This window comes from Setaria italica, chromosome II, assembly GCF_000263155.2.
Source record: "Setaria italica strain Yugu1 chromosome II, Setaria_italica_v2.0, whole genome shotgun sequence".
Taxonomy (NCBI): domain Eukaryota; kingdom Viridiplantae; phylum Streptophyta; class Magnoliopsida; order Poales; family Poaceae; genus Setaria; species Setaria italica.
Genome location: NC_028451.1, coordinates 37,914,187 through 37,980,829, shown reverse-complemented (window position 1 = coordinate 37,980,829; position 66,643 = coordinate 37,914,187). Strand labels below are relative to the sequence as shown.

The following is a 66,643-nucleotide window of genomic DNA, read 5'->3' as shown; positions in this document are numbered from 1 at the left end:
CTGCCAACGCAAATTCATGCAGCACTATCTCAAATGGCGTGCATAGTTGTAATGTTAGACTTGTACAAAGAAATGAGCAGTAATAAATTTACTCAATGGATAAAAGAAGTAGAGTGACTCACACTCCAAGTAGGAAGGGCCAAACTTCTGCCCTCAGGCCTGGTTCAATACCCTGGTACAGTAAAAGAGAGGCGTTTATGTCAGTGTTTTAGTTAGAGTATAAGATAGATATCTATATGACTATACTTTAACTGAGCACAATCCATTGACAACTAAGATGCAACATATATCTTGATGATATGGATGGAAAACGAATAAGTAATGTTCTTACTCCACTGCGAACTTTCTTGAGAAACTTCTTCCCACCATCACGAAGCTTCCCATTTGCTGAAAATAGACTGTCCCACTGTTCACGAGAAAGTGCTCGTTTTCTTTTCCTCCGAGACCATGGAGATTTAATACCACCTCTGCAAACATATAGAGCATTTCAGCAAATGGTATAATCAGACAGACATCAACCAACAAAAACAATATCAGGATAGCAACTGACAAGCTAAATGAACAGTAACATGCTTCAGTCATCCATTCTACCTAAATGAGTCCTTGTCGATGCCAACATGTATGATAAATAGATCAAAATACAAAAAAAGGAGAGAGAATCAATAAATGAGCTAATTTGTTTATGAAATATATTTAGTGAGGATTATGGAAACAACTTCCTCTGGTTGCTTATTAAATAACTGGGGAGTGCTTGTGATGATCAGATTGTCTTGTCCACAGGACAAACTAGCTTGAAACAGGTTAGCCATACACAACCAGATAGAACATGCAAGTCTAACATCATGAACTAACCCTTGAGGCAATCGCATAAGCTGTAATTTGACCCCAGAAGCGTCAGTAATCTAAAAGTAAAGCCACAGAGGCCTTGATTATATTCTGAAGTTAATAAGGGAAGCATCTTGCTACTGAGCACACAACTGAAACAGAAAATAAACATACTGAAGTTACTAGTTCATGGTAGTGGCAACTGATTGATGGTAAAAACGGATTTCACAAATGCACAAAAATGTGCCGAGCACGATTCGTGTACACCTCTACACTAAGCTGCAATCTAAATATCCACTAGATCAAAGCACATGAATCACCCTAATTTGAGTAGCTAAGCCGCTTTCAGGCCACTAATTACATCACAGCAAGCTCGGACAGTCTCCACCGAACCAGATCAGAAGCACTCAAACGAACCTCATGTAATACGAACTGAAAATGGGACATTTTTACTCCTAAAGACGCCGCCTTTCGCCAATCCGGAGAGAGAAACCCACCGATCCGAGTGTGGCGAGGACGAAGCCGGCGAGGAAGAAGACGAGACAGCCGCCGCAGCCGACACCACGGCCACCGCGCTCCCCGCCGCGGCCGCCGAAGAAGACGACGAGGACGACGACGACGACGCGGCGGCGACGAGGAGCGACCGGATGTGGATCCACGACGAGGACGGCGGGGAGGACGCGGCCGTCGGCGAGGACGACGACGACGGCGAGGACGAGGTGCTGGATCGCCGCAGCGCCTTCATGTCCCTCTCACCCACCTACCCCCGGAACGCCCCCACCCACCCAACCGCTGCCCGCCACTAGCGCCACCACTCCACCGTCCCCCGCCTCCCCGCCGCCATCCCCCGCCACCGCAGGATCTCGCCGCCGGCGCCCGCACCCCCCGCGCGCTGCGTGGCCACAGTACTGTCCGATTTGGTTTTTTCTCTTTAAGCTTTTAGCAAAGGGACACAAGGGAGAAGGAGTCGGGGGAGAGCATGTGACGCCAATAAGACCCGAGGCCGAGCCACAAGGAAGGAAGAGAGAGGAGAGTGGGGGTGGGTGCCGTGCGCGTTTAAACGGGCCCTGTTCGGACCTGCCATGTGGGGCTTTCTCGGGCAGTGGCCCTGCGGGGTCCACTAGTCAGTGAAGGAGGCAATAGATGATAAGACCTACCCTTGGCCCTGGGGCCTTTGTGTATTGTAGGACACTCAACGCTCCAGCATTTAAGACCTGCCGTTCCTGAATTTTTTTAGAGTGCTTTCGAGGTCAACTTTTGGTAAGTTTATCCGGTTGGGTTCATTTCTTTTGTTTTGGGGGAAACTAAATGGGTTTGCCGCAGATTTTGGTTTAGCCTCCCTCACTTTCAAATTGTAGTAATTGTAGGCTGTTTTAGTTCATAGATATTATTATTTATGTAGATATAGTGTATATCTAGATGCATAAAATTAGAAAAATTAAAACGATCTATAATTTTGAACGGAGACAAATTCATTTGATATGTCTTATACCGGTATTGAATTTCAGGCGACTGCGACCAAATCCACAGAATCAATTCCCAGGAATTTCCTCGTGGAAAAAACACCAGGAGGATTTATGTGACCCTAATCCATTCATCAATCACATCTTGACCCGTTATCTTTAAAAAGACATATTTTGACCATTTCTTACACACTAGTAAATGAGTACAAGACAAGTGTGAGGTTACCAAAGGTATGGACGTAACCGAGACGGATTGACTTCCTAGCCGACACGTTTAGCTCGTGGAAAATCGCAACTTGTCAGTGCCTCAGTCGTGCTCCACGCACAATCCGAAAAATATTTTGCTTTTTTTGAAAGAAAAGGAAAAAGCTTCTACTTGCAGTGGACCGACGACGCTTTGAACTGATCGTTCGGTTCTTCAGGCAACACGGTTACACTGAAACGACCAAACAATAGTCCACAGAGGGCATAAACTACGAGGACGATTTGCAAATGGTGATAGAGAATGCTGAGGACTTTCCATGAAATTTACCTAAGCGATCCTTAGGAGAAGACTTGGAGTCAGCTCTTGCTACGTGCATATTACTGTGCGGCTGATTTGTTTCAGTGAAAGAGACTGATATGCAATGTTCACTGCAAATTTTGGAATGTCCTACATGGAGCATTAAACAGTAACCAAATTAAAAGTTCAGAAGACCCTCATTCTTTGTTTAAAGAAAAGGAAAACACTAGAATATCTCGGATATGCCTATATTCATGCAAATGTTCCGTGAAGTCATGAAATCATCTCTGCTATGCATGCAGCACATCGTGTGATTGATTTGTTTCAGTTCTTCCTTTTGCAGCAGTTTGGTTCAGACTTTCAGTTGAGACCCGATCACCTGATAAACTGGAATGTGCTGCTTGGATTCCCTTTAGCACCAAAGCAGGCGCCAAAAGCACAAGACCCTCATTAAAAAAATAAAAAAAAACAAAGAAGCACAAGACCTTATGATGAAAAGCAAATATGTCATGCCTTTTTGGTGATCATAACGGCTCCATTTTCTGCCCTGGTCGCCTCTTTCGCAAGCACCTTTGATTGCCCTTTTCTTTTTTCGCCATCTTCGAAGAAAATAGAAGTAGAAAACCCAGGAAAAACGGCTAGAATAGAAACTCTGCCATGTTGAAGCTGCCAATCTCCTCCCAAATCCATGCACCTAGCGTCATTTGCTGCAGATGAGGCCGGCGATTTTTCAGAGATCCCAACAGCAGCAGCGACACGCAACGAGCGACGTGTCTCCTCCACTGACGACCGGGCCATGCGACCCGCAGTTTTATATGAACAAACAGAAGAATCCCTGGGCACAGCATGATGCACAGATAGGCGATAGCTACTAATTTCTTTCCTCTTTGTCTCTGAAAAAAGTAAGGAAATGCCGATCTTGACGATGCTGCCGCTGCTGCTACTGAAATGGTTAGGTCTTAGGGCGAGTGCCCTACATTCCAGGCCATGTTCGCCTGGTCCATGCTCATGTGAGGCCTGGACAAGAGTCACATGAACCTGGGGCAGGTTAGGTGATCCGGGCAGGTTCCTGCAGCTTGCAGTGCAGAGGCTGCGGCAGTTTGGTTGGGCGGTTGGGCCTCATGCAGTCATGCGTTCGTGCTCCGGAGTTCAGAGATTGCTCGCTCGCCCGCGGCTGCGTCGGCAGATGGCAACGACGCCGACGCACGAGGAGAAGAGGACCATGGCTGCAAATGCAGTGGCCGAACAGGTCGGCGCGGGCGGGCGGCCGGCCGGCCAAGCCAGAGCGTGGCGGCATGAGCGCATCCGTGACCGGTCGGCGTCCATGCATTGAATCCTTGGACGCGCGCATTGGTTGGACCGCCAGATGATGCGCGGATTCGTGGCTTTGTCTCAGAAAAAGAATGTGCGCATTTGCGTTGACAGGTGTCGACCACACGCACGCTGGATACGACGAGAAATGGCATTTTTGGGCGGATCGTGATGGGCTGATGGCCAAGCGATTCTTGAGACTTTGGTTGGACGATAGGTTGATAGCACAGCATGAAACGGTCAAGTGCCTTGGACCAGACAATGGAATACAAGTAACGCATGCCCTATACCTGAGGATTGCTAATGTTGTCTGTTCTAGCTGCCTGAGAAAACCGTGTTCGCACTGCACAGGTTACAATCCTAGCAGAGCAGCAAATCTCCTCTCTAGATTCTTTTTTTTAATGGAGAGAGATTTTTTTATGGTTCTTTATTTATCGACTTCATACGACTAGTTTCCGGTCTAGGGTGGTGGGGTGATAACAAATGGATGTGGAATAAAGAGAAGATTTCAACGCAAGATTAAGTTGGCAAATGGGTTATGCACGGTGGTAACGGTATTAGTGAAGCTGGTGTACCACGGCAGGACAAATGGTGACACCTAACCTACCGGAGATGGGTAAGGGAGAGCGGAACTGAGGCCATTGTTAAGTGAGTAAGTCTTTGAATGTTATGAATATGTAGCTAAGTTATGGATTTGTGAGAAGAAGCATGCCATACTAAATATGCAAGTGGTGTGTTATGCTATAGCTATGGCATGGCATTCATCTTGCCAATGCTCAAAAATCAGTCCATCCTCTACCCAATACGTCACTTAGAGAGATACAATGTACAATGCTTGGATGGTGGAGTCGGAAGCTCTCGCGGCAAGGTTAAAATAGATCCGCTAGATGGGACTGGGTAATGATAAGTCTAGATATCTATGAAAAAGGAAGTGGAGTCGGGGTGGGAGAACACCTACACAAATGATGGGAAGATGGGTGGGTAGGGGAAGAGGGGGGCTTGAGCTAAAATTTTGAAATCTTCTCTTTATTACACAAATGTGAACTATGATGTGAGAATGTTGGATAAAATTTTGTTCCAATACATATGATGTATTGAAGAACTGTTCTGGAATTTGCAAAGAATAGCAAATTAGCAATAAGATATTCATGTTTTTCGATTGAAAGCTAGCCTATTCAGAGGGCCGGAAGAGTAGCGAACTCATTTTAAAAAAAATCCTTGTCTATCCATCTGATGTTGATCTCAAAGGGGCCAAAAAGTAACCGTGGGCCTGTTCAAACGACTTCGTGGGCTTCCGTAACGAATGTGGGCCCGGTACACACAACTGGGGGCCCAAACCTGAACCCAATAAGCACCAGACTCGATTGTGTGTGTGTGTGATAATGTAGAGCAAGCGCGTGTACTGAAAATACTGAATGAAGAGGAGGATTACATCTCTTCTTCCATGTATCCTGGACTTGGCTGGTCCTAACTTAGCGGCCCCTACAGTTTAATGGAATTTGCTGTTCCATCTCAAAAGGAAAAAAGGAAAAAAAAGAAAAAGAAAAAGAAAACCGCTGCCTCCTGCTATCTTCTCGTTCCTTCTTGTACCCTTGAGTCTTGACTAGTGGCAGAGCTTGAGCCAATTCCAAGAGGGGCCAGCTTCAATGTGGTTAGGGAGATGAGGAGTGGCCATGCTGATGCCTTGGTTCGGATTGAGCAATGACCGTCTTCACTTCAGATAGTCGTCAGTGTTAAAACGATCGTCGTCAGTGAAGTGCATGAGGTCAGACAGCACAACTAATGCATGGCTTATGTTAGGTACAATGGGGTCCTGCTGCTAATCGATGCCCTGGCATCTGTTCTTGAGTTGCTGCTTGAGAAAAATCCGTGTTCTTGCAGCACGTGTTTCATGGTTGGGGGTCTGTCAAGAAACTGAAAGGGAGACAGAAGAGCAGCGCTCTTGCTTATATGAGCTAGTTCAAATGTAGCAAAATGCATCCGTTGCCTTCAGATGGAATTATGGAAGATGGAATCTGCAGGTTCCGACGCCTGACAGCTGAATATCTGATGAAAACAGTATTTTCAGCGCAATGCCCCCTAAAAGACTAGCGTCTGAAACACAGTCTGAATAACGAGTGATGCAGTGCTGTTCCACACGAGGGCTCAGGTTGCACTTTTCTTTTCCTTTGGAATAAAGGGGCACGCAGGGAAACTGGAATGATGCAGGGATCTATAACTGGGAACGCGGATCATTGTTCTATATAAACTGGCACGAGCATTGAAAACCATAACAGGAATCTGGGACATGCCGATAACGGCATAAGCCTGGAAGAATAGTCATCAACCGATAAACTTGAACATGGTTACAGGTACTAAACCAACACTTGCTGAGCAATGTTTCAAAACTGTTATTTACTAAGCTAGAACCAACACATGAAACTTCATCCGATCTGAAACACATTACTCAGAACAATATACTACATACAGGGCTCAAGTCTCCCTTACATGAAATCCATGGAGGGCGAATGCAACTATGCACTATGCAGGCCTCAGGATCTTTTATTTAAGATGAAAGGCTTTGAGCTAAGATAAAGGGCTTCACTTGTTCTGCAACATGGACACTGCTGGCTTGTCAGTGAACCAAGTGAATTCTCCGTCTTGAAGCACAGCCATCTCAACAGGCAGCAGGTCGGATGAAGTTTGCTTGTCTGAAAGTGCTTTCTGTACTGGGCCAGCCTTCCCAGCTCCAGTGACCACCATTGCAATATATGCAGACGAGTTGATCACAGGAAATGTAAATGTGATCCTTTCCGGTGGTGGCTTTGGAGAGTCCTTGATGTAGGTGACCCACCTCTCTTTCTCGTTAACAAGAGGGTGACCAGGGAAGAGAGAGGCAATGTGGCCATCAGGTCCCATTCCAAGAAGCTGGAGATCGAACCTGGGAAACCCAGTTGCTGCTGACATGGCAATTACACCGTTCTTAACAAGCTGCTTCAAGCAAGCTTCGTAGTCGTCCGCTGCTCCCTCAGCTGACAAGGCATCATTTATAGCATAAACTTGCCCAGGAGGAATCGGCACCTACAAAGTGGACAGACAGCACCCAGTTAATGTTACACACAAATTACAGACAGCCTGAAAATTGGCGAGAACGGAATGACCACACATAAGAACACAACTTTTATGTAACTTCCATACTGATGCTGTCATGATCCGTCTGAGCCTCCACAAACATCAGATCGTAGACAAGATCATATTGAGCTCAAGATATATTTGAGCATGAACAAATTTAAGCAGATTGAAAAGCCTATCATTGAATAATATTTAAACCAGAAACCTTAGTCTTTTGTTACTAATGACTCATCTAAACTGTTCAGAATACACAAAAAAGATTCTTCAACTCACTATCTATCTATAATAATGAAATCTGAACCTATTTTTCAAATAAAATTTTTGAAAAAGAGTCACAGTAGACTCAAGTATCATACACCACTATATGTAAAAGAACTACAACAAAATTAGATGAAAAGAAATGAATGGCTCGATCTAAAAGACTTCCTAAGAACACAAAATTCATGAACCAGCAATGCAATTTTTAGGCAAAACCCAATATGCCACTGTGCCAGAGTACCAGATATTTGTATCATGCAGTAAACTAAGTACAGATTGAGTTCCAGCATACCCATGATACATTTGTTGATGATTCCAAAACTGAACTTTGACAAAAACAAGAAGCTGAGGTACATGTGCAAATGATTTTGAGTATCATTGTAACTACTAGCTAATTCGACGAATGTTTACATGGTGCAAATGATTAGATTTGTGCACCTGTTGTCAGTCTCAGTTTTCAATTTCTAGAATTTATTTAAGCACACCTGTTGCACAGATCTTTAATAGCATCGTCATAGGGTTTGCTTTGCTAAAATTTTCCACAAGGCATTTAGACACCTTTAGTTTTACTCAAAACATAATGCGGAAAAAGCTAAATGACCCATCTCCTGGTGTTATGACTAGCTACCACCACCTGTAATTATGTTCCTAAATTGGTGATTAGCCAGATCGGGTCCAATATCCAGAAATAAAGGTTCTCGACACAATTCGCATCCACTGAATTTATCCCAATCCCGTTGTTGCATAACTCCCCATCACTCTACACAAAAAGATTCCATCTTCCAATTACCCAATCAGATAACAGGAAAGGCCTTGAAGAATGAACAAGAAATTGCAGTTAATACCTTAGAGAGAAACCCATCGAAGGCGAGCTTGTAGTTGCTATCCTCATGGTCCTTGGGCACGACTCTCTCATCCACCCAGAAGACGTGCCACTTGCTCCAGTCCACCGATTCTAGGTACGGCGGCTCCGTCAGCTTGCTGCGAAACCAACAGATCTCTAAGTGATCCGTAAAGCCTGAGGAACCAACAAAGGCGCGATTTGTGAGGGGTGGGAGAAGCGTCGAATAACCTGAGCGCGTCGATGAGGGATCCGCCGGAGAGCACCACAGTGAAGGCACCCCTCTCGGCGGCGAACTTCTTCGACAGATCCGCCGTGTACTTCGCCAGAGACACTGCGAGGTCTTCCTTGGTATCGAAGATGAGCAGCTTCTGCTTGGCGGGGGCGGCGCCGTCGGTGGCCATGGCCGCGGCGGGGCGAATGGGAAAGGGAAGAGAGCAAGAGGAGAAGAGACGGGGCCTGGGACCGATTCTTCTGCAGAAGATTGCCGGGACGCGAGATGCAGGGGGCGAGCGGCGGCCGGTGAGTGTTGGGAGGAGAGCGGCAGCGGCGGCGGCGGAGACGGAGGTGGACATGGTGGTGGTAAAAGTTTGTTGTTATAGGAGGGCTGTAATGTGGGGCTGGTGGTAAAAGTGACAGGTGGATGGAGAGGCGTACAGTGTTCCTCTACCGTCCAGATCAAGATGGACGGCTATTCTATGTGGTAGACGTTTCCCCTGGCTCGCTCGGTCGGCTTGTTCAGGTGGGGCCATCTATTTCCCTGTCCCTTTCCGTGAGCACATCCAAACGCCACCTCAGCATTTTTTATTCGACTAGGTGTAAATTGAATAATGCCGCATCTAAAAACAAGTTAAGTAAATATCATATTTTTAAGATAAGGTTTCATATCAGAGTAGGAAGATTTTTTGTTTTACTATGGAGTACATAATTTATTCGTTCGTAAGGCATAGCTTATTTTGCTATGTGTTCAAAGCTACACTCCAACCATTCTCCTTTTGCTTGTGTGGTCATCCGGATCCGGAATTAGGATTTTGGTTCATGTTAATAAGAAAAAACATTTTACTTAATTCCATGCTGAAATTCATGTAGGTTTGTTGAAATTGGAACCCTACTGTGAGAAACCGCCGCTTTCCTCTCTCTCTCATGTAGGAACGTGTACACGTGAAAGTGATTGTTAATGAGATTCAGTAAAAAAACGAGTACTCCCTCCATATAGAAAAAGGAAGTCGTTTTGGACAGTGACACGATCTCCAAAGCATTACTTTGACTCCTTATTTTTATAAAATTATTTATCAAAAAGTGATATATGCATATTTTTATGAAAGTATTTTTCAAGACAAATCTATTTATATGACTTTCACATTTCCAAACTCAACAACTTAAAAGTTATTCATGATTTATATTCCCAATGTTTAACCCAAATCTTATCAAAACGATTTTCTTTCCCTATACGGAGGGAGTACATTCACATGATATGCTTGCGGTCACTCCTCCCCGAAACCGCAATACCAACCACCTGGGGACCTTCCAAAGCCGCCAACGCCTACACAATGTAGCTTGGTTCTTTCGTAAAAAGATGAAGTTGGGTACTTGAGTTAATGAGTTGCCGCTTCTTTGGTTACAAAGACACGTACGATTTGTTTGTAGAGAGGATGCATTAAGAGGGTTTAACACCGATATTTATCATACCTGCCAGACTGCTACCGCTAATGCCCCCTCAGATTCGAACTGTAGGTTGTTTTATATATCCTAGTTGTTTAAATTTCTTTAAAGTTAAATAGATTTATATTACATAGTTCATATTATTGATTGGTCATGGAAAATACTTTCAAAATGTGTAATTTTCTCTATTTAATGTAGTATATCTTTTACAAAGTTTACAAATTCAAATGTCATATTAGAGGCCATGTCACTATCCTAAACGACTTATATTGAGAATAAAATGGAATATGATGTATGTCCGTGTGACCCTTAGTTCTATCTTTAGCAAGTGTTCACACATTAGTGCGATCCTATGATTCGTCACTTGATGGAACCGGAGCCTATAAAGTAGCACCTCTTCACAACCATTATAGTGGAAGCAGGGTGTCAAAATCTTATCGCCGACAGCGCTAAATCACTAAAGATTCCGATGCTTAAATAGTGGCATCGAATTGACAGAGGCGCATCACGCGTCAAACTTATAGTGCTACTACGGCTACGTGGCACTTGGGCACCTGCAGTCTCTACTCGCTACTCGTATTGCAAGGAAGCACATCCATCACAATCGATACCATCACTGTAGCATCTTCGTTCCAGAAAACTCGCTGACTGATCTAAGATCAGTAGTTAATACAATCCTCGCTACAGATTAGTGTCAGAGCAATAAAAGACGCATAAAATTATAGAAAATATGATTTTACCTTTAAGTGGCGGAGAGCGGTGCGGTTACCCATTCCACAAGCAGAATGAAGTTAGGGCACCAGATAAGTCATAATCCTGTATAAATGAAAGCAAGCCTGAGTACACTTATGAATGAATGGTACTCAACAAATCTTAACGTTGAAATTATATTAAATGCTGGGATAATTAAGGAAAGGATATGAGATTTGTTTTTATTAATAAATCTATTTCATGTAAGGTGAGGTGAGTTTTGGAAGAGGAGAGGAAAAAAGTATATTCTTTTTATGTTGTTGGCCCTAAGGGGTCCCCTACCAGTTCCTAAGTTTTAAGGTGCACCAGAGACCATCAGGGTCCTTCTGGGCCGGCTTACGCCTCATTCTAAATTATCCCTCTTAGGGCCTCGGTCCCATCTTACCACACTCAAATTGTGATTTAATTGATGAGAGCTTTGACTATATGGGCTCGTAACCGTGAGCCTCAGCTATCCAGATATATTATACTCTATGGAGGGGTGTACACTACCTATACGTTCGATTAGCCCATACCTCAGCTTCAGACGTTACTGACCTACAAGACTTGTACCCACCGGCGTCTATTCCTATGTTGTCCCTAGCTCCATCCACAGATACGGCTGGGGTCTAAGCAGGGGCCATACTACCTCCACACAAGGACATTATCCTGGGAAAAAGAGATGCATCATAATGTGGCATACAATGCCGCCGGGTCCTCTTGACCTCAACCTATGACCCGTGCTGATCGGACCTGGGACTCTACGAAAGTCCTGCTCCAGCCTACCTGTTGCCCACTGTGGTCCCTTACGATGGTTTACTAGGTTCCGCTGGTGGGGTGTGAATCAAGGCCTCACATGATTAGGCACTCCGAAGGTTGTACCTGTTGGCACGTATGGTTTCACGTATCACTAGAAAGATTTTCCCGTGAGCCGGTCCTTATGTGACCAGAGTAAGCTTTTGGGACAGGATCCTCCACTGAGGCTGCCCCCTTACTCCCTTGTCCTGTCTTTAGGGGTTTGTAACTCTTTAGTTGGTTCATTTTATTAAACTCACACTTTCTAGGTTTTCCATAAAAATATATTGATTGTGATATTCCAAAGGAATTCTATTTCTATATGATACTCGATCATCGATCTAGTCGTGACCAGGGTCATTAATATGATTTCTAGCTATAAATGGCTTCAAGTCAAGGTAAGAAAGAAAATAGATGTGGGTTGCTCCTATAGGTTTTAAGAAGATGCAAGGTCTTGGTAAATTTTAATATCTATGTAAATGTAGGATAAAAATGTGATCAAGGGGTAGGTGCTAGAACTTGCCTTCATCGACAGGGTCTTGACTTCTCATCTTCTGAATTTTCGGTTTTTCATCGGAGCCTGGTCAGGCTAACGTTCTATACGTCTTCTGGACGGCCGGACCTTCGGCTTCATATCTTCTGGATCCCTTGCCGGGTCTTGGTCACGTCCTCAGATTACACAAGCATGTAAACAAGTAAACAATTCTAACAATCAATATCTAGTTTAAGGAAAATGAAAAGGGAACGAAGGATGGAGGTTTTGGGAATTATTCTATATCTAATGAACAATCCTCGGATAAGGAGGAATATACATTAATTCTTTGGAAATGGGCTTCTAAATAATTAATGGATGGAATGGTTGGAATCTAAAGAATTTCTAGAAAATTACTAATGGATTTCCTAGAGTTTTGGACGGGTGGCATAATGGCTAGATTTTATTAGTATCTAAGGTTTCCAGTTGGGCGGCATAACAGCTAGATTGGGTCAATATATGTGGTTTGAATTGGGCAGCACAATGATAGGGTATTGGAATAATTTGAGATTTTGGATGGGTGGCATTACGGCTAGATGGTGTTAAGGATTACGGTTTTAGTCGAACAGCATCCCAACTGGGTTTTGGAAGGGACCCTGAGTATGATGTGGGGGCTAGGTGATGTGAATGCACTTCGGGGCCAAGAAACTTGCATGATGAGCTTAGCATTATCCCAGGGCCCTGCCCTATGGTGGGTGGAGCTCTGACAAGTTTCGGCGGATGCGCGACAGTGATAGGGGTTAGCGGTGACAATAGGGTAGCGAGGAACAGCTGGATGGATGCTGTTAACAATGTGGGAAATGTGGCTAGAGGCCGCACGATGCACTCGACTTCGACCCGGCCCGACACCTAGGGGATAGGGCACGGCGGTGGGTGGAGGTGGTGCGCCATCTTTCCTAGAAAGGTTGGGGCTCTAAGATCTGAGTTAAAAGATAGAATAGGGCTCATATGAGATTAAAAATAGAAAAGAAAGACATGGACATGCTTAGAATATTATGTAGTATTTATGGGATTTTTTGGAACAGTGGAAGGGCTTGAAGCGAAAGGTGGTGTGCACTTACCGGGTGTGCCCAACAAATTTAGGCCGGATGACACAGAGGGGTGGGTCTGCTAGCGCACTGTTTCGTGTGCCGATTTGGTGGGCGCTATGGACCGGGGTGGCCTAGGTGTGTGGTCTTGGTGCACCGGGTTCAAGAGCGAGGGTGGTAGCGGTTACGGAGGTGGGCAGGACGGCGTTGGCCTGCTGGGCCCATGCATCAGGTTTATGTAGAGAGGGGAGGGTGAAAACGGCCGACGGAGGTGGGATGACTTGGCTGGGGCGCGTCGGGGCCGAGCGGTGCCACCGCGGCCGCCATGTGCACCGCTGCAGGGCTCGCTAGAGCACCCTGGGAAAGCATTCCCGGTCGCTGCCGGCCCCGCGGAGGGCACTGGGAGGGAGAGGAGCGCACGGGGAGTGCGGCTATGGGGTCGTGGAGAAGAGGGAGAGAAAGAAAGAGGCGCGTCCATTGGGGGACAATGGACCCACCCCCCCTCGGAGGTGTGGAGCTCGGGGAAGGGTCAGGGTGGTATTTATAGCCGGGAGCGGTGCACGGGAGGCGCCCATGTCTTCCGGAGTGGACGAGGGTGAGTGGCTGCACGATGATGAGGGGGGATGCGTGGCCGCCGGAGAGGAGGCGTCGAGGTCTCGGTGATACGGATGACCACTAGAGTGGATAGGAATGAGGCGTGGACGGGGGGCCACACGACCTTGCTTGCAGACGAAGGATGGAGGATGGGGGATGCACTGGCGGCCAGCCATGTCAGTGCGGCGGGTCAAGGTGGCCGCGTGGGTGGCGTGCTAGAGGCAGCGGCGGTCGGAATGATTTCGACAGCAGGCGAGGTGGCTGGGAATAATGGTCGGGGGGCCGAGAACAGTGGCAGGGATAGGGGAGGAGGGATGTGATGCGGGGGGTCAAGGTCACGTGGATGCGGCGCCGGTGCTTGCGGCTAAGCAAGCGAAGGGGGGAGGTGCACCTGGGCGCGGTGGCACGGTAGTTCCGACGTGCGACGGCCGGTGGCCGGAGTGGTGCCATTACGCGGCGGCGCTGGGGTTCGGGAGCCGGGCGGCAGCGACGCTGTGGCATGCGAAGGCGGGCCTCATGGACCACTGGCCAGAGCTGGGCCGGAGCGAGCCAGCCGGGCCGACGCATGATGTGGGCTGCTTGCGAGAGGGAGGTGAAGGCGGAGTCCAGCTGGGCCAAAAGGGGCTGTGGGCTAAAAGCGAGGTTGCGGCATGGTTAGGAGGTTAATGGGGTTTTCTATTTTTTTTATAGAGTTTTAAGTTCAAATTTGATATGAATTTCAAATTTGAAGGAAGTTTGGGGTGTGAGCTTGTGTTGGCTTTAAAAATGGAACATTTTGGGAGGTTTTTGGGGTTTAAAGTGTTTGGATTGACCAAGATTGAATAATGAACTCCTAATGGTTTTGAATGGAATTAATATTCAAATTATATTTGAATATTGGGTTTAAGATTCCTAAGAAAGGAAATATTTGGAAAAGACTGTATGATGAAAGGACAGGATCGAGAGTTTGAATATTATTATATTTGGATAATATTCAAAGGGAGTTGGCCTAAGATTTGAATAGGATTATTATTCGAATAGAATTCAAACATTAATTCTAAGGGTTTTAAAAGGAAGGTTTATTGATTGAGAGAATTCCTAAAACAATCAAGTGCACCACATATGATATTATATTTATGCAAGATTTATTTGTAAAGAGAGGTTTGAATGTTCGGGAAAAGAGAGTTTGTTTAATTTAAAGAAAAATTTGAAAAAATCCGTATTTTTAAATGTCCTAAAAAGCAGGATGTTACAATCAAGATCAAGCGCTCAGATGAAGTTCCGCGGTAACTACAATAATCAGCTGTAAGGCTAATCCCAGTGGAGGATTTCATTTTGATGTTTCCAAGATAGCCACATCATCAACAAGAAGATGAAATTGTGTTTGAAACTACCCCTCTAATGCACAATTTCGTGTTGTTGTTTCATAGGCACCACATAACATTTAATGTCGTGACACATTCAGAGTTGGTTTTCGTGCCAAGGGAGTTTCATCTAGATGAAACTGGTTCCTTCTCTCCTCTCTTAAATTTCCTGCCATATCACCAAATTAGCTGATGTGGCACTACATTTAACGTGCATGAAACTCCTATGAAACTATCACTAGGAATAGCCTAAGGGCCTCTCCAATGTGTGGTTCTTAGCTGGTCCTATGTTTTTCTCTCTCTTATGGAACCAGGTCCTATACACTGTGAAGCTGATTCTATATGGAACCAGGTTCCATACATAGAACCAGGTCCCATGCAATATAATATAGGGAAAATAGGAGAGAGAAGAGAGAGATGGAGGGCTACGGGTCCCATATTCATAGAGATAACCTGATTCTATACATTGGAGCTAATACAACATGTGACATCAAATCAGTGTTGGATCCCACCTTAGAACTAGGGGTGCACCTATACATTGCTGGTGCCCTAAGGGCACCTCCAATGGTACGAGCTAGCACTAGCTCTAAGCAATTAAATAAGGAGGAGAGAATGTAGCATTGAATATTGTGCTGTGAGAGAGAAGTGTATTGGGAAACGTTCGAGACTATCTCTTAGCTTCACGCTAGTCTCTTTGTTTTTCCACTATTCAAAAGTACTTGCTCTAAGTTTAGACCATTGGAGAGAAGCTCTGAGCCTGTGTAATATAGTTAGGGTGTTTGTCACATCGGATGTTTGGATACTAATTAGGAGTATTAAATATAGGCTAATTACAAAACTAATTGCACATATGGAGGCTAATTCGCGAGATGAATCTATTAAGCCTAATTAATCCATGATTTGACAATGTGGTGCTACAGTAACCATTTGCTAATGATGGATTAATTAGGCTTAATAGATTCATCTCGCGAATTAGTCCAGGACTTCTGCAATTAGTTTTATAATTAGCTCATTTTAATCCTTCTAATTAGCATCCGAACGTTCGATGTAATAAGAGCTAAACTTTAAATAAGTCCAAAAAAAATTCAAACCAAGCTCTAAGCCTATAAAATATTCGATACGCATGAGTACAAGATATTCGAAACGGACACAACATTGCAACCTAACCTAGCTAGCGGTCCAAATTTAGCTCTCTGTCCATGTCTTTTCTATCTTTTCGCAAGTGTTCACCCATTAGTGCGATCGGATGATTCTTCACTTGATAGCACAAACCTAGAAGTACCACCTCTTGAGTCTTGACAACCATTACAGGGACGCATGATAGTATGGTACCAGTGTCGAGATCTTATCCCGGACAGTGCTAAGTCAATGTAGGTTCGCAATGCTTAACGTCATGTGGCATCCATATTTACAGAGAGCCATCACGCGTGACACTCGCTGCTACGGCCTATAGTGCTCGTGCGAGAGAGATGGGTCACCTGTGGTCTCTACTGGTACTCACTCACGGGGAAGGCATTCATCAGGCATGCTCCTTGCTCCATCAGGGAAGATATAATATGCTCTCGTCGTCGGTCCGATCAAGAACGAAGCGCTCAGACCAAGTTCAGTGCCAACTGCATAATTAGCTGGTAAGCCAGACTTCAAATAGCTGTACAGCAAGGAAACTACCACGGATCGACCATCCTCTGGAGTCTGGACAGAGGAGACGGCGGCAGGGCACCATGGCCGCATCAGCAAAGCGACGCCACTCGCCACCGACGGTGACGGAGGGCGCAAGCACATCGAATCAAATGAAATCGCTTTGCCCAAAGGCAGCGAGCGAGCGCGATCAGATTCAGGCCCCGGCACCGTGGGGACCTGGGGACGCCGAACGCGAAGGCGCGTCGACGACACAGCGCGCTGATGGGGAGCCACTGTTCCCCGCGATAGCGGCGAACCGGCCACCTGCCTGCCGCTGCCGCTCGGATCCCCCGGGCTCGTCCGCTTCCGCCCGTCGCGAGCGGCGGGCGACGGACGACGACAGGGGAGGGATCCACGCCCCCCGGTGCGGCCTTTCCGCTCGGCCGCTCGGAATGATCAGGTGCCATGCCGCTGCACCGCGCCTCGGCGGCTTCCGCGTTGGCGCCATCGGGGCGAGGGGGACGTACCCGGGGCGTGTGCTGTGTCGCGCGCAGCGGCTGCCGGCAGGCGCCCTGTCCTGTGTCCTAAGAGGTATGGCCCGTCTAGGCAGTCACACCACGGCCAAGAGCCATCGACGGGACGTGGACCGACACGGCCTCCATGCGTTACAGGGCGAACCAGTGCTCATGCAAACGGATAATTAAACAGAGAGGTTCATTAATTTTCTTGACTTGACATACAGCGACGACGGGACAGTGCGGCGCAGACAGCGCGCCAGAGAATGACATCTTACAAGATCATACACACCCCAACAGTTGATTTACAATGCAAATAAGCAAGAGGATAGAGGAGAAGGCGGAATGCTATTCATGCTCCACTGGCGACGAAACACAGCAACAAAAAAGGTACTCCAACATGGTCGACCTTTCCATGGATGCTTCCCTCGGGCAAGGAATCTGAGTCGTAGGGATCCAATGAAACCTGTGAAATGTGACAGCATAGGATGCTTTATTCAGATAAACTTGCCTCGCAGCAACCACAATTCGGATATATCAGTTACATAGTCCATGAAAATTGCATCGTGACTTTGTTGTGAAATTTGAATCTCTGCTGCTGTTCGTTGTTAAATCTTAATTCTCTAAAAAAAACTGAAGATAAAAACATCAGGATGGAGAGTGCCACACCACTGCCTGCGAATCCTATTGTTTGCATTCTGATGGCCATCCAAAGATTCAAGAGTTCAAGCTACACAATTCTCCTTCAGAACCTAGGCTTCAAACTGTTAAAAGTAAATACTACTACGCATTTTAAAATCAGGCATACACGTGCCTATCTAATGCGAACCCACTGTTTTTCTGAAACGAAATGCAGAACCCATTGTAAACCACATATTCTAGTGACATCATAATGCATAGGAATAGCCTATATACCATAATGATATATCATGAGAGCGGTGCAGCGAAAGATCCAAGGAGAGTTGGCCCGCAATAAGAATGGTCTCAGGACAGATTATCGGAACATGATTAGTTGCCTGTCTGCTAGCTTTTTCCAGGACATGCTCGTCGTGTTGCAGCTGCAATATTAGGTGCAGGCAATGGTACAACACCATGTCCTTATTTTGCTTCCAAGGAAGCCCTGGGACATGGCAGAGGGGAATGCCTTCTAGTTGGGCCCTACGCTTTCTACTTTCTAGCTACTCACTACAAGTTCATTTCGTGTCACTCTTCCAACTACAGGCAGTTCCATGATAGGATTAGTGATACTAACATCAAATAAACTGAATATTTCCAAAGCAATCAAATTTACGTTATAATCTTTTTTTATTGCCATCAGTTTCATCATGAGACCTGAATGCCCATGGAAAAGGGTAATTATTGTGAAATGGATGAAAAGACAGAAGTGTTACAACTTCACACAAAACAAACGGACAAGGGGACATGTCAGATTTTGAGCCATAGTGTGTGGCACAAGCAGCAGTTAACTAACTGAGCTGTGAGCTCCCAATAAATGGAAGCAGCCGCAAGGTGAGTGGTGACACATTTTTCTTGGGTGCTGTATTTATATTTGGTGGAAGCAGCTGCTGGACTGTTTTGTGAGCTCCAAATAAGTGATGGCACAGCAGGTGATAAAAAGAAAATTCCTATTCAGACTATCACTTCTTTTTATGGAGACTAGGAACAACTTGATATAGCCAACAGCTTGTCTGCACTCTTCATTTCTGTTGTATGAACCTCAAGGGCTGACAATTTTTACATATTTCTGTCCCAGTGAAATGTTGCCACATAGTGCATGTTCAGTTTCTAAATTGCAGTCGTGATTCAACATATATCTATTTGTACAATCTATTAAAAAATACTATAGATTTGTTAGGAACCAAGGAATAAAAGCCAAGAAAAAATTGAAACGGTACATAATGGTCCACAGAAGACCTAACATGTTGATTTGATAACCAGCTGATGCTTGGGCAGGACTCAGCAATATATGAAACTCAAAGCACAGTTGAAAGAAAAACTCCAGGAAGCAGATTACCAGATAGAGAAGCAAACTTGTCGACAAGACTAAGTGCATCATGCAGTAAGAGGGCCCTCTGCATTACTACGACCATTGAGCTGCTCTGGGTGGATCTTCTTCCCCAACATCTTCCTCATGACCTACTTAGTTTCACAAGACGACCAAAAAGCCAACAGATGATTTGCAGGTTAGTGGTTGTTCAGTGTCAAGATAGGCTACACACTTTTCTTCAAAAAAAAAAGGAGATAGACTAGACACATCATGATTGCTTAGCTAGCCATCCAGTAAAACACATTTGATCTGGATAAAGAAGCTAAGTGGTATGGAATAATAAACTTGGACCACTTCTAGTATTGCAAGAGATTGTTAAACATAAAGCGCTCTGTAACTTTTTCCAGTTTAGGACATATGCCACAAGGCTATGACACATTCTTCTCAATAGCTTCTGTTCTTTTTGGACAATGCGTATATATTTAGGATGTAATCATAATCATATGAGGGTTATCATGTCATATGAGCTACTTCAATTGCTATCCAATGTTTATTAAGTTGGCAATTGATCAAGTACAAAGATTCTTGTCAATGTTTGTAGGAAATACTGATAATTGCAACAAACATAAGACATGGGCAAAGAAAGCAAGCCATACCCGACTTAATTTTCTTGTGGCTTTCAGTGGCTTTGGTGTTGGCTTCCTTGGTTTCTTTTGGTGCATCTTTTCAGTGCACAATGTAGGCTTCGAAGTGGATGCCCCAGCAACAATGACGATATCCTGGCAATTCTTCTCCCCTGGAGCACTAGATGAGAATGCTTCTGCTGCAAATAAATCAGCAAGTGTAGTTCTTACTTTCTCCACTTTCTCTACCATCAGAAGTGGTCGTTCCTGGATATTAGCAGCACCCCCATCTTCCATCTCATGCATCAGGATTTCTTCCGTTACGAAACATGTGAAATTGTCTTCTTTCATCGACGATGAATGCATCTTGGCAGGCTCAACAACAGGCACTACCGGTTCACTTGGTGCTGTTGTCGATGCAGCATCTTCTTTGACCTTATCATCCCTCGGTTCCTCTTCATCTTTCTCTTCCTCAACTACTTCCTCCCCATCCATGATGAGGAAATCATCTTCTTCAATGCAGGCATCAGGACAGAGGGAGTCTACGTGATGTCCAAGTGTGCCAATTGCAAGTATACCGTTAAGAAGCACATCACGGAGCAGCAGGGCTTCAGTGTCTTTCTCAGCCACACTCTGACGCACAGAGTCTTCCTTATCCTCCATGGCTGTTGTATCATTTCAAAAAATAAAGTTGACAAAATAAGAAAGAAGAAATGTATATATGATCACATAAAAGAGAGGTATCCTAGGAACATGCTTACCCTTGTTCCCATGAATGGTGCAGTACTCAGTATTAGGATGCATCCTCCGATTCAGCCAATGAAACACCTGGCAGTGTCATGAGAACATGTAGATCATTAACAATATAAGCACTTAATACAAGAATAGCAGCTTGAATCTCATGAGTCAGTGTGAGGGATAGAAACTGCAAAGACAACACACATAAAAAACTGACAGAAGCTGTATCATGAGCAAAACTGAATACCTTTAGGCCCATTTCTTCAGAACCAATCTGAAATCACAAGAGAAAGGCAGACAGTAGCTTAGAGGAGCCTCAAAGGCATAGCATGGTTTTATATGAAGATACTGGCCCCATAATTGAATGGCCCGGGAGACAAAAGAATGGAGTTTTGGTTGCAACTGGTTTGGCCTCACTCAACTCAAGTAAATTCTTTCACTGAGGTTGATATGCGAATGCGAGATTCCCAGATACATTCTATTCAATGCCAGCAAAGGACAGAGATTCACTAGTCAGCAAGCGGCGAATGATTCAGAAAGACTCCAGCCAACCCAGTTAGCCACCATAATGTGGCACACTGCATGTGCATATTGTGGTCCCATTGACATAATGGATTATGCCTACTTGGTGACTGATACCATGCAAACTGCTAACAAACTAAACTAAGTAGTCATCTCAGAATCATGGCATAGAATGAGCAGTCTTATCAACCTATCAGGATCAGATTGAGAATAGTCTTTAACAGCTGACAAATTCCGAATTAAGCAACCATAAATAGTCAAGAGTTAAATCAAAGTTGATTAGTTCATCAGATACTTGACATATGTACAAATATGTTCATCATTCAAGCTTTTCAAATAGATGTACTGCAGCACCGACTCTATCATTCAACAGTAAAATGCACGCACTTTCATTTGTTTTTTTATGTGTGGCATGTTTAACGCACTAGCCACTTGAAAGGGTGGCAATGACATAAGTAGCTGCTGCCTGTGGCGGCAGCTGTAAATTAGCACTTGACAGCATACTACTGTGGCATCTAATAGCACAGACAAGTGTCGACTACAGCTTCACACGAGCGAGTAAAGGGTAGCAGCAGAACTGGTATTATGCAATTTGTAGGTTAGGCTCGTAAAGCAGCTTCCAAAAATGCAGGGATCAGCCTTAGATAGATCATAACAAGCAGAAAAGTCCAAGTAGTTTTTATTAATTCTCTCATCTCTGAATAGCTTCCCACATATAAATATATAATGCAGTCAAAGATGTAGTTATGGTAGATCTCATGTGACTGCTTCCTCCAAAAGTAAGCAAATGCAGTGGGGATGAGCATTCGAGAAAAAACGGTGGTGATGAGGAAAAATACATTATGTTGATCACGAACTGATCGAAATAAGAATAAAAGGGCATATGAGAAGGTAACCTTGTCCAGGTGATGGTTCATGAAGCACTTTCCAGCACCATCCCCACCACAACTATTAAGCAAGGGGATGAGACCTGTGTGTCTTCTTCACGAAGCCAGCAAGATCCTACAGGCCAGGTGCGTCCATCACCATTGATGGATGAAGAATAAGAACCCTAGGTGTATGTCGCCAAGGCTCATAATAGTGAAAATATCTGTTCTGCATCCTTCTGACTACAGTAGCAACCATTCTGAGGACCCATGTTTGCTATGCAATGCTGTCACCCAGATCCATCCGGCTTGGCAATTTATGAAAGACCAGAATAATACTGTATCAGATTACACCACAGTTCAGGAACTATTTTCTTCACAGCAAACGTGAAACCAATGGTTGATAGAGAAGTAATCAGCAAACTATACAGGAAACTGCTTCGGCTTTTATGGTTTCTAGTTTCTCATTCTGAATACACTACTTGACACATCTCCATTCTCCAAGGCTTCTTTCTTCAAGACTAGATGACAAGGAACGCAAAGTTTCATCAATCCTTTCTCTTGCTTGTACCAATTCCTGCTGGGACTCTGCAATATAATCTCATTTTTGTTAGTGATGCAGCATTGCAACCACAAAAATAAAGAGACCCTAAGAAGCATCGAGCGACAAATAATTCATGTATTTCCCAGCATGTCAAGAAGATATTTTGATGATGCAAAACTTTATTATCATATAGAGTTGACGTCAGAACCAATAATCATTCTTCCTTCAATATCATGGGGCCACATGCCAAATGCTACTGGTACTGTATGTTTACTCAGAAGATAAGGTAAGCGTCATTTTAAAATCAATTTACCAGAGCGTATGACATGATTGCAATGAGTTTTTTTTAAAAAAAAGAAGAATGGGTCTTAAACTAGATATGCACAACATATGATGAAGCAAGCAGACAAGATGCACATTCCAAGTTAATAGACGTTAAAAAAATGTCAGAAGGATATGTGGAACACTTGGACCCACGAGGACAGTTTGATCGAAAGCAATGGAACATCATCTTTGTTAGATGTATATGTACTGTTGGTATTTTACCTTTTCTAAGGGATTTTTATGTATATTTTCCCCTTCCTATACTTGTATATATATGAGCTTAACGTCCCTGTTATGAATACAAGTGCTATTCCAATGAATACAAGTGCTATTCCTAATATGGTAGGAGCCAAAGGGTTTAGATTTCTTCTCATGTGATTTTTTTCCACGCACGTTGCACTTGTGTGCCTCCATTGGATCGATTTCCCAAGCTCTTCGTTTTGAGAGCACCGTCGATTCCTTCCGTCGCCCCGCTCGTCTGGCCACCCATCTGCGGCTCGTCGCCGTCCGCCCGCCCGCAACTCGTTGACGTCCGCTTGCCCGTGGTTCGTCGCCGCCGCCCGCCCGCGACTCGTCACCGTTCCCGCCGCGCCGTCTTCCGCTCGTCCGCGCCGCCGGATTTGCCGCTTGCGCCGTCCCCGGCCCCGCCGGATTCGTCGCGCCGGCTTCGTCCGCTCATCCGCGCCGCCGGATTCATCTTCGGCCCCGCCGGATTCGCCCCGCGCCGCCCTTGGCCCCGCCGGATTCGCCTATCTTCTCGTCGTCCGCTCGCCCGGGCGTGCTGTGCGGCCCATGGAAGGCTCATCTGTTGCCTTCGTTGCCTGTCCTCCCGTGAAGGGATAAGCCATCTGTTAAAAAAAAACTGCTGCTCTGCGTACTCTTTTGCTGCGCTGCTTTGTTTCTGCGGTGCACGGTTTGGCTAAAAAACGCTTGCGCCGCTATTTCTCTGTGCACTCTCATCATCGCCATGGCTCCTTCAGTTCCTTCCTCCGGTGGTGTCCGTTGTCCAGTGCTGTTCAATGGCACCAACTATCGAGATTGGGTTACTCATCTACAGATTCATATGCGTGGTCTTCGTCTTTGGGAGTTTCTGATTGGCGAGTTGCCTTGCCCACCTCGTCCTACTACTCCTATATACCCGGCGATTCCTGAGAAGCCTGTGGATTCCAGAGAAGACTACGGCTGAGGAGATGGATCGGTTGCTTGCTGCTTATGATGCGGATATGGCAAAGCTGCTTGCTGATTATGATGATCTTGCATCGTATGATTCTCAGTTTACTGCATACAGGACATGGGTTGATGAGGATGCTCGAGCTGCTTCTATTCTTGTTGCTACCACGGAGGGCGGGGTTTCAGCTGATATTGTTGAACTTGATTTTGCACATCAGATGTGGGCTTTTCTTCGTAAGCATTATGAGCCCACTGATCAGTCTACCTTTCTTGCAGCCATCTATCAGGATCAGCTTGTTCGACAGGGTGATGGTACAGTTGATGATTTCTATGCTCAGATTTTCTGCTATGAATACAAGTGCTATTCATACAAGTGCTATTCAGTGGATTTTTTTTATTTCTTTAATACCATTCCTTTGGTAGTGTATGCACCGCCAGAGCTACATGCATTAGACTAACCGCACCGCGCGCCTGGAAGCCGGCCTGTAAACACGTTGCGCGCCTGGAAGCCGTGCACCGCGCGCCTGCAACGCGCGCGGTACGCTACCATGCGGCCGGTAGACCGCTACTTGTAGCGGAGCAATAGGCGAATGGTAAAAACCGTAGCGAAAAGAGAGAGAGAGTTGGGGAGAGAGAGAAAGGGGGAGGAAGGGGAATAAAATATGGAATAGTGGGTATAGAGTATGGGATAGAGATAACACGAGTGCGGGAAAAATGGTTATTGAGTAGAGAATCTCGATGACTAGAATAGAATATTCCTTTTAAGAGATAGGAATAGAGGTCCACGAGTGCAGATAGCCTTAGCTCGGATTCATAACCTAACTAATCACATGCATAGATACACCTGACCCGAGCATGAACCTATTGTCTGGCTATTTAAATTAAACTTCATCCAAGACATTGGTACCACATTAGCTCAAACGCAACAGCGGGCATCCACCAAACGTGCAAGGGGCCACACTATAGTAACATCGCATCGCACCAGAAAAAATCATGGTGCCCATTCATGCTACGTCTTCGCCGTGGGGTCTGTGCAGTGCAGGAGGCTGGACGTTGGGGTACAGGTACATGCAGGCCAGGCCAGGTTGCTCTACAGTGACCGACCCAGCCGTTCTGGGCATCACGGCATGGGCATCGCTCGCTGAGCAGGCAAAACGTCGAACAGGCTGGAGGCAGCCAGCGAGCGCGTCGCGTTGGATACCGGCATACCGCACATACCTCGTCGCCCCGCTCCTCGAGGCAGCGACTGGCCCTCGATGTCGGCGGGTGCGCTCCACGCAGCGCCCGACCTCCTTGACGCCATCGAGCAGCGACTGGCTCTCCTCGTGCTGCGAGGCCTCGTCCACCTTCTCGGCTTCTCCACACTGGCGAGCACAGCTACTCCGCCGCGCCCTGCCCTCCCCTGCTGCGCCTCGGCGGCACGGGGATCTGCGGGAATGTGGGAGGACCCCAACAAGCAGGCGGCGGAGTTCGGGGCGTTAAGTTACATTGCCGCCGCCTGCCGCCGCCCGCGACGTGCGCGTGTGCGCACTCGGCGGCCACTTTGCTCTGGTGGTTCGGGATGGAATTTGAAAGAGGACGGCGAGGACTTTGGCTCGCTGCATCTGGAGTTCTGGACCCCACACTGCGACCGTCCTCTATCAACACTTGGTTGCTCGTCTGAAGTTTCTGAACCATCTGACATGACATCAACACGAGAGCTTCAGCAAAGACGAAGCGGCGATCCATCTGCATCCAGCAGGCTAAGATCAAACGCCTGGAAGCCAATGATAATGCAAGGGTTGGGCTTCTAGAATGCACACCCTATGAGCAGATCAGAACACTAGCACAAAGTCAGGAACCCTGCATAGCAGTTAAAAAAAAACTGGAGGATTATTCAGTGTAAGAAAAAAGAACAAGGAAGCCACAGGGCACCAATCTAATATGAGAATCTACGGCCAGTCATAACCATTTCCTGTCAGATTATACTGATCTTTGTCAATCGCCTACATAAGATACATGGCCACAACATTTTTAAATTCCAGGATTCCGAGAATTTCCCACAAATGAGGGATAGAGAATCAAATAAGCACGCAGGTCACTTCCTGTGGGTAAAACATGCTGAAGACGGACCATATGAAGAATACAAGTCAGCTGAAATCGATTCCATTAACAGAATCAATCATGCCTACTTGGTGACTGTTACCCACAGTTACAATGCAGGCTGCTAATAAACTAGTTATCTCATAATCATGGCATGGAATGCGCAGGCCTATCAGGAATTCAGGATTAGATTGAGAATAATGTTCAACAGCTGACAAAATTACAGGCAATGCAGATGTAAAGAATCGGACTTAAAATGAAGTTGAATCAACCTGTTCTCCTCACGGTGGTCTAGGTCTATAACCAGCTTAACGAAACTGACTAAACATGACGAGATGCATTAATTGCTTCTGTATGAGTTAATAGCCACACACAACATAACAACAAACACAAGACAGCTTGCTAGTCAAGTCCGTTAAAACCTTCCAGCATGGAGCTTAAATCTACCATGACCATACAGCTCCCTGGGCTGGGTTTTCAAAGTGAGAGAAGCCGCACTAAATCTTCAGGGAGTATGGCAGGTAGAAGGTTGCTCCTTCAGTAGTGATCTTGGCAGTCTGTCATTTAAGATTATGTTGCCGCAGTCCACTAAATTTAAATATCAGTAAGCTAAGAAATTTTTATCAAGGTCAGAAAGTTCATACTTGTGATGGTACAGCAAGACCAGCAACCGCTTCTCACAAATCTTAACAACTTCAAAAGTCCATACCTCACACCATTCAGCACTAGCCACTTGAAAGGAGAACGATGAGATATAAGCTAATCCAAGAGCCAGCAGGCTGCAAAAGTTGGCACTCAACAGCATACTATTGTGGTTGTGGGCTTGTGGCATCCAAATAACAAGTAAAGGCCAACAGAGCGGCACTGATATGCAATCTGTACTGTGTAGAAAGGTAACAGTTTCAGCAGCAAAACAACTTGCAAAAATTTCAGGGGTAAGCTTCGCAACAAATGAATAGGTTCTAGATATTAACTAACAGAAAGAAAATGTGTGAGTAGTTCTCATTAGTCCTCTCATCACTGATAAATTAGTTTCCCACATACAATGTATTCAATGATGTACTTATGATAGACCTCATGGCTTGCTCCAGAACTAAGCAAATGCAGTGGGGACAGGCAGATAATATTATGTTGATCAGGAAATCACTGAAACAATCATAAAGAGCATATGAGAAGGTATCAAGGTAACCTTGTCTGGGTGATGGTTCATGAGGTGCTTTCCCAGCACCATCCCTCCTGTGTGTCTTCTTCATGAAGCCAGCAAGATCCTACACCACCATTGATGGATGAAGAAAAGATCAAAAGAATAAACCCCCTAGGTGCATGCTGCCAAGGCTGACTACAGTAAGTCAGTAACAACCTTCCTGAGGACCCATGTCTGTGATGCAATGATATGTCACCTAGATTCATACGGATGGGCACTTTATGGAAGACCAGGAAAATACTTTATCAGGTTACAACATTGTTCAGAAGCTAGTTGCTTCAAAGCAATTGTGAATTTGTGATTTGCGAAATGGATGGAAATGTGCTATTAGACAATCACAGTACAGCAAGAATTAGTTAATGTAGATGGCCGATAAAACATATAGTGAACATAGATATCTTCCAATGCTTCTTCTAAGTGACCACATCAGAACATAGAGACAGTAGATGATCCCGGGGTGTAAGGAATTCTGTTTTACACCAGGATGAGGACTTGATGAAGGACAAACAAGGATATACAGAATTTCATCTAGAACTGCTATCAAAAACATGTGAAATAAGTATTATAAAGAGGCATTCCACCATACATCCATCTATGCTAGTCATTATAAAGAGCAGGACGCTCAAAAAGGAAGCAAAATTCATGTTCACAACAAAGTTATGACTTATGAGTTACCTACGTTCCATAAGATCTTAGGAAGAAGATTAATTAAAAATATTAATTGGTGGACTTGATGAAACTTTGAGTGCACTGGGAAAATATTTGCTCAACGAATCTAAGAAGTCATTTGTATTACATATGACCATCAGAGTAATCAATATTCTTGTCGATCATACATATTCAGACATTCTTCACAGAAGCTATTGTTTTCTTCTAGGAAAGGGACTCAAAAATCTCATCTTAAAACAGTAGTCCAGTGCAACAGCAGCAGGAAGAAATATGAAAATGTTCTCAACCACACTAACTGCACCATCAATAACAACTGATATTAAGGTATCAGTGCTCAGCTCGAGGGTTCTACCAGATTCCAGCAGAGCAAGGCCTGCAAACAGTTTAGTTCAGTAAATTAATGAACATCCTCAGGAATATGTCAAGAAAAGCTTTCAGAAACCATGTTGCCAGTTTATACCTCTAACAAAAGCAAATGCTGCAGGAGCCCCTGTTTTTAGTTGGATATTGTCTAGATCTCTTCTAACAGCATACCGGAATGTGACTCCAAACAAAGCGCAACTTATGAAAATAACTGATGACCGAAGAAATAGTTGTGGCAGATCTTGAACTTCATAGAAAGATACGGGCAAACTAGCCAGAACACCAACTATAGAGGAAACTGCAGCAGCTTTTACAGATTCTAGTCTCTCGCTATCTTCATCAATATCACCACTTGACACATCTCCAAAGCTTCCTTCCTCAAGACTAGAAGACAAAGAACGCTCAGCTTCATCAATCATTTCTCTTGCTTGGAGCAATTCCCGCTGGGACTCTGCAATCTTTTTTATGCAATGCAGCATTGTAAGCACATTATCAAAAAGAAAGAGGCCAAGCATCAAGCAACAAATTTTTAATGTCTTTCCCAGCATGTAAGGAAGATTTCTGTAATTGTAGAACTTTGTTATCATAATTCATACGAAGTTGACATCACAACCAATAATCATTCTGCCTTCAATGTAATGGGACCACAAGGCAAATGCTGCCGGTACTATATGTTTGCTCAATAGATAGGGTAAGGCATCATTTTATATTAATTTAAAAGACTGGACGATGTAAATTCCAATTTGTGAATATCCATAGAAATGTTCGGTCATGTTGAACACTTGGACTCAAGAAGGATTGGACAGTTCAGCAGAAAGCAGTATAATCATCTCTTTGGGATGGGTGCATATAACCAGAGCAGCATTCGCCAAACATCTAAGGGCCACACTAGCTTAGTAACATCGCATCACACCAGAACAACATGGTGCCCGTGCATGCTACGTCTTCACCGTGGGGTCTGTGCAGCAGTATGGGAGGCTGGACGCGAGTGCATACAGGACAGACCAGGTTGCCCTACTGCGCTCATCATGAGCAACCATCACGGCATGGGATCGTTCGCTGAGCAGGCAAAACGTCGAACAGCTGAACAGGCAAAGCATCGAGCAGGCTAGAGCCAGCAAGGGCGTCTCGGCGGACGCGGATAGCAGCATACCTCGTCGCGCCGCTTCTCAAGTCGGCGGACCTCCTCGCGGGCGAGGCGCGCGGCGGCCTCCTGGCGCTCGATGTCGGCGAGCGCGGCGCGGGCGCGCTCCACGCGGCGCTCGGCGTCCTGGACGCCCTCGAGCAGGGCCCGGTTCTCCTCGCGCCGCAGCAGTTCGTCCACCTTCTCCCCCACCGCCGAGCTCAGCCACGACGCCGCGGCTCCGTCGCCCTCGCCGACTCCGCCTCCGGGGCCGCTCCCGCCCTCCCCGGTTGCGGACCTCACGCGAACGCCTCCACGGAAGCGGCAGCGGCGCCGCGCGGCGAGGGGTCTCGCGGGGAGGAGAGGGGACCCGACGAGCGGGCGTAGGACCGCGGCGCGTTGCATTGCCGCCTGCTGCCTGCGTGCGTGTGTGCGCTAGCGGCGGCCGCTTTGCTCGGGTGGTTTGGATTGGAAGAGGACGGTGAGGAGCTCGCGGCTGGCGGCTAGTGGAGTTTGACTCGCTGCACGTGGACCCCACACTGGTCTCCCAGTCCCAGCGCGATGAAAGGCAGCAAACATACAGAACTACACAGTCGCATAGCCCGTGCACGGATGGAAATAATCGGACACATATACCTCAGAACTCAGCTTAACAAGGCAATATATTTGACAAGCAGAATGACATAATACAAATAGTGTTGCACTACGCAACAGGAGAAACTTCTTTTAGCAAAGAATCAGTGGCATCGCACAAGAAGTGTTGCATTGCACAACACAGCAGGAGGAACTTCTTCTAGCAAGGAATCAGTTGCGCATCTGAAGTTTCTGAACAAACCATAATCAACACAAGGGCTCCAGAAAAAAGACATTGAGACATTAGCGGGGTTGGCACTCATCGACCCATCTGTATCCCCAGCATGTTAAGATGAAACGCCTGGAAGTGAATGATTCAAGCAAGGGATTAAGCGCATGACTTATACAGGTTGAGCAGCTTTGCAACAAAAATTACGCTGATTTGAGTATTTTTAAGCAGGCTCCAAATGAGTAAATCGATCCAAGAATGGCAAGCAGTTCAAAACTCTCAAATTTCTTCACGTGGCAAGGAAATAGAGATGAAGTGCACTGAGTTTCAGTTTTTGTATACTACATACAACACAAGCCAGATAATATGCCATGCTCGCGCCTATGTGCAGGTCAGGACCATTCCAAGGAAAAAGACAGGAAGTCTGAATAACAGCAGCTACTGCAGAATCTGGGGCTACAGAATTATTCACGCTTATAAGAAATCAACAAGGAAGGGACTGCCTACTAGCTAGTGTAATGCAAAAATCAAAAAGTAGTCATGACAGATTTTCTGTAAGCTAATACTGACTTCTAAATATCAACTGCAACATGCAAATTTCTAGATTCTTAAAATTTCAGCAAATGAGGAATACAGAATCGAATATGCAAGCAGCTCTCTTATTGTGTGGAAAAAATTGGAAAAGACTTTTAACCACACACTCAGAAAATTGTGTAACCTTTTACTCTGGTCTCTGGCCTTCCTGATTAAAATAGTGCTTCCATGTTTCTTTAACGGCATATGATTTTTGATGTATCAATAAACTATGTCTTTGGAGCCTCTATGGTTTTGATCTGTAACATTGCTCACAATTGACACTCCAGGTATCTTTTTCGCGAACTGGAAAATGGAAATTCTAACATATTTGAAATGAGAAAGACTGGTGCAGGTCCAATACTAATAAATTGCTGTCAATTTCAGCGTGCCAATGACATTTGTTTAGTCAGGACTGTCTAATAATCATAGGTGCCAAGTCTAAAGGTAAATAACAGGTCCATATAAATGATTGAGCAAATAGGTTTATGCAATGAATATCAGGTACTGAAATAAAATATTCTGCTCTTCCCCCAGGTTTGGTTCAGCTATGTTTTGTTCCTTCACAGTAAGACAATTATTTTGGTGGTAGCCTGGAACCTTTAGAGTGATATGGTTACACTGCCAAATTCTGCTGAACTACATATTCCTGGGGAAAAAAAATGGTTAGCACATTAGGCCCATCGTTCTTTTGATCTTTTTATCAGAGCACCTGCTGAACTATCCATTCCTACCAAAACCAGGTGCGATAACATCATGATCTAACCAAGTGGTTGAACTTGTGAAATATAACCCAACATATAAGACATTAGTAGTCCGAAATTGGTTTGGCATACCATGATACCAATGAGGAAAGTTATGAATGGCTTGATGGTTGAAGACATGTTGACCAGTGGTGAACATGTCAGATCACCAGTACTATCAAATCAGGCAATGAAAAACTAAATTTATAATTTTGTACACAGTGGCAAACTTATTATTTGTTGCAGACTTGCAGTGTCATGGTGATACACATATACCAAGAAAGAAGCAACATTAGCTCAACCAAGGTCTCAAAAGGTGCATAACGCATGGATAAATCATCCATTTATTTATGGGCAGGATCCAACATTATCTATTTTTATGGTCAAATTCAACGAGTGCACTCTCTATCTCAATCAGCATAACAAATAACTGGTAATATAATTTTCAATACTCATTGCTACAGCAGCAGAGTTAACAGAAATGGAAGCAACAGCGAACTCAGAAACCAATCATAAAACCAAGCATACCATGATTCCATGTCAGTCTCGGATATTTTACATGCTCAGAAACAATTCGCAGACAGCATCAGCACAAGCTGGGAAAGACCCAGATTGGTGGTCTGGCAGGTGACCTGTTATTCAGCGGCGGTGCGCCTGGATAATCAGCATATCGAACATCGCAAGTTCCATCAGCCAAGGAGTACTCGTGCCATTCACCCAAGCGTCGCCCAGCTGCATATAAGCAATCCCCTCGAATTCCTGGGTAATCAGGACCAAGACAGGATGCAAATCCATCATAATCAAGAAACAATGTCCTCCTGCCCAAGCTTGTGACTGAAGCCCAGTTTCCCTCCTCAGACACCCAACGGTAAACATGGTAGACCATCATCTCCTTAGGATCCTCACTGATGAGCAACACCTCGCCCCCGCACTCTCCAAGCCTGATTTTCCCTACCGCTGGAATGCTATCGTCATCCAGCTCCCCTCCAAGAAACGACAGCTCCAGCGAATTATCCAACAGCTCGACTATGGCAAGGCGGAGGCCATTTACCAGAGCGTAGAGGGTGCCATGGACGAAGAGCATATCGTCGATCACGATGGGCGCATCGGTGCAGGCCACGCTCCAGAGCGTGTCACCCAGGTGGCAGTGCTGGACGGTGGAACTGCCGGGCATAAAGAGGACGGCGGCGAGGTCGTCGGAAAGGATGAAGCGGCTGAACGGCGCGGGGACCTTGGGGAGGCGGATCTGCTCCCCGGAGAAGAGGTGGAGGAGCAGGAGCCTCGCGGGGTACTGGTAGGTGACCGTGACGAGGTAGCCGTGCGCGTAGAGGAGGGTGCGGCGGGAGAGGGACAGGTGGTGGCCCCAGGGGAGGCGGAAGCGGTGGAGGCGGCGGAGCGAGAGGTGGAAGAGCGCCTCGGTGAAGGAGGGGAACAGCGCGACTAGGAGGAGCGGGGACTGGGAGGCGAGGACCCCGCGGGACGGCGGGAGGAGGGCGCGGTAGGCCCGGCAGGAGGCGCGCAGCGCGAAGAAGTCCTCGAGGGAGGTCAGGCGGGAGGCGATGTCAGGGACGACGTCGGGCGGAGGGGAAGGCGAGCGCGTGGGTTCGGGATTCGAGGAGGAAGTGGGAGAGGCGCCGGGCGTGGCGGGCGGCGGCGAGTGTCGACGCCCGCGCTTCTCCGTCGCCATTTCTCTCGCCTTCTCTGGTTCTTTTTTCCTTTTTCTTTTCTGTGGTTCTTTATAAGCGAAAAAAACCGCCAACAGCCAAAAACCGCCTTTAGCCAAGGCGGCAATGGCAAAGATTAGTCAACGGTCCGCTCGAATCAGCATCAAATAATTGACGGCCCATGGGCTATTGCATGGTACACAGCATGGCCAATGGGCCTTGCCTAATGCCCTTCCTCGTAGAAGCCAGCCATTTAAATGTGAGAACTGTAAATATTGGGCACCCAAAGAATAAAGCCACAAACAGACTGCAACATCCTAAAGGCCAGAACTATCTGGAATTCTGGACTCTGAATGTATTGCATAAAAAAAAAACTGGAGCATATTCAGAAGTGGGGTGTTCACACCTTTCATATTCAGAAGTGGGATGCTATTCTATCCTTACACACAGATACATCTGATTGTTCCACTTCTCACAGCGAAATGGATACAGGGAAAAGAATACAAAACGGCGTGTTTGCAAAAATTGACATAGTACAGGTTATGACTTGGTTTCGCTGCCAGTTGTGTCGGAGCTGACAGTGACGCATGGGAACCAATATCTGCGCTTGCCGTCCCTGTGGCCATCGTCGATCATAGCAAGTCCCTCCTGACAGTAGTAACAGTTCCAGGTTTAAAATCAGCAAAACAGAGTCATGTAGAGACCAAGGAATTTCATGTTTGATTTAAAACTGCTCCCAAGCATTGTCCATAGGCATGTGTTAATGCAATTAAATATTTAAATGGATGGCACCAACAAATTGCAAGATTGATTATGCAAGAATTTATTGATATGGCAACAGCATGCATTTAAGCTACAATTTGGTACATGAAAAAAATCCACGTTAAATGCTACTGAGAGGAAAAATTCAGGAAGCAAGTATTACCTTAAGTAAAGTTTCAAGGGCATCAATGGCACGACCAGCGGACCATGAGAATTCCTTTTCAACTTGTTCTACTGTGACATAGCCTTCAGCCTGCATGTCAAATTGCCAGTGATGCTATAACCAGAGGAATGTTGCATTTTCGAATGCAGTACTAGCATATTAGTAATTTAAAAGCTTCTAGTAATGTGGCATTAAATATTACAATATTGAAAGCACGAACCTGTGCTAGCCCAAGTATCCCACTGTGATCTTTATTTAATTCAGTAGGAACAGATCGGACCAGCTTTCTCCTCCCAACCGAAATTACTTCAAAGCCACTACCAAGGACCTGTAAAATCACAAAGGGAGGACCAGATGAGCTAAAACTCTTACCGAGTATTGACTTCCTTTTTCTTAAAAGTGCAAACTTGTACGTAGAAACAATGTGCATCCAATTCCAAACTTACAAAATATAAATCATAAAAGGATCACTCAAGCTTACAAGTCTTACTTTTAGCTTACTTATAGCACGTAAACAGTCATCTTCAGACAAAGATTCAAGAGTAGCTTTTCTCTTCTGACAGAGCAGTTTGCGGAGATCTAGCAAGTCAATCAGACCACCATTATGTGATCTGGTTGCAATGCATATGTCTACTATCTGAACTCCTGCCAGAAAAAAAAAACATGGGTAATAAGCAGAGTATAGAAGATAGCAATATCAAGTTTTACTTGCAAGACCAGAAGAACCCACAAGAAAGCTTAAAGTGAGTATACCAACCAATCTCATAGTAGAAGTCACCAATCCCTAGAAGTTCTGCCCAAACTCCTTTATTAGATGCCAGCGGATCTACTCCAACTTTTGCACACATCTCATGGAACTGCTGCCTAAATATCGGATTTTTACGGATATCACTCTGCACTAGCATAATATTATATAACATTACCAGAGAGAATAGGAGTATGCTTTAACATTTCAAATTTATTGCAATCTGTTGTTGCGCATGGGAATATCACCTCAATAGCATTAGATGCTATGAGGCAAATCAAATCAAATTCTATCACAAGAAAGCAGTAAGTTTCATCAAAGCATGTTAAACACCAAATGATGTAAATGGACATCTTTGCAGCTTAACTGATGAGACAAACCGAGTCAAAGCTATACCTTTCGCCTTTTCTGCTGTTTCTTTGGGGTGTGACTGCTGCTGTTTAGGTGTAGTTTTCCTGTTAAACTTCTGGACTGAGTTTGTTTCTGGTTATGTCAGTCTTAAGCAGTTTTGTGTTTTCCTGTAGAAGCTGGAAAAGCCAGCAAATCGGATTGGTGTTGGTTGGCTGCCGCTGTAAGAAATTCTAAGCTCTAATAAATTCAGGAAAATAACTAAGACAAGATTTTACTTGGTTTCCCCAAGGGTGTCATTACTTATCACCTGATTACTTGGTGTAAAGCACAATGCCACCATAAAATGAATAAAAAAGGCAACAGACTACTGAACCAAAATTGCAGTGACAATGATTTTATAAGGCCACATCAGAGGAAAATTTCTAATGTCTGAGTTTATTCTTCCACCTTTGCTCGAGATTAGAAGATTATCAAGTGCATTATTACTATTTCAGAGTTATCCATAAAATAAAATAAAGAAAACTACAAACATATTTGCAGTAGCATATTCCATATTCTGTTTTCTTCCTTTCCCAGTTACTGTGACCATTGATTGGTTTTGGATATATGCTGGGCTACATACTTATAAGCCAATTCAGCCCGTACTTCCAAAGTTTGACAGGAAGCATTAATCCAAATCATAGATGTGTAGGGTATGTTTGGTTCTCGCCCATCCTCGACCTGCCAACCACGGCGCGCCAATGATTTGGCAAGAGATTTCACTGCCCCTGACTCGCCCATGCGCAGGTGCAAAAATGAACTAGCAGGGGCAGTGCTTGGGCCTGGCTGCGCGGGCTAGCCAAATCATCGGCGCCAAACCAGACAAGCACCCCAATTGGCTGGGCTTGCCAACTACTGGCGCGGCTGGTATTAGCGTCAAACCAAACATGCCCATATTGTCTAAAGCTCTCGATAGTAGAGGTTTTGCTAACTACTATACTTTCATGTCTGCTGAAAATAACCATTCTATTTTTTGTTGAAAGAACTGAACAGGTTGCAAATAGAAGCACAGGCAACATATGTCTGCAGATCTTCCACAGTTGACCATAGTAATCAAGCCAGGGTTGCATCCAACAGTTTGAAGTACACAGCAAATCACCTTATGCTTGCGAGCGAATTCCTCCAGCTGAGACCGGAATGTTGCCAGCTGCTCCTTCATGACATCCGTCCTGACCTTGGCCACATTCTCCCCGACCAGACGGAATTGGTCCTAAAAGTTCCAGGAACACATTCATCTCAAATTGCAAACTAGGGCCCAAGTCCTTAAACTAACCAGCAAAAAGAAGTGCACATACGCGAGTAGCCGCCGCATTCTGCAAGCCCGCGATCCCCGGCCGCCTCCTCATGCTCTTCGGCGCTGAACCACCGTGGGGCAAGAGAGTTCAGCTGAGCCCCCAAAACCTTTCGGAAATCAGATTGGACCCGAAACTTGGGAAGATTGATCCTGCGAACTAAAGAAGAACCTAATCGAAATCGAACCTATATTAGTGTAAAACCAAGCTGAACAGAAATCGGGATTCTTTCAGCAATCCAGATTCGAGGGAGTTACGATCACTTACCACACAACAGATAAATCAAAAACGCGTCCGGATAACCGGATTGGATTTCCACTCAGCTCCAGCAGACAGAGGGAGCGGCGGCGGTTGGCCGAGGGGCAGCGTTGCGACGGGCGGCGGCCGGCTGGTGGAGGATCCGTCAGAGGATGAGGGACCGGCGGCGTTGTCGTGCTCGTCGCCGTTTTGGTATGGACTTTCAGCTTTGGTTCGGGCCGTAGGTAGAGACGAGCCGCACAGGCGCAGCAGTTGGTTGGCTGACCTGTGTGTGCGCGGCGTTTGCCGCACTGGGCCGGGCCAGAAGACGCGCCCATTACGGTAAATTTCAACGCACGAAGAATCAATCCTCCTTCGAATGTTACCATGAAATGAAGGATCCTCTAAAGTTTCTCAAAAAAAAAAAGAAGAAGAAGAAGATCCTCTGAAGTTATCATGCGGAGCTAGGCCCTTTGTCATGGTCAGCTGACTCCAATAATTTTGTATAAACTTAGAGTCTGTTTAGTCGGTGCTGATGTTTGCCCAACCAAAATCAAGGCACGTCTAAAAAATTTGACCGTCACTTGGTTCATAAAAGATTGACACGCCTAGTCAAAATCATGACAAGTTACTAGAAAGTTTTGAAGCTTGTAGGGAGAAAAATATTAGTTGCTATATTTTAGCAATAAAGCAAGTGAATAAAAAACAGAACCAAATTTCTTACCCCAATTTTGGTAAGTCTTGATTTTTGCATGGCTTTAATTTTAGCTTGCCATGGTTTGGCTTGGTAAAAGTTGGAATCCGATCAATCAGGTTCTTAGTGAAAATATACGGTTTTGCACTGTTCTCTAATATTGATGATCCCAGATTTTAATGAGGTTGACCCAACGAAATTCTCGGCAGGCTTCTCTAAGGTAAGCAAAGTGCCCCTCGAAAATTTTACCTTAACCTAACCATTAAAAATGGTTTTTTTCATAAGATTGAGGTTCTAGTAGGTCCCAAAAAATATGCACCGGTGTCTCGCAAAAACTGCTGGCATTATTCTAGTAGCTATATTGCATGAGATTTCGCTCCCCATAATGGCCTGGAGTATCGTTTGAACTGTTTGGTTTAGTATCAAAGCTGCCGAAGCTTGTCATGTGAAAATTTGGTACGTTTGTCTAAAACTTGAGTTCCATTCCATAGCACTTCGACCAATGCAATTTAAAAGTCAAAACTTACGCAAACCAAAATTTTAGCATCGATTTGCGAGTACAACATGTCATCATGCCCTACATCAAGAAAAATGCTAAACGGCAAACGCCACAACGGCACGGCCAAAGGCCGCCAGCAAACGCACCGCAGCCGCAGCACGTGACACGCCACTCGCACAGTCACACTCCCACGCGGACGCCGACCTCGCCACTCGGCATCGGCAGTATAGCAGATCCCCAAACGCCGAACCAAACCACCCACCAAGCTCCACCACCGCCGGCCGGCTTCGCTCGCCATGGCCGCCGCCACCTCCCTCTCCCACCTCCTCCTCGCGCCCAAACCCAGAACCCATCCCAAACCCAGAACCCATCCAAACCCCTCGCGTCTTCCCTCCCGCTCGGGCGCCAGCGCCACCCCGCTGCCCCGCCGCAGGCGCCTTGCCCCCGCGATCTCCGCGGCGGCATCCGACCTCCTCTCCCCCGCGCCCTCCCTCAAGTCCCGCCTCGCCGCCGGCGACACCCTCTATGGCCTCTTCCTCCTCTCCTTCTCGCCCACCCTCGCCGAGCTCGCCGCCCTCGCCGGCTACGACTACGTCGTCGTCGACATGGAGCACGGGCCCGGCGGGATCCCCGAGGCCCTCGCCTGCCTACGCGCGCTCGACGCCGCGCGGACCCCCGCGGTGCTCCGCCTCCCGGAGGCCAGCGCTGTCTGGGCCAAGAAGGCGCTCGACCTCGGCCCCGCGGGCCTCATGCTCCCGGCCGTCGAGTCCCCCGCCGCCGCCGTCGAGGCGGTCTCCCACTGCCGCTACCCGCCGCGCGGCGTCCGCGGCGCCGCGCACCCCATCGTCCGCGCCTCCGCCTATGGCCTTGACGATTCCTACCTCTCCCGCTGCGAGGACGACACGCTCATCATGTGCCAGGTCGAGACCGCCGCCGGTATCGCGGAGATCGACGCCATCGCCGCCGTAGACGGCGTGGACGTCGTGCAGATGGGCCCGCTCGACCTGTCAGCCAGCATGGGGTATCTTTGGGACCCCGGGAACAGGAAGGTGCGGGCGACGCTAAGGGAGGCCGAGAAGAAGGTTCTGGAGGCCAGGAAGAAGAAGGTGGCGGCGGCTTTGGACGGGAATGCTGCTTACTTGGGCGGGTTTGCGATGCAGAATGACCCACCGGAGCAGCTCAAGCTGAGGGGTTACCATATGGTGGCAGGCGCCGTGGACATTGCGATGTTCCGGAAGGCAGCATTGGATGATGTCAAGCGGTTCCGGGAGGCAGTGATGGAGATCGGTGAGGAGGGTGATGACGAGGAGGGGGAGAAAGAAGAGAAAGAAAATGACGGGTACTGGAGTGAGTGAGCAGAGCAGAACAAAGCTGAGCTAATCGTGGCAGGAAACTGGTTATGGTGTTTCTGTCTGATGATATTGTTTCCGTTCTGAATTGTGAGGGTCTAAGCGATCTTAAGGAGCCTTGGGATCTCTGGATTTTGCTGTACTCTTTGTTTAGTTATGGATTTGATTTTCAGGTGAAAAGTCTGTTTGGGCAACTCGGAACTAGTGGCTACCAATAAAGAGCTGAATTCAGCAGAAATGCTGTTTCCTTTCTCTTTTTTTTTCATTTTTTTGTTCACATGCAGAGAAAGGTGGATCTTTTTGCGTTTGAAATCATATCATGGGATGAGAAACACAAGAGGTAAGTATTTTCGAGGTTGTTGGTGTGGTGGGGTCAGGGCAAGCTACACGTCCAAAATCCAGATTGACAATCTCAGCACTTGCTCAACCTCCACCACAAGTTCAGATATGCAGCTACATCCAATCCAAAACCACTGGGTCCTTTTGGACACTTCTTCTTCCAAAAAAATATCTCCTTCCAGTAACAGACTAACAGGGTGCAGTCCTTATGAGAAGCTAAGCTATCTTCTAATTCCCTCGAGTCCTCATAAGTTTTTGCCCTCTCTCTCATGATCACAATGCTCGCAGCTAGCTCTGTAGTGAACAGCAGCCTTGCTTGCTCATCGAGGATATCATCCGGGTCAGACCTTGCATCTGGCCATTCCTGGCGTCCCATAGAGGCTGTGAAACTCCCTCGGAAGCATGCTGTGAGCTCGTTACATATAAGTTGTGCTGCCACTAAGCCTGCGAAGACTCCTGGTACTGTAATTGTGCTCTTTTGTTGTTTTAGTTGCTATGCAACTATGCAACTGTTAGTTTATTCAGATGTTACTCCACTCCATTCCTTGATTGTTTTTCCTTGCAGCTGAAGAGGATTGGAAAATTAAGAGGCAACTCCTTGCACAAAAGCGGGTAACTTGGAGCACTATTCCATGCATTTTCTTTGTAAACATTTTTGGAAGTTTGTTATGAAATACTTTTAACCTTTGGTTCTGCGATGAGGAGGGTTTGAACATTGAACTACATGTGCGAAGGTTGAAAAATTATGCATTCTATGTGAAATAGGCCTGCCTTTTAATTTATAGGAACATATCTACATTAGTTCTGTTAATTCATTGATTAATTCACTGTTCGCTCATAGTGAGGTTACTGTGCTTAGCATTTTTCATTTATACCAGATTGTCTATTTTTGCAGGTACGCGGTGTTGATGTGAAGGAAGCACTGCGCCTTCAAAAGGAGAACAAATTTGTAATTCTTGATGTCAGACCAGAAGCAGAGTTCAAAGAGGTATCTTGTTACTCTCTATTTTTCACGCCACAAGTTTAGTCTCAGGTTTACCAAGTAATTTCTATTTTGTGCCATTTCTTAATTCATAATCCACCACCTTAGTATCCTTGATGCGTATAGCGTATTAGAGATCACATGCTGGACAATTCTAATTGAATATGTATTTTCTCCTAACATGACATTTCTTGCTGTATATTATCTGTTGCTTCATGTCATGGGTTTTATTACTCCAAGATTGATTCTTTTGTGGCAATTGTATAAATTTTATGGATTTCATTCGTATGCAGGCTCATCCACCTGGTGCCATCAATGTACAAATATACAGATTAATAAAGGAATGGACAGCATGGGATATTGCAAGGCGTGCAGCATTTGCATTCTTTGGCATATTTGCTGGAACAGAAGAGAACCCTGAGTTTATACAAAGTATGGCAGCAACTGCTGCTGCTCTTTGATTACTCATAAATGATACAGTAATCAGCGTATATGTTATCTTTGTACAGGCGTTGATGAGAAGGTTGGGAAAGATGCCAAGATAATTGTGGCATGTTCTACAGGTGGGACACTGAAGCCAACACAAAATTTCCCTGACGGGAAGCAATCTCGGTATGTTATGTTGTGCACTTAGCACCGAAAGATTGACAAGTTCATTAACATGTGTGATCCATCATTCTCAATATCTGTATATCCTCTCAATAAAACTGATGGTTCTCTGAGAGACAGGTGCAAGTGCAACCATGACTAGTTGAGTTACACAATGGAATTAAGAAACTACTGGAAAATGTTATTTTTAGATAGGTGCTTACAACATTATTTCCTCTATAAATGCATGGTAAAAATGGTTCAAAAATCAATACTTTGCATTGCATTTGATAGCAGTGAACATATCTGATAAGCTTAAGGTGATATACACACTTTTACAAGCTCTACCACTTTGCACATGAGGGCAAGTGCAGTAGGGTGTTGGCTTCATAGGATCTAATTAGATGGTAGTTCACTACATGGCAGTTTCAACTGCTGGGTTATTGGCATTTGAATTTTCAGTGACTACATGGTTAAGCCACAATTTCTTCACATGTTTATATTTATTGGATTAGGATCCAAATTCTTAATATTTACTTCAAATCTGAACTAAATCCAAAAAGTCTTAGAGCAATCCTACCTTCTCAGACAAGCCCTTAGTTGTTTGGTAACTTAATCCTGAACGAAAGAAAAGTACTATGTACAGCTTATTCTAGACTACAGATTCAGAAGCTGTTAGAGTTTACTTTCAAGCAAGATCAAGCATGTCTATGGCACATATCTTTACCACCTATCCTTTTCCTTCTGAAAGGAGAAAGCATATATCAACGTTGGAGCTTATCTTCTGTTGTGGTTGACTTTGGCAGGTCCCTGATAGCGGCATACCTGTTGGTCCTGAATGGCTACAGCAACGTGTACCATCTGGAAGGAGGGCTTTACACATGGTTCAAGGAAGGCCTACCAGCTGTTGAAGGAGAAGAATGAGCAAGAGAGACACATTTCTTGTTACAATGTCGTTGCTCACATGCTTTGTGACGAGTTGTAATGATGTGCTTCACAGGATCTAGATCATCTCTCCCGTTGAGATGTCTCGTGTTCCTCCTGCCGATATGAAGATGTCTTAGGTTTCTCGTGTCACCTTTGTTGCCAACGTGTCGGAGTATGATGCTGTTGCTTGGGTATGACAGTATGATGATTATCAGCTTTGGCCAACAAAAAGTGAGCAGAACCGTAGTTTCTTTTGATCTCGAGCTTAAACTATTTTTCTTCTGGCGATTAAGGCTGCTGAAAGAGACTTTCTTCAGGTTTTGTTTGTCGCTCCATCATGTTTTGTCAGTTTGTTTGTTGAACCTTCTGTCAAGATCTCAGTAATTGCTGACAGGATCTGGTCCTAAGCTATCAAATTTTATGTTTCAGATGCCATGTGTGAAGTACCTCTGTTTATATGCTGTAGTAGAGAACCTGGATCGAGTTATTCCATGGATGTGTTAAGAGGGTCGCAGGCTGGAGTGAATTAACAGAAACGGTGATGTCGAAGCCGGTGATTATACTTGTGATGTGAAAACTGGGTTTGATGGCATAAATCTGCCTCTTCTTTGCATTGCAAATTCGAAACAAAAACAGCTGATCCATGAAAGATGGATCAGATACGTACAAACTTTATACGGTAACATGCCTAAACCATCAAGGGTGTAACAATATATGTAATTTGTTGATGTGAAGTTCTTAAAAAAAAATTGAAAGAACTCCCTACGTCTGCACTGAGAACGCCATCACGAGCAGGCGCACTGCGAGGTCCTCTTCATGGCGCTGGTCTCCATGATGGATCCCACGTCCACCGCGGTCCCCTTGAGCGACAGCACCTCGCCGCCGCCGCCATCGCCCTGCTCGCCGCGCATCCGGCGGGCCTCGTCGAGCTCCAGCGCCCTGCGCGACACGACGGCGAAGACCTCCTCGAGGAGCGTGAGGAAGGCGCGCTCCACGTTGTCCCCCGTGAGCGCGGACGCCTCGGAGAAGAAGAGCCCCTGCTCCTCGGCGAGGCGCGCGGCCTCGTCGGCGGCTACCTCCCGCCGCGCCGCGGGCATGTCGGCCTTGTTCCCGATGAGCGCCACGACGGTGGAGCCGTCGGCGTGCGCGCGGAGCTCCTCCACCCACCGCGCCACGTGCTCGAACGTGGCGCGCCGGGTCACGTCGTACACCACCATGGCGCCCAGCGCGCCGCGGTAGTACGCGCTCGTCACCGCCCTGTACCTGCACGCATGATCAAAAGTTCAAAACATAGCATGGTTTTTCAATTGCCAGGTGCCGACTTGTGAAGAATTTCTTTTCTTATGTTTCACATACAGTATTAACATTTGGAACTTGAATTCCTGTAAAATCCATGCGTTCATGTTTCGAAAAAGAAAAAAATGAGCATGCTCTGGTTACAAGACATTGAACAGAGGACAATCTTGGGAGAAATGGTGAGGTGGCAAACGCCAAATTCGAACGCAAGCTATGATATTCCCATGAGATCATTTTGCACGATGGTCTGTCGAGTCTTTTTTAACAAATGAAATGGCGGTCCATCGAGAAATCACTTTCAGCGTGGCCGGCATGCAATTGCAATGGCTAGTGGTCTGAAGATTTTTTTTCCGTAGCAAGCATAACATGGACTCCTCAAACATAGCTTTCAGTTGCTTTAAGTTTTGCATTATTGTAAACTCTGCCCACCAATGTGCGTGCTTATCTTGTCACAGTTTCCCTTTTAATAACCTAATTCCCGGATAGAGATAGGGCAGGTAGCAGACATCATCTCCTCCTCTAGAATCAATAAGCATCGCGTCGGGATTAACTACTCCGACTACGCGTTGCATTCCCATCTTCTTAATAGTTTTGGCTGTCGGTTTCTAAGAGTAGAGAGAGAGAGAGAGAAATAGCTGACAACTGACATCATGTCATCATCTTCATGACTTCACCTCCTGAAGCATCTATGGATCATAGGTTACCGAATCCCCCTCTTCAAAAGTAAACGACTAACTACTAGACTGAACTCTGAAGTTAGGCAGCATACACTTGTCCAACGCACAGCCTAACGAAGTGAAAAAAAGGCTTGTAAAAGTTAGGCCATGTTTAGTTACTTCCAACTCCCAACTTTGACACTATGCAAAAAGAAGATTCCCCATCACATCAAACTTGCGGTACATGCATGGAGTATTAAATGTAGATGAAATTAAAAACTAATTGCACAGTTTTGTTGTACTTTGCGAGACGAATCTTTTGAGCCTAATTAGTCAATATTTGGACAATAATTCACAAATACAAACGAAACGCTACAGTGTGCTACAGTGCTGTAACAGTAATTTGGCACCTCCCAAATTCCCCAACTAAACACGGCCTTACAAAAGCTAAAGCTTCGAATGCACACATCACGTACCAGAACCAAATTCCTTAGAGTGCAATCCAAACGACACACGGGTACAGTGCCTACCTACTCTACTCCGTTCTCGTGACAAGGAGCCAATCCCTTGCGGATCGTGGGCTCGTGGCCTTGTCCGATTCGATGTGGATTATCATGGATCGTGAGGGATTGGTAGGGAATTGAACCATCTTCCCTGTCAACTGTCATCCATTACCGATCTCTGCCAACCCCTGCGCAACCGAATAAGGGCCATACGGATGGCAAAATTGAACCGTTGCGTTGCACCAGCATATTTATATGGTCTATCTAAATGAATAAGAGTGCACCGGTGCAGGAGGCACGCCGGCGGAGCGTCGTCGGACGACGGAGCGGATCGGAGCAGCATGTGATGTGGCCGGCGTACGAGACGAGACGTAACGTACCTCTCCTGGCCGGCGGTGTCCCAGATCTGCGCCTTGACGCGCTTGCGGTGGAGCGTGAGGGTGCGCGTCTGGAACTCCACCCCGATGGTGGACTTGGAGTCGAGCGCGAACTCGTCCCGCGTGAAGCGCGCCAGCAGCTGCGTCTTCCCCACCGCCGAGTCCCCCACCACCACCACCTTGAACACGTAGTCGATCTCCGCCTCCCCTTCCCACCGCGCCTCCTCCTCCTCCGCTTCCTTGCCCCGCGCCACCATCTTCCCCTTCTCCTTCTTCTTCACTTCTCACCACCCCGAATCCCCGATCACCTCCCTGGCGGCCGGCCTCGCTTCTTGATTCCTGCAACCAGCCTCGCCGTGGTGTGAACCTCGCGCGATCGGCGCCGAGACCACGAGAAGAGGAAGGCGAGAAGAACTTGGCAGCAGGGAGCTAGGCTCTGGTTACTTGTGCGGCATGCAAGAGGAAACTTGGGGGCGTGGCGGTTTGCCGCAGGCGCGGCGCTTTTGAGGTGGAGCTCTGCTTCTACTGCTGGTCAGCTCAGCTGGTTTGTGTGCGCGCGCGCCCGCGTGTCCTGCTTTTGGCGAGAAGGATTGCTGCGCAAAGGGCAGGCCGGCAGCCATCATCCGGCGGCGTGTTTACGCTGGCGGCCGCAGCGCGCCTTGTCTTTGGTCATCCTTCCTTTTGGCCGGGTTGGCTTTTAGAGATGTCGTGTCTATGGGTCGCCGTCTTTTCCTTTAGCCTTTCTTGCAGGGCTTGGAAGGCATCGGTCCGACGCGGAGCACGAGTAAATGGGGGACCTTGCTTTCTGCTCGAGGAAACCTATTTCCTAACATTGTTAGGTCCCGTTTGGTTCTCAGTAGCTCCTGAGATTCATAATTAACTCATATTTAATCTAAATATTTCTAATTAGCATCAAATATCTCCGATACGATAAAGTTTAGCACGGTAAGGTCCGTCTTTCTCTGGCAACGAAGAAAAGCCTGCAGCAGAAGTCAGAACTGTGCTACTTCTGACGAGATGCCAGGAATCCTGCAGCCTGTAGCCTTGAACTACCGCCTTTGATTCGTAGCACTACTGACCTCCCATACGTTCAACGGGAACAACATCAGCAGACTGCTGGACCAGTATACCCGGCATGCATCATCCAGATAACGGTGGCTGAGGATTTTAATTGACCAGGACCGACTCAGCTCATCAGGCTTCACATCACACACGGCCCGACCCCGACCAGAGAAATCAGAAGCTCCTCAGAAGCCGTGACAGCGGAAGCTTGACGAATCTTCATCAGGCGTTAAAATATCGCGGCAGGATTCGATCGCGTGGCGACGATCCATCCGAGTTCCCAACCGTTGTTCAGGGCGGTGGTCCTGCTAGCAAGGCCCTGTGCCATCCAGAAAGCGAACAGGCCAATCAGGTCCAGCCGTCCAGACACGGCGCTCGTTCCCGGAGCGCGCGTCAGGGTCACGGTGGCGGTGCGCGATCGCGTCGCGGATCAGGGCTCTCGGCTCTCGGCTCTCGGCTCTCGCAGGTCCCTGTCGTCGCGTTGCCTCCGCAGGCTACGCAATCACGTTATCACGCCGCCCCCCGGCGGCTGCAATTCATCCATGGAAATTTGGCATCTGATGATGTGCTTGTGGATTTAGGGAGTGTTTGATACCCCGTGCTAAAGTTTAGCACCCGTCACATCGGATCTTTATATGTTAATTAGGAGTATTAAACATAGACTAATTACAAAATTAATTACACAGATGGAGTCTAATTCGCGAGACGAATCTATTAAGCCTAATTAGTCCATGATTTGACAATGTGGTGCTACAGTAATCATTTGCTAATGATGGATTAATTAGGTTTAATAGATTCGTCTCGCGAATTAGCATAGGGGTTCTGCAATTAGTTTTATAATTAGCTCATGTTTAGTCCTTCTAGTTAGCATCCGAACATCCGATGTGACACTGCTAAAGTTTAGCACCTAGTATCCAAACACCCCCTTACAGGATAAGCGGACCAAGCTACTAGCGTCTCATGCTAAGCAATCGTGATACCTGGCTTGAAGACGTACTCTCTCATCAAGTCATCATGAGGGAGGGAAAAAAAGCTTCAGACTTTCAACGCCACACGCACAGGAACAACTTGAACGAGTGAATAAAGCTCAGCGTGGCACAGCCACACGGGCAACGGAAGCCATTTATTACAGACCCCTGGTTTGCAGGCATCGGTGCACCGGCTGACCGGCCGCGCAACGTTACTGTCGTTTTACAAGGACTAAGGCGTGCTAGAACCGGCGCATCATGCACCATAGAGGAGTCAGAGCAAGCAAGCATTGGCGAGGCGACGCATAAGCTCGCCAGCCTAGCAACTGAGCTGAAAGATTGCACGGGCTTCTGGGCAACGCGCGCTTTGTGAATTTGTGATAAGCTTCGTTTGCTAGCTTCATCAGCTGCGAGGATACGGTGGCTGTGGAGTGACGATTCGTATGCTTCTGATGGCTAGTCACTGTCGTCCGGGCATGTGCTTGGAGATGAATGCATCTTCTGTTCTGCCCTGATCAACCACAACAGCAACAGCAAGCACGTGTACCCTGCAATGGCCTACGTATCGGCGCCAACCGTCTGTACAAAGACGACGCCTTCTACGTGCAAACTGTCCTCGAGAGCAATGCTTCAATCGACGTTCGACAACAACCACTGGTCCGTAGAGCACTAGAACCATGTACTTTTCTGGAGAATCCCATACCATTCCCGTGGACGGCAATCGGCAAGCGCAGCTGGCGGTTGGTTGCTCCGTCCGTGGTGGAAAGGAGCCGCCGGCGACGAATCGACCTCGTCACTACGGCATCCCCAGACTGTGTGTGTGAATGTGTGATGGGCAGACACAAGAAGCAGTGTGGTTTTTTTTTTTTTTTGAGGGGAAGAAGCAGTGTGGTGGACCTGGCGCGGCAGCTTCTACTGAGGCCCATGGCCCCAAAAGCCTAGGCAACTTTACGGGCCATTTTGGGCTACCCGTTCGGTCACGACGGCCTGCGCGAGCTGCGCGGTTCAGGAACTTTTGGCCGGCGGAAGGGCTTAACGCCGGCCCAGGCGGCGACAACGGTACACTCCTCCGCACCATACTTTTAAAAAATTATAACTAATTCATATCAACTCGGATGGAGATAAACTTTATATTAAAAGTGTACCCTTGTCGCCGCCTGGGCTGGCGGTAAGGCTCTTCCGCTGGTCCAACCGCCGCCTGGACCGGCGGCAAGGCCCTTCCGCCGGCCCAGCCGGCGACAATAACCTAGTTTTGCAATTTTTTTATTTGACTATATATTTTTGCAAAATGCTAAAATAAAAAAGGTTCGCGGTTCAGAGAGCTAACAGGAGATATTGGTACCACCTCAAATGTTTGACAGGAGCTAGCGCAGCTTATAAGTCAGGAGCTAGCACAGCTTATAAGTCAGCTTATTTCCAATTCTTTTTTTTTACTTTTTACCTTTTTTATCTCCTCTATGTCGCGCATGTTATAATTGTTCCTCCAAACTTATTTCCAATCGCTTGTTTTTTTTTTGTCACTTTTTACCTTTTTTGGGGGGTATCTCCTCTATGTCGTGCATGTTATAATTTTTCCTCCAAACTTATTTCCAATTCTTTTTTTCACCTTTTACCTTTCTTTTGCATCTCCTCTATGCGTGCATGTTATAATTGTTCCTCCAAACTTATTTCCAATCGCTTGTTTTTTTTTGTCACTTTACCTTTTTTGGGGGGTATCTCCTCCATGTCGTGCATGTCATAATTAATTCTTCCTCCAAACTTAATTCCAATCGCTTGTCTATTCATATTTGTAGCTCGATTTTCAAACAACTGAATCCTCATGGATACCGTGTATTAAATTGTGATCCATAACTTAAGCCTACTATGCTTGGCATAAAATGGCTAACTGTAATTTTCATAATGAGAATTTGGAATAAAAATATGTTTAGGACAACTGAATTGATAAAGTTTCTTAGGAAACTTGGCATTCCCATAACTTCATTATACAGCACCCAGTAATTAACAAAAAAAATACTTTGCTTTGGGCGTGAAACATTAGCTCGTTTATAAAAAAAAATACTAGCTCAGTAAAATACAAACATCGTGCAACAGAAAAGTAACTAGTACTAGTTGGATTAGTACAAAGCATGACAAGGTGCCGTCCTGCCAGTACATATATAAAGTGATGCCACCATCCAGTTATCAGGAATTCATTTACAACAAAACGAGCCTGGCAATTACAACTAGCATCAATCGTGCCAGATAACCTCAATCTACTAGCTGAGCAATACCAAGTAAACAGCGGACGACTGAAGAACATCAGAACCAACAAAAACACAAGTCATCCAAACTTACTAGCAGGTTCTAAAAGAGTATGAGTTCACTGCAACATACTTGCTGTTACAATGCTCCACAATAACTATAGCATATCATATAGCAAGTCAACCTTCAGCAGTTAACTACTGATGTCAGTTGTAACATAGGTTCATTATATATATAAGGCAAGGCCTGAAACAGAGTCAAATTGTTCTTTCCTGCTCATGGGCTAACAGAAGCAAGATTGGCTACCGCCTGCCAGGTCAAGATATCAGGATGGTGTAGAACAAAAACCAGACCCACACAATTTAGTGCCTAGCACCGGCCATGTGAGCCCACCATACGAGGAGAGTGGGAGAACTGCAGGTTCAAATTGCGTGAATGATGATCCTGTTCGTCAAACTTATAACCTGAAAAGTAAGCAGCATAATTTGTTCAAAGATGCAGACAGACAAGCATAGACCTCATGCAACAAAACTAGCATATTTGCAAATGGTAGACGAGGCAAGTGTGCTAAAAAGAGTAACTATGGCAGGCAATGCAAAAAAACCACAGTAAATTATGCAAACTTAGTTTTAAAGTGGTTAATGAACTACATATAAATATTATGCCACACATATGATTATGGGAGGTCTGCCAAACAGGCCCATAATCATATCCAATTAATCAATTCTTTTTACTTTATGCTCCAAGCATACATAAGAATTGTCAGATATAGCAAGTGCTGTTATAACATATGTTGATGTGCAGATTGCGTACCTATCAGTCCCGAAGCTAACAAGAAAAAAAAAAGGGAAAGGTATGAACAACTAATAGATCCTTGCTCTATCAAACCGCAAAAATGCAAGCTGAAACAAGGTATTCGGAGCAATCAACTACACTAAAATTAATGTGGCTAGAGCCTAGCTGGCTGCACAAACCAATGAAGGGCGGGGGGGGGGGGGGGGGGGGGGGGGGAATCTTTCTTTATCAACCAAGGAACAATGTTTACTATGAACTGCTGGGGATAAAGAAGCACATGAAGAAGTGGGAACTTGATATAACTATTGCTCAGAAAGAGCAGGGAAGGTGTGCGAATAAAAAGATAACAGTAGACATGATAACAGCAGAATTATTGCTTAATACCATTCGACATGTGGCCCTCTTCGACACCACATGTCATCTGACAGAGTAATGCTTCTCAGATTATAATGCTTTCGAATGGTATTAAGTTAGATTTCTTCAAGCAAAGGGCTATTGGGCAAATTTGCTCAGTAACATCACAGATACAGCTAAAAAAGATAGAACATTGTAAATGCAAATGATGTTATATTCACCTTGAAGAGTTCTCATAGCGAGAAAAGCATGTGCAGGAGTGGCAAAATCAACAAAGCATATTAAATGTCTACTAGACCCTTTGTTGACCAGTCTCACTTCGCGGTACCCCATATATTGGCGAAAGATATCTGAGAAAAATAGTCAATGGGCCCAATCACCTCAATAATAAAGGATGAAACGCAGAAAAAAAGGACAGATGGATTGACAGCATATGAATATATAGTATAGTTGACCAGTGGAAAAGGAATGACAAGTCAGAAAAATATCAGAAAGAGAAATCATCAACACACAAGGATACGTGCAACTTCCCGTCTAGTAGTGTTTGTAGGGAGACCGTCAACATAAATGGTGCTTGTTGCATCTTTAGGAAGAGAGGGCATAGACGCACCAAAAGAAGCAAACTGTCATCATTCACCAGTGAATGAAATGTTAAAACACAGCACTTTAACATTTAGTAAAGAGTTGTTACTCTGAATTAAAAAACAAATAAACCCTATACTACCTCATTGTGTAAGTTAGACCCAAAAGATTGTCCCATTGATGCATTGAATATTGCTGTTTCCTGCTGATGGCCCGTCGTATGCTGTCCATAAGGGTTGTCTACAAAATGTTTATAAAAAGCACTAAGTTAGCCTCATGAACATAAAGCAAGTCATAGATGTTAATAAGTCATTCAAGACCATATGAAATATGATAGCCTCAATAAGGGACGGAGCGTTGAGGCCAACATGGGCCAACCCCCTAACCCAACAAAACTCAACTAGAACTAACGCCCACTGTGTTATTTTCTCTGGATTTTGCTCCCTGCAGCAGTCCAATGGCTTCATTGGCTCCAGCTGTAATTCAGGCTAAGCTCTGCCACTGGCTTCAAGTTGTTGTTGTTTGCTCCATTTAAGAAGCAAGCCAAAAGAAATTTAAAAAGAAATCAAGGCAACAGAAAACAACTGTCAAGAAAAAACATCTGAACAGAATCAGGAAAGTGATCTTAGTGCTGATGTGTGTTGGGGTTGTAAAACATCCCAAGAGATTGACAGTCATGTCAATATGAAGAGGAAAAGGGGACAAACTTTATTGGCATGCTTAATGGCTGCAGGAAGTAAGGGCACCAAACAATGTACGGGAGTGCAAAGCCTAAGCCAAACCAACTAGATCTACATAAATACTTTTAGGCTACAGCACACTGTTCTTTTGTGAAATTGGCTGTTTCACACTGAAAACGGACAAATTGGCTGTAGGACACTAGGCGGAAAAAGTTTGGTTCTTTGATGCAGGACACCGCCTAGTGTCCTACACCCAATTTCTCCGTATCCCAGTGTGCACAAGCATATACCACAAAAACAGAGTCCTGTAGCGAAATTTGCCTTAATATTGCACAAAGAAAGTGTGCTAAACAACAGGAGTGCAAACCTTAAGCTAAACTAAGCAGAAATACGTAAACAGGTGGGCCACACAACACGTATCTCCCAACCTTTTCCAACAAATCCAAAAGATATGCTACACAAATCTCAATGCTTAACAAGCTACAAGACCAAGCAGCACAAAAATATCTATATATCTCCTTGCAACTACTTTTCCCAGGATTAATTCAAAGCTTTAGCAGGAAACATAGCCTTGAAGTTACCTACCTGCAATGCTTATGACTTCTGTTCTAGTCCTCTACATGGTTACTACAAAATTGAACCACGCTATAGTAGCACACCTATTAGTGACATGGTTACTACTCAAACAAAAACAATTATCAGGAATAGAATGTTGATCACGAACCGCATTGGTCAACACGCTGGCGCTTGCATGGCAGAGCAGACAATTGCGGCTGTCCCATCATCATCTGGTTGCCCTGTCCCTGTGAATGCTGTTGCAGCAACACCGATGGAGGGCTGAATGGTAGAGGTGCCTGTGCCATCATCACCGACCCCCCCTGTGCAGGCTGTTGCTGCAGCATCGCAGGTGGGGGCCCAAGCGGCAGAGGGGGTTGTGCCATCATCGCTGGATCAGCCTGTGAAAGCTGCTGCATCAATGGCGGAGGGCCGAGTGGCAGAGGTGGAGTTACCATCATGTCTCCTGCTTGAGCTTGCTGCATCTGCATCATGGGCAGAGCGGGAGACTGGGATTGCACCATGCCTTGCGCTTGCTGGTGTGCCGCCATGGCCTGTGCTTGGGCTTGCTGGGACATCGAGGCCATCATCATGCCCATGGACGCCGCTTGAATGGCCATCTGCATACCTTGCTGGGAGCCGGGCACCAGCACAGGCGCGAAATGCTGCTGTTGTGGGGCCACCATTGTTACGCCCTGCGGCGGCGCCATCACGGGAGCACCTTGCGGTGGCGCCGGCGCGCCCTGCTGAGGCGCCAGCCAGAACCCGGGAGGACCCTGCGGGGACCCGGGCGCCGCCACCGCGTGCGCGCCCCCCTGAGGCACCACCGCGAACCCGGGAGCGCCTTGCGGGGACGGCGGGGCCAGCATTGTCGCGCCCTGCTTCGGCGCCGCCGCCGCGGCGAACCCGTAAGCGCCTCGCGGCGACTGCGGCGCGGTCACCGCAGCTTGCTGCTGTGCTGCGGGATCGGCCCCCGGGGCGGCGGCGAGCTGGAGGGAGTTCGGGGCGGCCATCTCTGCTCGGGACCGGAAAGCGTCGCCACTGATGGATCTACACGCCGGAGACGGCTAGGGTTTAGCGGAACGGGGAATGCGGGTGGAGGGCGTCGGCCAGAGCAGGCGCGCATTCTTATAGGAATGCCGTTGCCAGTTTTGGCTCTCGCCCGCGGAGGGGTCGCCGTGGAAGGAAGGTAACGGCGAGGTGGGGCGTGGGCGCGCGGCGGCGGTATGAACTGGAGGAGTCGACACTCGCCAGCCAGCCGGCGTGATGCCGCGCGTGAGCGAGGGAGGAGCTGGGAAACTGCTGACTGCTGAGGTGGAGGTTTTTGCGTGCTGGGCTTTAGTAGATGGGCCCTCTCTCTCTCTCTCTCCGTGGCATTCGCCTGCTCTGGGCCTGAGGCTCATCTAAGGCGAGTAGAAGGGGGGCCAGCAAGCTCGCTGCTGGGCTAGATAGCCTAGATTTGTGTACGCTCGCATGCGGGAATGGCCAACTGCTGGTCCAGTTAAAAGTTGATATGGATGAGAATGTCAGCCCAGCGCAGAATGAAAGTGATCTTCGAAATTGCGCTCCCTAACTTTTGGAACTCCGAAGAGATGGCCAGGGCGGCATGCTACAGTACTGTAAATGACTCACTGAGACGTATCTTGGTCACCATCCACGAACCTTTAGAGTGACAACAGGATCCCTTGACCATCCCAGCTTTTCTCGAATCATACTGTTGCCACTACAAATGCCTGGTTGTTGGGCAGCGACCCGTTACGCTCTCATCATTGGCCGCGATACCCCCTTCCCCTTGAAAATGTTATCACTTATATATCGGTGACATCACGATCCACGAGTGTTATCACTTAGACGAACCAAAGCGCCGAGCAAACGAAGCCTAGCCTACGAAAGCGAGTCCCGTGAGCTTCCATCAGCCATCAGGTGACCGGCACGGCGGGAGCTCGTGCCACGGCGGCCCGGTTAGGTGCGCGACCGCAGTTGGTGGCCGGTCCTGTACCCTACCTTCTAGCCACCCCGCTGCCCGTCCAGCCTGCACCGGGGCCCTGCTGGCCCCGTCTCGCTCTCGCCACTCTTCACCTTCTCCCCTACCCCGTTTGCCGTTGCTTGCGGCCTTGCGCTCTCGCGGTCGTTGCTGCAGCAGTAAAAAAAAAACGCAGCGAAGTTGATGCGCAGCAAAGCCAGGAAAGGCGCGGCGCGGTAGAAAGAAACAAAGAACGGTCCACGGCGACACACGATCCGAGGCGTCCTCGCCCCTGTCCCGCTGCGAGCCTGCGACGTGCCGATCCCGATTCGCGATTCCCCTCGCCTCCTCACCAACTTGGCCGCCTGGAATCACCGCATGATGGGGAAATGCCTCCCGGCCCCGTGCCCCCTCCACCCGTTTTTTCCCCGTTGGTTTCCGCCTCGAGCCGGGAAGCCGGGGGGGGAGGAGGCGGCAGGAGCCGGCGGTGGTGGGTGTGGTGCCTGCCTTGTACTCCGTACGCCGTGACCGCGACATTCTTTTCTTTTCCCTGACCCTGACCGTCTCCCTTCCCCCTCAAACACCACGCCCCTCGGGTTCCCTATATAGAGCCCGCTCGCCCACCCGCAACCACTCTCCATGACTCCATCCGCCCCTCCCCGCTTGCTCGCGGCCATGGACGGCGTAGTAGACTAGGGGGCCGTAGAGGCGGCGCGGGTGAGAGCGGAGTGCCTCCGCGACACGCTGGGAGGCGGCGGGGATGGGGCTGCTGTCGAACCGGGTCGAGCGGTCGGAGATCAGGCCCGGCGACCACATCTACACCTGGCGGGCCGTCTACGCCTACTCCCACCACGGTACGCTCCTCGACCCCCGCTGAAAATTCCCTGCCCTCACGGAGTCCCAGTAGCGAGTTGCCGCCGGTGGCGCAGATCCGATTGCCCCCACCGGCTCGGCGAAGCGAAACGAGTCGTTCAGCGCTTCAGTGCGCAAGTAAGTCGTTGACTTGACCGGAATTCTGGCCCGCAACGGCTCAATGTGGGCTTCTTTTCGCCGCCGGTGGTATTCCTGACACGGTTGCGCCTTTTGGCTTTCTCGGCGGTAGGATTAATCGTGACTTGAGAGTGGTGTGAAAGTGTGAATGCCTCTGCACTTCGTCTCGAATCGATAATCTTTGAGGTTTTTCTTCTGTTTCGTTCTGCTTTCCGTTGCAGAACTTCTCTGCAAAACCTCTGCTTGAAGCAACCATCGCTTGATTGGCACGATATGTACGTCAAGCATGCCAATTTCTCGTGCTCTCGTCCATTAAAATCTGTGGGAATTTCATGACATCAGTTTGGTGGCAAACTGGCAATGGATGACTGCAACTGATAGTACTTAAGTTGGGGAACAGCCCTAAAAAAAAAGTTGCGGGACAGGCACTCGATGCCATGTTTCTACTCCATCTCATCTCACCGCAGCTGGTCGGGCATGGAAATGAGGCTTAAGCTGAAGCTCCCATACCCTGTCCATAAAACCTTCCAGATGGCTAGGATGCCACATGCTGTGTCCTTTGCTTTCCATGTAGAACAAATGGCACTTGTTGCTGCTCACCTACTTCTAACCAACATGTCTGTCTCTATCTGTGCTCTTTGTTGGCTTTAGTGCGCACTGAGGAGTAGCCTTCTTATTGTTAACTCGAGGTTGCTTGCTGGAACGAAGCACTGTAAGGTTGACCCATACTGTACTGAACTTGATAAGTGACTACTTTAGGCTTAGTTGCTGTAAACTCCTATCACCAAAGTATCCTATGTTAAGCTGTTGAACTATTCAGTCACTTTTACTGAGACCAATGTAACCTCCTTTTTTTTTTACCCTTTACCAGGCTCTGACTGTATTTATTATTTACCACAGTTCTTTTACTTTGCATCACTTTGCTTTCATACAACAGTCTTTGATCTTCATTTACGAAACGTAGATGACACTCTACAGAGTGTCACAATGTGCTATGGGTATAGTGTGTCTCCACAATCAGTGCTTATTGTTGACAGATGCAGTGTTCTATCTAATTAAAGCCGCCCTTTATGGTCAATTGGTCAGGCCTATATCTTGGGAGGACAAGATCTGGGTTCTGCATTTTGCCTGTAAAAGCTGCAGTATATTTGTGGGGGGGAAAAACCCTACTTGGCTCCTTCTCCTGCATCATATATCCTCTCTGACCCTGGATTAATTTGTTAAGGAATAGTTTTTTTTTCATGTTTCAGCAAGTTACTCATTTTTGTAGAGAATTCAACATGCTATTCACAACAGAGCAATATCTCAAGCAATTCAATATCATTAACTACCTTCTGTTTTGAAATTCTTTTCCATTGCTTCTCAACAAATTTTCTTGTGTCATGTTCAGGAATTTATGTTGGAGGAAGCAAGGTGGTCCACTTTACACGAAAAAAAGAAATTGAAAGTTCAGATTCATCAGACTCTGCCTCCAGCCTCATCTCCGAGGTTCCATCAGAGTGCCCAACATTCCCCGATTGTGGATTTCAGCTGCCGAATAGTGGTGTTGTCCTCACTTGCCTAGACTGTTTCCTCCGCAATGGCTCCCTCTACTGCTTTGAGTATGGAGTGCCATCTGCGGTTTTCCTCGCAAAACTTCGTGGGGGAACCTGCACCATTGCGGAATCAGACCCACCAGAGGTTGTTGTCCATCGAGCAATGTACTTGCTTCAAAATGGGTTTGGAAACTATGACATGTTTGAGAAGAACTGTGAGGACTTTGCACTCTACTGCAAGACTGGCCTTCTACCTGTTGAGGAACCTGGCATTGGGACTAGTGGGCAAGCTTCTTCTGCCATTGGTGTGCCATTGGCAGCTCTTCTGTCCACTCCATTTAAGCTTCTAGCTGCCGGTCCACTCGGAATGGCCACTGTCACAGCTGGGATGTACTGTGCTGGTAGATACATTACTGACATAGGAGTAAGGAAGGATGTAGCAAAAGTTGAAGTGGAGAAATTGTCATCACACCCTGGTTTCCACCTTGTTGAAGATGAAGAATCGGTGAACAAGCGATCAGAAAAACCGAAGACGTTGCTCCCTATGAAGAGGAAACGTGAAAGGTGACTGCAAAACGCAGCTTGGGACAATGAACTTCTCTGCCCTTCAATTGGTGCAGAATTGTGGATAATGTGGGATATAATATATGCTCCACTGTAATAAAACTGGTATAGATATGTACCTTCAGAATGTGCCCTACTTTGATTAGGAGCACACCTCATATGATCAATTGAACATCCTTATAAGTTGAATTACCAAATCACTGTATCATCTAATTTTTCTTCTATTATGTTCTGTGATTTTGAATTTTTTTATTATCTAAATTTTCTTCTATTATGTTCTAAATTTTCTTCTATTATGTTCTGTAGTTCTGTCATCCGCTTCAATTCTATACTGATCTTAATTTTTTTTTAAAAAAAATAAGAGTATGGTTTCCAGACTCTGGGAGGCCACGATTTCTGGACTTACTCGAAGGGGCATATTGTCGGCAATGCTGTTTTCAATAGGTATCCTGTATGAGTAGGTCTTTCGTCCATACCTGATGATTGCTGAATGACTGCTTATTCAGATTGTACCAGATGTAAGTCACAGCGGAAACTTCAGTACCTTTTCTGCATGTAACAACAGGGCAAAGATGCTCATTGTTTCCTTTGGAAATCACCTGCATCCGCAGCCTCCCCTTTTACTACATGCCTTTCCCTTTGTGCTCTGTCTTTAATCATTGATCTGGTAGACCCTCTACCTAACCCCTGTGTTTCATTCGTTTTCTCACTGATCTGGATCAAAAGGCTGGCCACATTGTGTACTGAGATCTGGGCATGGATTTGAACCAGAGAAAAGTGCCGGTGCCTGTCTGGACCATTGTTTCAGAGTAACAGAGTAATGGTGCTCAGGAAAATACCTTCTGCCATTGCGGTGTGCTTCCTTGTCAGTTGATCTGTTTGACTCGTATTGTACTCGTGTGTAAGTACCTATGCTTCTGGAAAGCACGTGAGGAGTGCTGTACAGTTTATGTGGATGAGAATGTGATTAGCAATACCCTAGAAGATTATTCCCCTTTTTTTGGATTTCTCATGGTATATTTTTCTTGTAATTTAGACCGGGGAAAGTTACCGGTACTAGCTAACGGTTGCAAGTAGAAAACAATTAGAATGAGTGCAGCAGGTTAACGAATTACAGTTTCCTGCCTAGCACGTGGTGTTGGCGAAGTTGTTTTAGCTCAACATTTTCAGCATGAAAAATTGTGGACTGGCAGAAGGCAGATGGTGTGAATTTGCAGGTCCATAGCGGATAGTCTCTTCACTTCTTCAGTTTTCCTCCCAAGCCCAAATCATAATGTAGCCTACTGGCCTGTGTGAATTCAGAATTTCAGATCGCGGCCTATGTTGCTCACTAACAACATATCAACAATAGGCCTTCTGTGTACCCGTCTGTGCTGCTTCAATCGGCCCAAATGTTTTGGCTAATCACAAATTGGCATAGATGCCTGGAGTATCTAGCTGCTTATTTTATTACAGAAGCTTTTGGATTGCTTGGACACTTTAGGTAGGGACAGAAGAACTTGTTTTTGTTTTTTATTTGGAGGAACTGCATTCTTCTTGTCTATTCAGTATTCACACATTGAGATATTATATGTTTTGGAACTGCAATTATTGTAAGAGACTGGCATCTTGCTCCGTTTTGCAGCTGGTGCTCTATTCTACCCTTTTTATACAGGAAGCCAGCCGTAGAGGTAGCTGAACCGTGCAAGAAAGGAAGAGAGGATTGGGACACGAATGCCATGCCGGATAATTAGTGCTAGCCGTGTCCACTTCATCTGCATGTCTGGCTTCTGGTTCCTGCTCGCAAGGGTCATGAAGCTTATGATCTTTTCACGATGAGAATTGTACTTCGATATTTGTTAGAGGAATGCGATAATCGAAATGTACAAGTGGCAAGTTTGCGCTTCTTCTAAAATAAACATCCTTGCGCTACGGTGTCGATCGGTGCAGACCTTTGTAAAGTTCGAAGTTGACCAGCGCTGATGACAAGAAGCACGTAGTTTTCGTTCGTGCTTTGTCTTCATATATCATTCAGGTGTTGCAGAGAATGGCATGTTGATATTCTGCAACTGTCCTAGTATTACGTCAATTACAGGAAAAATCCAGCCATATAGGTATGCCAAGAAGAATGCATCGCAACAAGAATGCCATGCCGTGGATGTTTCCTGCACTTCTCTGCATCTCCATGGGCGATAAGCATGGCTGGCTTGTCTAGTTGTCTTCAGGTTCGGGGCCTTGTTTAGAAGAGTACGTTGTCTGAAATGCACAGTACAAGTTGCATCGCCGATCATCGCTGAAAAATTTCCTAAGCCAGATTTCCGATTAGTGCTGATAGTTTTTGTTCGCAGGATTCGATCAATGCTTTTTTTTTAATTGCAGATTTAATCGATGCTTTTTTTGAATTACGGATTCGATCAATGCTGATGTCAGGATGCGCGTACCTTTGTGCTTTGTGTTTTGTTATACATATCCGTGCACCATTTTTCATGCTTAGGTTTTCTACTTATCTCGGCGATGCTCAGAAAAAACTACATGCTCGTCCGGAGAACAACAGCATGCATTGTCGTGTCAAAAAGCTCTGTACTGGGTTCTGAGTTCTGACTCGCAAGTCGCGAGTAGAAGATGACGAGAGCGCCCCGCGCGGCTGCGGTTGCTGGCCGGCCAAAAAGCACGGCGCCGGGTTCTCACTTATCCCCCGCATCGCTTCATGCTTGGGATGGGATGAGAGATGGTGACGCCGATAGGTACGCGGGAGGGGTGACCGTGCGGGTTGGCAGCGAGAAGCCTGCCGAGCCGGGCGAGGATTTTGCCTTGCCGCGAGAGCGACACGCCCGGCCCGACCCTTTGTGTCGCCGCCACCCGCCAGCCCCGGCCGAGTACCCCAGGGACGCGAAGCCGAAGACGTCGCGGCCGCCGTCCGGTTCGCTTCGCTGCTACTAGCGACTAGCGCAAGCGGAAATCACGAGCCAGCCGTGGGTGCGCAACCACGGGCGCACCACACGGCGTCACGACACGGCCTACTAGCCCACCCGGTTCGACCCCGATCGGCATCTCACCTGATCCGCCGCGTGCTACACGCACACCTCCTCGTTTGTGTGAGCCTGTCACGTTGCGCTGGCCTCTTTCGGCACGGCACGGGACGCGGCACGCGCCCCAACGGGCACCGGACCCCGATATATATCCCGCCGCCCGGGGGGGCCAGCTGGCAAGCCCCCGCCGCCAGTGCAAGTGCAGGTGCAGCAACACCGAACCTCACGCCACGCGCGGGGCAGAGGCGGCGCCGCACATACATACCCAGAGCACAGATCGATCGATCGATCGGCCCCATGGCGATCGGCGGGGCGGAGGCCGGCAACGGCGGCGGGGGAGGGGCAGGCGGCGGCGCGGTCGGGGACAAGAGGAGCGTGCTGGTGACGGGCGGCGCGGGGTTCATCGGCACGCACACGGTGCTGCGCCTGCTGGAGCGGGGCTACGGCGTCACCGTCGTCGACAACTTCCACAACTCCGTCCCCGAGGCGCTCGACCGGGTCCGCCTCATCGCCGGACCCGCGCTCTCCGCCCGCCTCGACTTCGTCCTCGTGCGTACTCGTGACTCGTCCCTGTCCCTCCCGCGCCGCCGTTTCGCTCGAGCCAAATCGCGCCCCTTCTCGTGATGCTTGCTTTCCCCTTGGCCATATGCGCATGCCTGATTCATTTCTCGACCGTGGCGCGTGTGGGTTTTCAGGGGGATCTGAGGAACATCGATGACCTGGAGAAGGTGTTCGCGGCCAGGAGGTGCTAGATCGATCCATCCCTTCTCTTCCCAATTTCCTCATTTCGAGTCTGTTCGGCGCGCTTGCCAAGAGAAAACGTGCATGCCACTGCCACCCATGCGTTTGTTGCTGCCCTCCGTGTCCCACCAGGTACGACGCCGTCATCCACTTCGCCGGGCTGAAGGCCGTGGGGGAGAGCGTCGCGCACCCGGACATGTACTACGACAACAACCTCGTCGGCACCATCAACCTCTACAAGACCATGAAGAAGCACGGCTGCATGAAGGTAAGTACGTGCTGCATGATCGATCCGCCTCTTTCCTGCACGATCTCTGACGACCCCGCGCGCACGGCGCACGTGCAGATGGTGTTCTCGTCGTCGGCGACCGTGTACGGCTGGCCGGAGGTGATCCCGTGCGTCGAGGACGCCAACCTGCAGGCCGCGAACCCCTACGGCAGGACCAAGGTGAAATTCGCCGTGCCGATCGAAACCGCCAGCCAATCGTGTCGCGTACTGTACTGTGTTTGTGGTTCACGTCCGTTGACAGCGACGCGTAACGGCCGCGACGCTCTCGTCGTTTGCTTTGCTGCTGCAGCTTATCCTGGAGGATATGGCGCGGGACTACCACCGCGCGGACCCGGGGTGGAGCATCGTCCTGCTGCGCTACTTCAACCCCATCGGCGCGCACAGCTCAGGCGAGATCGGCGAGGATCCCAAGGGTGTACCCAACAACCTGCTGCCCTACATCCAGCAGGTCGCCGTCGGCAGGCTCCCCGAGCTCAGCGTCTACGGCCACGATTATCCCACCCGGGACGGCACCGCGGTGCGTGCAACCCTTACCTGACGCTGGCAGATTATCGTGGCGGCATTTGGTTGGAACGCCGAAATGTTTGCATACCGTTTCTGGAGTGAAAGTGATTTTGGCCGTAATTTCTTTTTTTCGATTGGTGTGTTGCAGATCAGGGACTATATACACGTCGTCGACCTGGCCGACGGGCACATCGCAGCGCTGAACAAGCTCTTCGACACTCCTGACATCGGTACCACGCTGCCGTTCCATTTCTGGGCAGCATACGTTCAGCAATAGCATCCAGCTGACCATAGTATCTCGTGTTCATCCCTTGATTTTTCTGGGTAGGTTGTGTGGCCTACAATCTGGGCACAGGGCGCGGCACATCCGTTCTGGAGATGGTGGCGGCGTTCAAGAAGGCGTCCGGCAAGGTTTTATCCGTGCATGGATGGATCATCGTGTCTCTCTAATCCGGTGAAAACGACCCCGAAACTGACGTTTCTGGCTGCGAAACTGCAGGAGATTTCCACCAAGTTCTGCCCCAGGAGGCCGGGTGACGCGACGGAGGTTTACGCGTCCACTGGAGAAGGCTGAAAGGGAGCTTGGATGGAGGTAATTGCTGTGAACAGTGACACCTCTATCTTATCCGCATTTTTTGATAGCGTATTAATAATTGATAACTTTCGTGCTCTAACTTCTTGGTCAAAAATGCAAAGCTGAGAGCTGCTATTCTTGTTGCAGAGCACAGTACGGAATCGAGGACATGTGCAGGGACCAGTGGAACTGGGCCAAGAAGAACCCGTTCGGCTACTGTGGCACTGCCGAAAAGAAGTAGAGTGGATTCATCGGAACTCCGGACTGAAATTGTCCATAGTGTGCCTGCTCGGTTGTGATTTTTTGGTGGCTGCAGATAGTGCTGTAGCGGCTATTTGTCTGGAACCTATCAGTGGAAGATGTAATAAGTACAGAGACCACTCAAATGTGCCTACAAAAGTTTCATACGATGCCTCTTCTTATAAGATTACTAGAGAGATTGCTTATCGTATTTGGATAGTGCTAAAGCATAAGCTCTCGGGTTGTGGAAAGCAATAGCCATATATACTTTGTGACGTGTCGGCGGGTGCTGCCGTGCTGCTGTGTGATGTTGATATGTTATTGCTTGCTGCCGGCCGGGCGACTTCAGATGGTTGGAGCGCTGGTTTGTCTCTTCTCGCCCCACAGGCTGCGCTTGACAAGTTCCCCTTGCTCTCCCTTTTGGTCCCCGAGGACAATTGCTAATTTCCTGAGCCTGCGCTGCAATGTGTCCGTGCCTGTTACCAAACGTCATAGGCAGATATTTCCTTCCCACTACAAGCTCCCTGGCATCAGTTTTGTCTCTAGTATTTGTGGTGCTACACTTGATGTATGACAAAGCAGCTAGGATTCTTTCATTCTTAGAGTAGAGATGGGCAACCTCCTCTCGGTCTTGTCTACGTGCCATCTATGAACCTATTGTCCTCTCGAATCTGCTCTCGCAGTTACGTGCCCAATAATTTGTTACCCAAGCACATGCGTATTGGTGATGCTATCATCTAAACTCATGCCTGCTCTAACCGATTTGGGGACCATGTCAGGTCACAGTTTTCAGGGATATGCTTAATGAGATATTACCAGTGGTTATTTAAATTGGAAAATGAGACGGGGATCATGGTTTAATTTAGGAATAAGATTACATTTGGTCCCTCAACTCTCTTGCTCGTCTAAACCCCTAACTCTAAAACCGTCTAGTTTTGGCCCCCGAGCCCAATTAAAGCAATTTAGGACCAACGTGGAACAAATTTTAATTACATACGAAATAAAAAAACTCAAACACTTCAAAAAAAATCCAGAGATAATTTTTACCCAATATAATATCACAAGAATAATGTGAACCAAGTTCTACAATCTTCAAATAAAAGATGCGATAAATTTTTAAAATAAACTTGAAGATTTATTAAATTCAAGTAAACAATTCAATAAACCTTCAAAATTATATTTTAAATCTATTGAATCATTTATTTGAAGATCGTAGAACTTCTTTCATGGGCTCTAGTTAATTTTGTGAGATATTTTATACCCCAAATTTCTCCATAATTTTTTCTAGAATTTTTGAAAGTGTTTGAGTATTTTTCTCCTCATTGAAATATTTTCTTTCATCTAAATTAAAAACCACTGCCATGTCAACCCTTAAGCGCTTTGCTGGAACCAGGAAGGGTATTGACGTTCATGGCATCTAAACTAGACAATATTAGAATTAGGGGGAAATTAGATAAATTGGATAGTTGAGGTGCCAAATATTATTCACTTTATGTTAAAAAGACACCATGAGCATCTGCAAGGAGGGAAAGATGTGGAGGAACACCTGCTGAAGCTAGTAACCTTAAAGCACCGCCGTTTTGGTGATGTCTAAAGAGTAGAGATGGTGCTGATTCTCTGTCAGGCCCACAAATCCTTGCCTTTATGCAAGAAAAGGGTACCATCCATCTCATGAAACGCACCCTAGACTTGTAGAGTAACACGGAAGATTAATTCTAAATATGATCGGTGTCATGTACTTTTGTGAAAAAGATAGTGAATGTGTCTCTTTTGTACTAAGTTTTTATCCCTAAAATGATTCCTTTGATTTTACACGTGGTACGTAAAATACTAAGTTTCCATCCCTAAAATGATTCCTTTGATTTTACACGTGGTATATAAAATACTAAGTTTTTATCCCTAAAATGATTCCTTTGATTTTACACGTCGTATATAAAATACTCAACTACTCCTCCATTTTCTCCTACTCCCTAATACTATGAATCTATAAAAATTAAAACGACTTGCAAACGGAGGGAGGACTACATATGAGTTATTGTTTATCAATATCTCCAAATAAAACTTCAGCTGCGTATGATATATTTCTTCACCAGAGGTCTCTACCATTTTTTTTCTCCTGAAGTGCGCTGATTTGCGCGTTGGGTGCACGTCATCCAAAGAACAAAAAATAAATAGCGAAAGAGTAAAATACATTACGGTCCTCAAACTTGTAAGAGTGTGTCATTTAGTTCCATGAACTCTGAAATTACAGTTTTAACTTTGTTCACCACAGGTCCAAAATGTCTTAGTCGGCATCTGTGTTCCTACGTGGCATGCTGACTATGTGCCAGCATGGACTAGTGAGGTGGCTAACATCTTAGGCCCACATGCCAGCGGCCCTGTGCTTCTTTGTTTCTCACCGTGTCTTCTTCCTCGCCACGCCGGGAGAGGGACCGCTGGCGACGACGGGAGGGGAGAGCCTAGCGAGAGGTTGGCTGCCTTATCGGCGGAGAGTAATGGTGCGAACTTGAGGATGGGGCCCCCTCGGCCTCTGATCAGGGCACTGCCTACACGAAGCGGATGCAGGCCTCAACGCAGGCATCGAAGATGAACTAGAGCGCCACGAGAGGAGGTCGAGGGCCTCGCCGCAGAACGAATGGTGCCCGCCAAATTGAGCGTGTGGAAGAGGCAGAACGGAGACGGGACGACGGCTCGCCGGGCGCTTGCGCTTGCAAGGAGTAATTTGGGGATTTTTTTTTTTTGCTTTTCGGGGATGGCGGAAAGGAAGGTGGTCCCAAGGCTACTTGAGTGCCATGTCGCGACAGCCGCCGCCGCCCTTCTCAAGCCCGCACTGGCGTTCGCCGCAGCTGGAGCAACAGCCAGCTCGATGCCTTTGCCGCCGCTTTCATCAGTTCATCCAGGAAGGAGAGAAGCCGGTGAAACAGGCAGCGCATGCTGAGCGAGCACACATTGAACCACTGAGAAGCTAATTTGGAACTCTGGTCAATGATTGATGCGGAATGCTTGCAGGTCAACTAATACCGCCACCATGTCCCCGTCGATCTCCCTTCTTTGCTCATCTTTTTCCAATCCGAGCAGAGCAAGCAAGCAGACAGCAGTCGAGCTTTCTTTCTCCGCTTCTTTTCCGTCGATCGAGGCCTTGTTTAGTTGCCCAACTTTGGGCAACCAAAATTCCTATAGCAACACTGTAGCGTTTCGTTTGTATTTGTGAATTATTGTCCAAATATTGACTAATTAGGCTTAAAAGATTCGTCTCGCAAAGTACAACAAAACTGTGCAATTAGTTTTTGATTTCGTCTACATTTAGTACTCTATGTATGTACCGCAAGTTTGATGTGATGGGAAATCTTCTTTTTGCATAGTGCCAAAGTTGGGATTTTGGAGTGAACTAAACATGGTCCGAGTAGGCAACTCTCGCTTATCCCTAAGCAGCCATCGCTGTTACGCTCTTCTCCATTATGTTTTCTTCTACACGCACAAGCACTAACTAGCTTCTTCCTCTTGTTCCTTCTGTACGAAACCAGCAGTCCAGCAGCTGCAGCTGCTTCCACAGATCTCCCACCTCAACTCCTCCAAACGAGCAAGCAACAAATTCATAGCAGGATGCAGAATTGCAGATCCACCTGCTCCCTCGCCGCGCACTGCAAGTCCCCACATGGGTCGTCCATCCACGTGAAACTGCGCTCCAACGTTGTGGCCAGCACGTCACCAAGCCGTCAGCGGCACCACCGAGCTCCTCGGCGAGGAGCTCGTGCATCCCATCTACGGTAATCGTTATCTCTATTTGGGAGCTTGCAATCTCCTCTCCTCCCCCCTGTCGCCGCTGCTGGTCCCTCCATTGTGGCGAGGAAGAAGACACCGTGGTAAAGAAAGGACGGGGGCCGCTGCCATGTGGGCCTAAGCTCTCAGCTGCCTCATCAGTCCACGTTAGCATGCAGGCAGCATGCCACGTAGACGTATACGGATGACGTCTAAGGCACTTTGGACCTATGGTGGACATTTAAGGATCTGAAACTGCAATTTGGACCGCCGGAGTATTTTCCTCGTAGGAAAAAAACTTATCCCATCCAGCG

At 46.9% G+C, this 66,643-nt stretch overlaps 12 protein-coding genes across 17 annotated transcripts in view; 4 read left to right on the top strand and 8 right to left on the bottom strand.

Annotated features, from left to right (window-relative positions):
• Positions 1-1,617, bottom strand: part of LOC101758316 (GTPase-activating protein gyp7) — a 5,269-nt gene extending 3,652 nt beyond the window's left edge. Inside the window, exons 1-3 of one of the 2 annotated variants that reach the window (XM_004957374.3) lie at positions 1,323-1,617; positions 332-467; positions 123-172 (exon numbers count right to left, since the gene is read on the bottom strand). In XM_004957374.3, the coding sequence (XP_004957431.1) occupies positions 123-172; positions 332-467; positions 1,323-1,570 (434 nt within the window). In that variant the 5' untranslated portion in view covers positions 1,571-1,617. The remainder of the gene's footprint in view (positions 1-122; positions 173-331; positions 468-1,322) is intronic. The other variant, XM_004957373.2, reaches the window with a different exon arrangement.
• Positions 1,618-6,382: 4,765 nt separating this feature from the next.
• Positions 6,383-8,923, bottom strand: LOC101757896 (probable 6-phosphogluconolactonase 4, chloroplastic). The gene is made up of 3 exons (XM_004957372.2): positions 8,543-8,923; positions 8,316-8,451; positions 6,383-7,161 (listed from the first exon to the last, which is right to left on the bottom strand). Exons 1-3 carry the CDS (start codon positions 8,884-8,886, stop codon positions 6,682-6,684), a joined length of 960 nt encoding a protein of 319 aa, XP_004957429.1. The 5' UTR covers positions 8,887-8,923; the 3' UTR covers positions 6,383-6,681.
• An 8,386-nt stretch (positions 8,924-17,309) lies between these two features.
• LOC101757503 lies at positions 17,310-22,033 on the bottom strand. Its single transcript, XM_004957371.3, has 6 exons — positions 21,896-22,033; positions 20,725-20,751; positions 20,501-20,567; positions 19,773-20,404; positions 19,144-19,265; positions 17,310-17,595 (listed from the first exon to the last, which is right to left on the bottom strand). The coding sequence occupies exons 1-5, from the start codon at positions 21,914-21,916 to the stop codon at positions 19,182-19,184; spliced, it is 831 nt and encodes a 276-aa protein (XP_004957428.2). The 5' UTR covers positions 21,917-22,033; the 3' UTR covers positions 17,310-17,595; positions 19,144-19,181.
• A 5,902-nt stretch (positions 22,034-27,935) lies between these two features.
• Positions 27,936-29,832, bottom strand: LOC101757117. The gene is made up of 3 exons (XM_004957370.4): positions 29,375-29,832; positions 28,319-28,679; positions 27,936-28,231 (listed from the first exon to the last, which is right to left on the bottom strand). The coding sequence occupies exons 1-3, from the start codon at positions 29,747-29,749 to the stop codon at positions 28,050-28,052; spliced, it is 918 nt and encodes a 305-aa protein (XP_004957427.1). The 5' UTR covers positions 29,750-29,832; the 3' UTR covers positions 27,936-28,049.
• Positions 29,833-29,966: 134 nt separating this feature from the next.
• LOC101756701 lies at positions 29,967-33,201 on the bottom strand. 2 transcript variants are annotated; one of them, XR_002676441.1, is made up of 2 exons: positions 31,991-33,201; positions 29,967-30,278 (listed from the first exon to the last, which is right to left on the bottom strand). XR_002676441.1 is itself a non-coding variant. In XM_022824207.1 (1 exon), the coding sequence occupies exon 1, from the start codon at positions 33,147-33,149 to the stop codon at positions 32,049-32,051; it is 1,101 nt and encodes a 366-aa protein (XP_022679942.1). In that variant the 5' UTR covers positions 33,150-33,201; the 3' UTR covers positions 31,873-32,048. The 2 variants fall into 2 exon arrangements, 1 of the variants encoding a protein (XP_022679942.1); XM_022824207.1 differs by lacking the exon at positions 29,967-30,278 and having other exon boundaries at positions 31,873-33,201.
• A 256-nt stretch (positions 33,202-33,457) lies between these two features.
• Positions 33,458-37,000, bottom strand: LOC101755751 (vacuolar protein sorting-associated protein 22 homolog 1). 4 transcript variants are annotated; one of them, XM_004957367.4, is made up of 8 exons: positions 36,746-37,000; positions 36,482-36,665; positions 36,286-36,396; positions 34,809-34,944; positions 34,542-34,696; positions 34,272-34,379; positions 34,052-34,141; positions 33,458-33,774 (listed from the first exon to the last, which is right to left on the bottom strand). In XM_004957367.4, exons 2-8 carry the CDS (start codon positions 36,530-36,532, stop codon positions 33,667-33,669), a joined length of 759 nt encoding a protein of 252 aa, XP_004957424.1. In that variant the 5' UTR covers positions 36,533-36,665; positions 36,746-37,000; the 3' UTR covers positions 33,458-33,666. The 4 variants fall into 4 exon arrangements, with proteins under 4 accessions (XP_004957424.1, XP_004957423.1, XP_014660137.1 ...); XM_004957366.4 differs by having other exon boundaries at positions 36,482-36,649; XM_014804651.2 differs by having other exon boundaries at positions 36,482-36,637.
• A 985-nt stretch (positions 37,001-37,985) lies between these two features.
• LOC101754942 (2-keto-3-deoxy-L-rhamnonate aldolase) lies at positions 37,986-39,507 on the top strand. Its single transcript, XM_004957364.4, has one exon. It carries the CDS (start codon positions 38,205-38,207, stop codon positions 39,261-39,263), a length of 1,059 nt encoding a protein of 352 aa, XP_004957421.1. The 5' UTR covers positions 37,986-38,204; the 3' UTR covers positions 39,264-39,507.
• A 152-nt stretch (positions 39,508-39,659) lies between these two features.
• Positions 39,660-42,521, top strand: LOC101755345 (rhodanese-like domain-containing protein 14, chloroplastic). Its single transcript, XM_004957365.4, has 6 exons — positions 39,660-40,055; positions 40,162-40,208; positions 40,492-40,584; positions 40,872-41,010; positions 41,088-41,190; positions 41,973-42,521. Exons 1-6 carry the CDS (start codon positions 39,866-39,868, stop codon positions 42,088-42,090), a joined length of 690 nt encoding a protein of 229 aa, XP_004957422.1. The 5' UTR covers positions 39,660-39,865; the 3' UTR covers positions 42,091-42,521.
• Positions 42,522-42,650: 129 nt separating this feature from the next.
• On the bottom strand, positions 42,651-45,624 carry LOC101753742 (ras-related protein RABA3). Its single transcript, XM_004957361.4, has 2 exons — positions 44,929-45,624; positions 42,651-43,356 (listed from the first exon to the last, which is right to left on the bottom strand). The coding sequence occupies exons 1-2, from the start codon at positions 45,180-45,182 to the stop codon at positions 42,879-42,881; spliced, it is 732 nt and encodes a 243-aa protein (XP_004957418.1). The 5' UTR covers positions 45,183-45,624; the 3' UTR covers positions 42,651-42,878.
• A 3,440-nt stretch (positions 45,625-49,064) lies between these two features.
• Positions 49,065-53,459, bottom strand: LOC101754146 (basic salivary proline-rich protein 2). The gene is made up of 5 exons (XM_004957362.3): positions 52,332-53,459; positions 51,070-51,167; positions 50,866-50,968; positions 50,567-50,695; positions 49,065-49,660 (listed from the first exon to the last, which is right to left on the bottom strand). The coding sequence occupies exons 1-5, from the start codon at positions 53,173-53,175 to the stop codon at positions 49,566-49,568; spliced, it is 1,269 nt and encodes a 422-aa protein (XP_004957419.1). The 5' UTR covers positions 53,176-53,459; the 3' UTR covers positions 49,065-49,565.
• A 1,129-nt stretch (positions 53,460-54,588) lies between these two features.
• LOC105913882 lies at positions 54,589-57,441 on the top strand. Its single transcript, XM_012843959.3, has 2 exons — positions 54,589-54,979; positions 56,506-57,441. The coding sequence occupies exons 1-2, from the start codon at positions 54,886-54,888 to the stop codon at positions 57,216-57,218; spliced, it is 807 nt and encodes a 268-aa protein (XP_012699413.1). The 5' UTR covers positions 54,589-54,885; the 3' UTR covers positions 57,219-57,441.
• Positions 57,442-60,389: 2,948 nt separating this feature from the next.
• On the top strand, positions 60,390-62,825 carry LOC101754535 (bifunctional UDP-glucose 4-epimerase and UDP-xylose 4-epimerase 1-like). The gene is given in 10 exon segments (XM_012843958.3): positions 60,390-60,771; positions 60,918-60,967; positions 61,096-61,231; positions 61,310-61,411; positions 61,542-61,769; positions 61,905-61,986; positions 62,085-62,167; positions 62,256-62,318; positions 62,320-62,348; positions 62,478-62,825. Coding segments are annotated over 10 exon segments (1,119 nt in total). The 5' UTR covers positions 60,390-60,519; the 3' UTR covers positions 62,572-62,825.
• The last annotated feature ends 3,818 nt before the right edge of the window (positions 62,826-66,643 follow it).

Coding starts and splice junctions, on each gene's coding strand:
- LOC101757896 (XM_004957372.2), bottom strand. CDS start 8,886: ATGTCCACCTCCGTCTCCGCCGCCGCCGCTGCCGCTCTCCTCCCAACA. Junction 8,452..8,542: donor TCCCTCATCGACGCGCTCAG/GTTATTCGACGC, acceptor TTGGTTTCGCAG/CAAGCTGACGGAGCCGCCGT. Junction 7,162..8,315: donor TCGATGGGTTTCTCTCTAAG/GTATTAACTGCA, acceptor TCCACTTTGTAG/GTGCCGATTCCTCCTGGGCA.
- LOC101757503 (XM_004957371.3), bottom strand. CDS start 21,916: ATGAACCATCACCTGGACAAG. Junction 20,405..20,500: donor CACCATTCATGGGAACAAGG/GTAAGCATGTTC, acceptor ATGATACAACAG/CCATGGAGGATAAGGAAGAC. Junction 19,266..19,772: donor CCACAAGAAAATTAAGTCGG/GTATGGCTTGCT, acceptor GAAACTAAGTAG/GTCATGAGGAAGATGTTGGG.
- LOC101757117 (XM_004957370.4), bottom strand. CDS start 29,749: ATGCAACGCGCCGCGGTCCTACGCCCGCTCGTCGGGTCCCCTCTCCTC. Junction 28,680..29,374: donor TTGAGAAGCGGCGCGACGAG/GTATGCTGCTAT, acceptor TGCATAAAAAAG/ATTGCAGAGTCCCAGCGGGA. Junction 28,232..28,318: donor AGCATTTGCTTTTGTTAGAG/GTATAAACTGGC, acceptor AACTGTTTGCAG/GCCTTGCTCTGCTGGAATCT.
- LOC101756701 (XM_022824207.1), bottom strand. CDS start 33,149: ATGGCGACGGAGAAGCGCGGGCGTCGACACTCGCCGCCGCCCGCCACG.
- LOC101755751 (XM_004957367.4), bottom strand. CDS start 36,532: ATGAGGAGGCGGCCGGGGATCGCGGGCTTGCAGAATGCGGCGGCTACT. Junction 34,142..34,271: donor GGATACTTGGGCTAGCACAG/GTTCGTGCTTTC, acceptor TTTGACATGCAG/GCTGAAGGCTATGTCACAGT. Junction 33,775..34,051: donor CCCTTGAAACTTTACTTAAG/GTAATACTTGCT, acceptor TACTACTGTCAG/GAGGGACTTGCTATGATCGA.
- LOC101754942 (XM_004957364.4), top strand. CDS start 38,205: ATGGCCGCCGCCACCTCCCTCTCCCACCTCCTCCTCGCGCCCAAACCC.
- LOC101755345 (XM_004957365.4), top strand. CDS start 39,866: ATGATCACAATGCTCGCAGCTAGCTCTGTAGTGAACAGCAGCCTTGCT. Junction 40,056..40,161: donor TAAGCCTGCGAAGACTCCTG/GTACTGTAATTG, acceptor TTTTCCTTGCAG/CTGAAGAGGATTGGAAAATT. Junction 40,585..40,871: donor CAGAAGCAGAGTTCAAAGAG/GTATCTTGTTAC, acceptor ATTCGTATGCAG/GCTCATCCACCTGGTGCCAT.
- LOC101753742 (XM_004957361.4), bottom strand. CDS start 45,182: ATGGTGGCGCGGGGCAAGGAAGCGGAGGAGGAGGAGGCGCGGTGGGAA. Junction 43,357..44,928: donor GACACCGCCGGCCAGGAGAG/GTACGTTACGTC, acceptor TCATGCGTGCAG/GTACAGGGCGGTGACGAGCG.
- LOC101754146 (XM_004957362.3), bottom strand. CDS start 53,175: ATGGCCGCCCCGAACTCCCTCCAGCTCGCCGCCGCCCCGGGGGCCGAT. Junction 50,969..51,069: donor GGTCTAACTTACACAATGAG/GTAGTATAGGGT, acceptor GAATGATGACAG/TTTGCTTCTTTTGGTGCGTC. Junction 49,661..50,566: donor CGCTATGAGAACTCTTCAAG/GTGAATATAACA, acceptor CTTACTTTTCAG/GTTATAAGTTTGACGAACAG.
- LOC105913882 (XM_012843959.3), top strand. CDS start 54,886: ATGGGGCTGCTGTCGAACCGGGTCGAGCGGTCGGAGATCAGGCCCGGC. Junction 54,980..56,505: donor CTACGCCTACTCCCACCACG/GTACGCTCCTCG, acceptor TGTCATGTTCAG/GAATTTATGTTGGAGGAAGC.